This window comes from Malus domestica, chromosome 10 (assembly GCF_042453785.1).
Source record: "Malus domestica chromosome 10, GDT2T_hap1".
Classification (NCBI taxonomy): domain Eukaryota; kingdom Viridiplantae; phylum Streptophyta; class Magnoliopsida; order Rosales; family Rosaceae; genus Malus; species Malus domestica.
The window spans coordinates 38,376,598-38,437,545 of record NC_091670.1 but is presented as its reverse complement, the minus strand read 5'-3'; the positions used below and the strand labels follow the sequence as shown (position 1 = coordinate 38,437,545).

Sequence of the window (60,948 nt, the reverse complement as noted above, 5' to 3'; positions counted from 1 at the left end):
ACCAGCAGCAATGCCGACAACAACAAAAACAAAGAGGAAATGTGGACTTTGGGCATCTATATTATTAAGAAATCTGAAGAAAATTATTTAAAAATTTTGAATTTTAATTATAAAAACAAGATAAATAATATTAGAATTAATTTTTATTAAAATAAATTATATCAAAAGCTTTTCGTTAAACTTTATAATATTATTACTGCCTGCTGCTACAGCATCGAACGCTGCACAGGAGTCTCTCCAAAATATTAACTCATATTTTAAATTCAATTGAATCCTCTCTCTCCTCTCATTCTCTCTCCTCTCAGTCAAAGCCCCTCCTTTCCTAGAAATTGGTGGAACAAAATATAAAGAGAGGAGAAGACAAACACCAAAGTCCTCCTCCTACTTTTCGGAAATCCACTGAGTCATCCGAGTCGCCCGGGTCCGCTTTTGCAACGCGGAATCGTCCCCCACCATTTATACAATTTCCCAAACAATCCCATTTCATTCCCTTCGAAGATTGTACAAAACCGCCAATCAAAGCCAGAGGCTTTGGATTCTTCGAGGATATTTGACTCTGCCCAGTTGCTTGTTTCTTCAAAATCTTCATGGCTTCGGCGGCGATATTCTCATCGATGCGCCGGCGGAGGTCACCTTCTCTGGAGGCGTTTTTAGCTCCGGTTGACCTCTCTGACGTGGCCCTTGTACAGACCCTTGTCTCGGTCACCGCCGAGATAGTTTCCTCCTTCTCAGCCAAGTCTTTCTCCTTCCAGCGGCGGAATTCGAGGTCGCTGGTGCGGAAAGTCGAAATCTTTCTCGTGCTCTTGGAGTATCTGAGGGACTCCGGGGCTGCTATGCCGTGGACGGCGGTCATCTGCCTGAAAGAGCTCTACTTGCTTCTATACAGATCCAAAATACTCCTCGATTACTGCGCCCGGTCAAGTAAATTGTGGCTTTTGCTTCAGAACCATCCAATTTCCGGCCATTTTCACGATTTGAATCAGGAAATTTCGACCCTTTTGGACGTGTTTCCGATGGATGACGTCGAATTGGGGGAGGACGTGAGGGAACAGATTGAGCTCCTGCAGCGACAGGCCAGGAGGGCGATGCTGTTCATCGAAGAAGGAGATGAAGAATTAAGGGTTCAGTTCTTTTCGTTCCTTGACGAATTCGAGAAGGGCCGGGTTCCTGACTCGGCCGATTTGTGGTTGTTTTTCGTTGAAAGATTGGGGATTCGAGACGCCAAGAGTTGCCGGCACGAAATCGAGTTCTTGGAGGAGCAGATTGTGAACCACGAAGGTGACGTTGAGCCCACCGTTTCGGTGCTTAATGGGTTTGTGGCATTCACTCGGTATTGCAGGTTTTTGCTTTTCGGTTTCGAAGAAGACGAGGTTGAATTGGGGATTGGGAACAATCAGAGGAAGCCCCGAAAAGGGTTGATTGCTCAGGAGATTGCGGAGACTTTTATAACGATTCCGAAGGACTTTTGCTGCCCCATATCATTGGATTTGATGAGAGAGCCAGTGATCATTGCGACAGGACAGACATATGATCGGAGTTCAATTTCGAGGTGGCTGGAAGAAGGGAATTGTACTTGTCCGAAAACAGGGCAAATGCTGCCCAGCACTCGCCTGGTTCCGAATCGGGCTTTGAGGAATTTGATCATGCAGTGGTGCACCGCTTATGGAATTCCTTACGACCCTCCAGAGTCTGCATATGCATCAGCAGACAGCTTTGCAGCTGCTTCTCCCTCTAAGGCTGCTGTTGCAGCCAACAAAGCGACCGCGGGGCTTCTCATCCAACGGCTGGAGGATGGATCACCATGCGCACAAACTATAGCTGCTCGTGAAATTCGATTGCTGGCAAAAACAGGAAGAGAAAACCGCGCTTTCATTGCGGAAGCTGGGGCAATTCCCCATCTTTGTAAGTTACTCTCGTCTCCAAACTCTGTGGCCCAAGAGAATTCTGTGACTGCGATGCTCAACTTATCGATATATGATAAAAACAAAAGCCGAATTATGGACGAAGAAGGGTGTTTGGGGTCCATTGTTAATGTTCTGAGGTTTGGGCACACGACTGAGGCGAGGGAGAATGCTGCAGCAACTTTGTTTAGTCTATCTGCAGTTCATGACTATAAGAAGAGAATAGCGGACGAGGAAGGGGGAATCGAAGCTTTGGCAGGATTGTTGAGAGAGGGTACCCCAAGAGGAAAGAAGGATGCCGTGACAGCTTTGTATAACCTGTCTACTCACACCGAAAATTGCACGAGAATGATAGAGGCTGGGGCTGTTACAGCGCTTGTCAGTGCATTGGGAAACGAAGTGGTTGCTGAGGAAGCAGCTGGTGCATTGGCATTGGTTGTCAGGCAGCCTATTGGGGCAAAAGCGGTGGCGAATGAGGACCTGGCAGTGGCAGGTTTGATAGGAATGATGCGTGGCGGGACTCCAAGGGGTAAAGAAAATGCAGTTGCAGCTTTGCTCGAGCTGTGCCGAAGCGGTGGAACTGCTGCAACTGAGATGGTAGTTAAGGCACCAGCTTTGGCAGGGTTACTTCAGACGTTGCTTTTTACTGGTACAAAGCGGGCAAGAAGAAAGGCAGCTTCTCTTGCTAGGGTGTTCCAAAGGTGTGAGAATGCTGCAGCAATGCATTTTGGTGGTCTCGGCGTGGGATATGCACTTGCAGGTAACTCAGCTGCGAATAGGGATTCGAGTTTCGTAGGTGAGGTCTCCGTGCCGCTGTCCATTTCCGTGCCTGTTTTGTAGTGGTAACATCAACCCTAGATTTATAGTCTTCCTTGCTTATATGTGTTCCCATTTTTGTTGGAAATATTTACACATTCTTTCATTGAAATTGGAGGTCATAAAGAAGTTACAAAAGTATCGTATTTACTGTGATTTTAGTGAATACTTTGTGTTGTCGAGCTTCTAGTGTAAATTAGTATACATTGTAATGTCGAATGATTTGGCAAACGAAAACAGAACGTGTTCAGAAAAATTGCAAGACCATTACAAATACATTGATAAACTGCAGTTTGAGGTGGTGTTTGGACGGTCTGAACGAATACTCTGTTTAAGTGCCTTATCTCACTAAGTAAGGTTGCCTTTATGAATTCTAGAATGCCACTGCGCTCTATTTTGGGCTAAGTCTCCCGTTAGCTCTAAGTACTGTTTTGTCTTTTGAATAGGGACGTACGTTGTAATGCCATATGAATGCTTCTGAATTTGATGCTAGGGGTCACATTTGAAGTTTCTGCCTAATCTTTATGTACTCAAATTTGAAGTTTGATCTAGACTGAGAATGCAGAGACTGATACTGCCACTATTACATACAACGAATAAAAAATGATAAATTCACGTACAAATGCGGAGGGCCTGTTCAAGACCTTTAAGAATAGTTAAAAGCGCTTACCGACAATAAAAAATGCTTCTGATTACGCTTGGTGCAAAAACTTAAAAGCGCAAAGGGATAATAGAAGCCTTTCAAGTCGCATGCATTTGAATATTCAGAAAGTGAAAGTCATTTGATGTTTCTGTTACTTTAAGATCCATATCTACCGAGTAGGATTTTTTCCCGTTCAAATTCTTTCCCCTGCCCTCTCCTCCTTTCTTACTCTCCTCTATCTCTCTATAAAGTCAACACAAAATGTTAACGTGGCTTAATCGTGACCGTTTAAATAAGAGTAGACCAAAGAGGAGGAGAATTTGGACGAGAGAGAATTCTACTCTCGTATTTACACGCGGTAGGCAGCTTAGTTGTTGAAAGGTCTGAAGAATTGCATGGAAGAGTGTAGAGGAAAGGGACGAAGATATTTCCTCATTGGGGAAATATCTGGAGACTAGAAGTAGTGGTTATTCGTCCGTGATGTAAGAGTGGACATAATCTCTTCATTCAATTGTTTGATTGACCAAATGCCAAGTTTGGTAAGGTTTCATCTATGCCATGGATTCTTATCAGCCAAGCATTAGTCACACAGTCAAGCGTCACATCACTATTCTGGTACACTCTTTAATCCTTCCTGATAGCAATTGGATTCGAGTGTCGGAAGCTGAACCAAGAAAGCCAAAATCGCTATAATCTTATCGTTTTCGTTGAGTTGTTTCGAGCACCTTGGGTGAGATAAAGTTTGGATGGGCGTTAGGCAACCACTAAAGTCTGTTGGAAAATTCCACTTGGAAGCAGAATCTTGTCTGTAAACGAGAGCTTTTGTATGGCAACTGTGTGTAGTGGAGGAGGAAGCATGCCTTTCACTAAGGCAATCCCACCTACTTGTTTGTTACTGTCGGATTGAAAGGAAGGGAAAGTAATCAAAGTTGATGCACCAAAAGGCTCCATTTATTTTGTGGTTAGAGGAGACCGTACTTTAACAAGGTTGTCTGATTAGGTCAATTTTTATATTGAGTAAAATCGAATAAGATTCAAAATATAGCAAATCTCATATTTTTTGTGAAAAGTACTTACAAGTGACGTAATAAGACATCCTACCGAAGTTTTTCTGGCCGAGGCCAAATCAAAGCAGTTGCATTAGTAATGATAGTTTCTAATGATAAATAGCACAACATCCATATTGCTTCCAGCTTATACCCCATTTTCTTGGTCCTCTTTCTTGACTTGTTTTAAACAAATGAAAAAAAAAAAATCACCGCTTATAGACAAGATGATAATAAAAAACAAAAATGACGGGCTAGGTTTTAAAGGAGTTGCTCAACTTGAACTTTATTGGGTCCCAATTAAAAATCTAAATAGAAGTGGCAAATTAACTCATTAGATTGTTAATGGGTACTTGTTAAAATCAGTTTAATTTGATATCACCATAATATAGATGTGAGATTAGTAGTGGTGATGATGTAAGGCAAAATCAAATTAAATGAGTTTTAATAACAATTCAATGAGTTGTTTTGCCACCTCTAGATCCAAAGATCCCAACTCATTGGTTAAAACCCAATTACAGTATGATACATATAAATAAAAAAATGGTTAAAACCTTAAAAGAAATTCATATACATTATAGATGTGGGTTAGGTTAGTTGACCAGGGTAGTACTCGCTCCGTTATATTCAAGTTCGATTTCTTCTCTTGTAAATTTAGATTAAAGTAATGTTTATGCATACGTTAAACTATGATTTGTCTATAAGGGAAAATGTAGTAGACTATTTTCTATTTGGTAATAGCATAGGAATATCACTTTGTGTTTTTCTTCTCCATCCATTTGGCAATGCCCATGTGGATGACATTGTGCACAGTGGAGGAGTGGTTCTCTTCTTCACCTTCAAAACAAAGCAACCCCACTGGTTTTGTTCCATTTGTTCATGATTTGGACTGCCTGGACGGCAAGAAAAGTCTTGAATTCTTAGTACAATTTAATTGATACATTGCCTCCAAGGCAGGAAGTCTTGGGTTTTGGAGAAAGAATTGTAGTTTTTAGTCTCGGTCGAGTCACAAGTTTTTAACCTTGTATTTGGATTAGTGTATTTATATATATAATTAGGTTATTATAAGATAGAATTAATGTCTTTCTGTGTAGCCGGCATATTATATACAATATAACATGGTTGAAACGTGAATGTTGATTTCTCAGTGTTGAACAAGACAAACAGAATATTAACACGTTGTGTTATTAATTCAATTGTTATAATATGGGTGATCGACGAGTTTATGTTTTAAGAACAATGTAAGTAATAAAATACATAAACAAATTGTAACATTACGTGACTGAATAACCGCCGTACAAAAGAAAGAAGGGGTTATAATGCCTTGAGAGTCTTTAACCATATCAATACTCAACAGGAGCATTGTTATTGACTTTGAATATGCTAAGAAATGCAACCAAAAGGGTCGAAATTCAATTTTAAATTGCAGGCATGACTTAGTGACTTTGAATCGGTTGAGAAATTTTCCTGGCCGGGAGTTTTACGGCAGGGAAACAACAGTTCTAGACGAGAATAGTATTCTCGTTGAATTTAATACAAGCAACTTAAAAAACGAGATCTTGTGTATCAAAAAATTCGTTGACATTGTCCTACTAAGATAAAAACTTACATGTAATCAAGGGATAGATATCTGTTATGAGAGTTATAGGAACAGATGTCCCATCACAAGCTAGTTATGTGAGAATGCGAGGACAAAAGTCCTACATTGGAGAGGACCTAACTATGCAAAGGTTTATAAGAGGTTGAACTACTCTTCATATTACTAATTGGTTTTATGGTAGAACCTCAATTTTCTTCATGATATCAGAGAAGATTGGCTCATTTGTGTCGCCAAAAGCCACATGTACTATACGTCAACGAATTTATGTTATCCGCTTGTTAAGCTTGATCGCCACAAGATTATTCATATGCATTCTAACTTGAGCAAGACCAAGTTTAGGAGCCCAATCCTGATGTGGGTTAGCAATTCTCATGTTTGGTTCCCTCCCAAATTTCAGATCAGTCCAGCCCAATTCGACCAATTCAGAGCCCTTTTTGCATTCAACTAGTCTGCCCAGTGGCCCACTGTACTAATCTTTTTGACCAAACTGAATAAAAGATACAAAATTCAGGACCAAAAGGCAAAGCAACAAAGCAAAAAGTAGGAATAGTGTATATGACCAACAGATTCCTTAAGGGAAGGGATCCCCATTTTTTGAAAAAAATGGGGATTAGGTGTGGGGCCCACTACACATCGAATTTCAACGATCCGAACCGTCTATTTTGTTAGTCTCAATTCATAAATCATCCTTGCAAAAATTCAATTCAATCCGAAACCGTTTGCCTATTTAATTATCAAGATCAAATTTCATTTTTCTTATATAACAAAGTATTCGTTCATTTCCTTGAACCCAATTATATGTCTTAAACATTTCCGATTTAGCTAATATTTTGCAAGGATGATCTATGAATCGAGACTAACAAAATAGACGGTTCGGATTGTTGAAATTCGATGTGGAGTGGGCCCCACACCTAATCTCCATTTTTTTCAAAAAATAGGGATCCCTTCCCTTAAGCAATCTGTATGACCAAAAAGGACACACAGATTTATGTGCCCCAAACAAAACCCAAAACACACAAAAATAAATAAATGGACAACGTGTATGACGAGTTTGATAACTAATTATGTCACATGTGCCCGTTCGGTAGAATATTTCAATTTCCCATCCCCTAATAATGTTGTATTAAAAAAGCCTAGTAAATGTCTATGACAAGGGAAAAACCTGATTAAGCATGCAATCTCACTGTTCGTATACAATCTTATATGTGTTTTTAGTCACGTGATGATATAAATGAATGCATAGTTATTTAGAATCAGAAGCATCCAAGAATTTTTCCAGACAATTACACTTAGTCATCAAAGTGAGCTATATATCGTTGTATACACTAAATAGTCTTTGATCACAAGAGAAAAATTGATGTTTGCTTGACTAGAAAAATTCAGTAGTACACGTGATCGGACTATCTACACAAGTTTTCTCCTTTCTAACCGCATAATTGCTCATCAACTTGCTTTCAATTGAGTTAGTATCTAACTTTGTAATAAGTTGTAATAAATGAATTGTTCTATAGCAAATCAAATTCAAGAATATGTAGTTTTCATGCATTAATGAATGTGAAGCTGCTCCAATTTGTGGAGAAAATTTTCCATGTACAAGAAACATCGTTCGGTACATCAAATGTTATAATACAAGTAATTGATTTTTTTTTTTAAATATCTATGACACTTGGTCGTGTTTCCGGTACAGGAAAAAATCTCTCCAATTTGTGGTGGGGTTAATGCTAATATGCTGTGATGGGCAGAGACAACACATAATTGCTTCTCCTTTTTATCCCAATAAGGAGGCACAAAAGTAAGGGAAAAAGTGGGTCAGTGGTCACAAGATTTAGGGCGGGCCTTTCTTTTGAAAAACAAATCCGGAAATACACTACCCATTACCCACACCCACCCACGTTCCTATTAACCATCCCTCCCTCCTTCCTCTAAAGCTCCTACAGCCCTACAACTTGATCAATCTTCCTTCTCTGCAACTCCAAACAGTCCAAATTCCCTTTTGGAATTCAGATTTTCAGTGGAATTTAATCATGAAGTGGGGTACCAAAAAGCAAAAGAATCCACCTACTTCTTCTTCTTCTTCTTCTTCAAAGCCTTCTCTGATCTCTCATGTCTTTCCAAGTTCATGGCTTTCCAAGTTCAAGCACAAGAGTGGGAATTCGGAACCGAAACCCAGGAAGGGAAACCGGAAAGGGAAGCAGAATTCTCCGCCTTTGGATTTGCCAAGGTGTGGTAGTCATGGTGGTGGGAGGTTTCATGGCGTGGATGATGACGAGGATGATGCGTTTTGGAGGCTGTCTTTTGGGGAAGATAGTGCTGAAGGGAAGAACGACAGGGGGGTTTTGAGGTCGGTGCGGTACGATTCGAACGATGAGTTTGACGTTCGGAAATCCATTTGTGGAGGGTTTCAAAAGAGTGGTAGAAAAGTGGAGGGAAGAGAAGGGTCTCAGAAGTTGATGGGCATGCATAAACCTGGGACTGCTAAAGACTCGAAATGGATGAAGAACGGAGGAGTTTTCGGAACGGAGGAATTCGAACGAGAAGCAGTTAAGAAAGAATACAGATCAACAGGTTCTGTGAGAAATGATGTACTGGAAATGTTAGCAGCAGTAAAGAATCAAGATTTATCTTCACGGAATTCGAGAACTTCCGGTCTGGAAACAATTGAGGAAGAGGCTTTGAACCGGGAGACTGCAGAAGAAAAACAGAGTTCAGATTGGCAGAGATTGAAAGAAAGGAAATTGGAACAGGTGAAGTCGAAGGGCGAGAAACACCGGAAATCTCTCTACATAAGCAGGGAATTGCAGAGGAGAAGGACAAGGAGAAGTTGCAAAGTCAGAGTCTGTTCTCCGCGGACAGCTTCAAGGGTCGAAATCTGCAAAGTGAAGGCTCTCGAAGACATGACGAAAGCCAAACTGAAGACTGAAAGTGAGGCTAAGGAGAGAGCGGTACAGCAGGTAAGAACAGGGTTGAACAGCTTTGCAGTGGTGAAGTGCTCATTCGAACCACAGAAGGACTTCAGAGACTCCATGGTTGAGATGATTGTGGAGAAAAAGATAACACAGCCGGAGGATCTGGAAGAGCTCTTGGCTTGTTACCTGACCTTGAATTCCAACGAATACCATGATCTCATCATCAAGGTATTCCGGCAGGTATGGTTTGACATGAACCGGACCTGTTTCGGTACTGAACTACAGAATGAACAATATGGCAGCGACTAATTTCTCTTTAGCTAATGATAGCAAAACTTGTAGCCAAATTGTAAAAGAGATAACACTACTACTTTTCTAATTCTAATTGCTCTTACTGCTTCAAAATTTGTGAAAGTTAACTAAGCAATGCAAATGTAGAATTACAATGTGTGTAAGATGCACAAATGTGGGGAAGATGAAGGTGGTAAAACCCAGTTTCAATCCTCAAACCCCGCAAAAATTCATACGGTTCTTCAAATCAAAAGTAAAAATGCTACTTATCGCGAGGAACCTACAACCACAGGGAACTTAGTCAAAACAGGAGATGCATAATAAGGCTGTAAACAATCATTTCACATGAGTTCAGAATTATGTATTTCCCACAACTAGTCGTGTCACATGAAGATATCCTCAGCAAAGAATATAAATTCTATAAAAAATAAGCAATTACTCGAGCTGAAGACCCTTCGTTGAACTATCCAGTCAACCAAACACCAGATGCCCAGTTGGAATGAAACGGAATTAAGATCATTGAGCTTCAAAGCAACTGGGTTAACAGACTCGTGTGCACAGCCATATGAAGCGTAGCAAATTGTCTAATAACAAAAGTTAACATGGATGAAAATCTGTGAATTGTTGATTAACGTACATGGCCATCACAAGGAGAGCGGGATTAAAAGCACGTAAAATTCAGACATAAAAATAATTAAATGATGTTGTTTAAGTTTATAGGTATAAGAATAGTAATTAGAATATAAAGATAATCAAGAAGAAAATGAACTCAAAACACAGAATATCTATATATAGCCAGAACAAAGTATTCATACCTAAATTTATACCGGAATAAAAGAACTAGTAATATCAGGTTTTCTCTACTGGAGTAAGATGCCCCATCTGTTCTGTAAGGTTATTTACATTCCTCATATTCCACCACAACATACCATGATCACCGGGTTTGCTGTCATTCGTTTTACCATCGGAATCCTTTCTTTCAATCAGAACTTCCTGTGCTCCCGATGTACCAGGATTCTCTGTTAAGAACTGTTCCCAAAATATGTCATTGACCCCGGTGGGTGCAGAAGCAGTGGTTCCAGCTGTTTTTTCTTTAGACGTTTGTTGTGTCAAGGCGGTGGTGGGTGCAGAAGCAGCAATTCCAGCTGTTTGTTCTTTCGAGGATTGTGATGCGGCAGGCTTGGGAGCAACAGAAGCGGGGGGTTCAGCATTCATGTCAATTCCAGGGGATTTTGACCGAATGTCAGCATTCAGTTGTATGGAAGACAGAGCTGTGCTTTCGTTACCACTTGTAGATTCATCCGCCTCTCGGTTTGAAGTTGAACCAACCTGGACGTTATTGTGACCAACATCATGAATGGTATCTTCCCAAAATGTTAGGAAAGACTCCAACTGCTCCAACTTTTCCGTACCCCCATTTTCTCTAATTACAGCTTGTGAAGTAACCATCTGATTATATCCACTGCTAGCATCATCGAAGGACCAACTGATTCTTGGCAACCTTCTCTTTCGCTCACGGACTTCTAACTGCGGAACAGGATTGGAGGCAATCCCCGGTTTGTGCAAAACCCTAGCCACGAAAGCCGCCATGCTTTGCTGCTGCTTTTCCATGTGTTGCAAACGGTCCATCAAGAACTGCATCTGCAACTCCAATCCATGCCGCTCCTGCTCATGCCTCTGTACCTCCACACCAAGGCGTTCTTTCTCATGTTTAAGCCTCTCGATTTCATCCTTCATACTCTGCCGTTCAGCTTCGGACAATGAAGTCCCTTGCCCTTGGACTTGAAGATTCTGCAAAGAGTGGCTGTGCACCGGCTTTCGCCTACGGATCTTCTTCATAATGTGTGGCTGACCTCTAATAAAATCGTCATTGGCGAATTCCCATTGCTCCGGATCAATTTTTCTAAAACCCTATTGTAATAATTCAAATCATTTTAAGCAACTAAAACTACAAACATACCATAAATGCGTATACACCAATGTCAAACAACAGAAGCAAAAGAAAGCAAGCTGAAACTGAAACTGAAGCGGAATCGAGTTAAAAACTCGATTGACTTACGTAGGTATTGAGCTGCCTGATGAAGCTAGAGAAGTTGTTGTGCTTGAAGAACTTTGGCAGCAAATCTCTAGCGAACTCCGGCGGATTCCAAACAATGAAGCTCTTATTACTGGCACTCCATGACACAATTGAATCTGTTAAAGCATCATCTACCATCTCATATGTCTTGGAAAGGAAAGGAGGCAGCGAACTCGTGCCACCTTGAACTTCCTCCATCCTAATCAATTGATTCAATTCCCCACAACCCAAATCAAAACCCTGAACTAAATCAACAACCCCATCGCGGAAACTCTAAAATCCCAGAAAGTTCAAATCCATCAAGCTCCCTTGTATATGCAGGACCAAAACTCCAATCCGAAAACCTCGAGTTTACATGCTTTCAACCCGAAAAACGAAACTTTCCAATGAATTAAGGTTAGCTAAATGATCAACCACTCCTCATTGCTCAAAGCTCTAATATTCTTGAAAAATCAAATCCTTCAAGCTCACTTGGTATATGCAGGACCCAAAAATCGATTCGAAATCCTCAAACTTACATTTTTCAACCCAAAAACGAATCTTTCCAATGAATCAAGAGCACCCGAAAACCCCCCACAAAACTCTAAAATCCCAGAAGAAAAAAAAATCCTTCAAGCTCACAAAAACTCGATTCGAAAACCTCAAATTTTACAGTATCTCAACCCAAAAACGAAACTTTCCAATATCAATGGGACCCAAAACCCAGCTGAAGACCCTTCAAAAGAGAACCTTCCAAGACCTCAACTTTACATTGAATCGGATGAACCCAAATGAAAATCGCATTGAATTTTCAACTGGGGACTCGAAATTCAATACCCCAAATGGGGACGACTGAAAATTCTGGCTAATTACCAGAAGTCGCAGTTCAGTCAACCCCGAAGAAACGGAAACAAGAATCCAGCAATTGACCAAAATCAAATCTCTCAGATAAGTTTTCAACTCTGATTTATTTAGTTGGAGAATTCGAAACAAAATCGCATTTTTGACGAGTCGTTTTGCAGCTCGTTGGAACAGTTTCCGGAAACGAAACTACAGTTTCAATTCGCATTCTTTGAAAAGTCGGGAGGTTTGAAAAACTAAAAAAATTAATGGAACGGAAGGCTTGAAGCGAAAGCAACGAGAAGTTGATAAGAATAGAGGGGGTCAGTAGTAGGAAGTTGCAGAGAGGAGAGAGAGGGTGATTGGCTTTGGGCGAGCAAATTCGACTGCGAAGCCCCCAAAAACGATTCGAATGGGCCGAATATTTGGGGATCCTTGTTTTCGAAACCCGTACAGAATTTTATTTTTCCCAAGGATTTCATTATTTTATTCACTAGAAAAATAATTTAAGACAAAGAGACAAAACATTTTAGATTAATGCTAACTGACCTCTTTAAAAATAGGATTATAAGACCACCTTCAATAGTGATCTAAAATTTAAAAATATTTAATCCAGAAATAGTTTTTCTGCTTCAATTCTTTTGGCCTAAAATTTTAGCCCGAGATTATCAAAGAATGAATTAAGGCTAATTTAAAAAAATATTATGTAGACTATCCTAAATTAATTATAAGAACATTGTAACCTTAAAATATTTAAATTCCGATAAATTTTGAAAAATCACTAAATTAATACATGAAAATCATGATAAACCACATAAACTTAATACAAATGACAATTAATAAACCACATAAACTTAATAACAAAAAAAGACAGTTAAGAAACCACATAAACTTAATACAATCGAAAACTCATAAACTTAATAATGATATCCACCATCTTGACTTGGTGATGGACTTGGATGATAGTCTTGAGATAAATCGTCATCTTGAAATATACTCCTTATGGCATTCCTTCATAAAATATCATTTTGCTTACCACGTAAGTATTTCTTCCTCTCTAGAGTGTATTTGTCGAGGTCCTCCATCATCAAATTAATTTCGAACCTTTCTTGCTCCCTATCCCCTTGTTCCTTCATGGCCAAACGCATTTGGGCCGATTCTTCTTGCCGAGAGATATGGTTTTCATTCATTCTTACTATTTCGCTAGCAAATTGTGCACGTATCGGATCTTGGGACTTCCCTTTTCTCTTTGCTTCCTTTTGCTTGTCTCTACCCAAAGGCCTTACAAAAGAAGAAGTTGGGGTTATTTGTTCGACACCTTCATTGTCGGAAAAATTCACACCTTCATTGACATCATTTGGGGTGGGGCTTCACTATGAAATAATCTTCCCCATTGTTGGTCCGCATCGGTTCCCCACCTTGGACAATCCTTGAGGATGTTCCAAGCATGATGCAACTTAAAAGCTTGATTTTTTTGTGTAGTTCTTGTCTTGTAAATTGTCATTGCTTTGTCACCCTATGCAACAAATACATAAAAACAATTAGTTGCAAAATACTATTATGTACATGACAAATAAAATATCAACAAAGAAACTCACAATTTTTGAGGCGCCCCTTCCACTAGGCATGTCAACCATGGCTTTCTCCAAGCTCCCTTCCACAAAGTGCACACTTTGTTGATAATTTTCCACTGATCATAAACACCACCAGCTTCCATTCGACCGGCGTTGGAGTTTTCATGGAACTTATCAACGATTTTATCCCACAAAACCTTTCTATTTTGATTCGTGTCGACGGCACCATCTTCGCTAATAGAAATCCATGTCAAACATAAAGCAATATCTTCGTCAATAGTCCAATTACGACCTCTCACATGCTCTTTTGCCATCTTGAAAATTTTGGAAATGAGAAGAAATGGTAGAAAGAAAAATTAGAAGAATTGTAGGAGAAAAGTGAGTTTTGTATGGATGTTTGAACAAATACATAGGTATTTATAGAGTTTTTTATTGAATTTTGAGGTAGATAATTTTTTTAAATTATTTTAGCCGTTGGATTTTAATTTGGACCGTTAGATCTTTTTTTTTTTATCGTTAGATTTGATTATATTCGATCTAAGCCAATGGCTACATACAAAACTTGACAAACCGGGGGGACACACCCACTTGGGTGGGGTCCACCTCGGTTGAATAAAGGTTGAAGGCCTTGCGTGTTGTGCGTGAAGCAAGTGACAGAGGGCAATTGGGCTTCACAGCCCATGTTTCAGTCACAGAAATTGGGGTCCACTCCAATTTGTGGCCTAAACTTGGGCTGGTATTTGACCTCCATTTGGGTTTTAGGTTTTAGGTTAATTTTAGGTCATGGGTTGGAGTGGATTTTTTTTTTTGGGGGGGGGGGGGGGAGGGGAATTATAGGTTTTAACCCATTATTGGAGTTGGTCTAAATAAACTATTTGACGTCGCATGTTTTTTACACAGTATTTTATAATGTTGGCATAAAAAATAAATTAAATTATGAGATGGCAGAGGGTCTTTCTAGAGAGTCCCCTTAGCATTTCTCTACATTTTAAGTGCATTTATATAATCGTGAAAGTAATGAATGTATAAGATTTGGTTTTTTAATCTCAGTAGTATATTTTGCTCTGTATTAAATGTAAGTTTTTGAATCTCACTCGTACATTTCACGTTGTATTAAATCTAGACTTTTTCGAATTGTTACAAATCTTCATCATTAAAAAGTGGGAAAAGTTGATTGGATTTTGAAGTCACTACACACATTCAATTTTTTCACATTACTTTTTTTTTTAGTACAACGATATATTTTATACTACAAGGACGGAGAGTTCGATTAAGCCACACAATGGACAACCTAATTTAGTATCCAATTTGACATCTACAAGATTCGAACCTAAGATCTCTCACTTACAAATGAAGATGAATATCATCATACCGTAGTACTGAGTGGTTTCACATTACTTATTTGAGTATTCGGATTAAGTTAGCTTTCAGACAGATGTTTGGAGACGATCTTGCTACTGTGTCATTTTGTCTCAACAAAGAGTGCTGACACACATGCTTTAGTGGCGTATTTGCCACCAATTGGAGCTACGCAAGACACTGTTTGTTTAATAAAATAAAGGGAGTATTTTTGCTCACCACCATTTAATATGGTGTATACTCACCATCCTATTTATCACCGTTAGATGAGTTTGAATTTCGAGATTCGTATAGTGAACATGCATAAATCTCAAAATTCAAACTCATCTAACGGTGATAAATAGGGTGATAAGCATTACCACCACTTGAGGGTGATGAGCAAAAATGCACTCTAAAATAAATAAAGAAGACGGTTTTTCAAAGAAAAGGCGATTATCTTCTAACCTCTACCGTACATGTGGTTTGACGATACGCCACTACCACACGTTGGTTAGATAAGTACAAACATGTGTATTTATTTAATCTCACTGTTTAACATTGAGTTATGTGTCAATATTATAAAACATTGTATAAAAAAAAATGAGGTGGCAGAAAGTCTATGGAGAGTTTCAACTTTGAGAGAGTTTCCTTAACGTTTCTCTTGTCATTAGTTAGCAAACTCAATCATCATGCTAGCTTCTCGAAAAATATATTTAAAATTATGACGAATTTTCTTAAAAGTTGTGACGTATTTTATTAAAGAGAAATGCTAAGAGACTCTTTTAAAAGTGAGACTCTCTACTACCTCATGTTTTGTGGCACACTATTTTATAATATTAGCATGAGAATTTGTAAAAAACATGAGGTAGCAGAGAGTCTATAAAGAGTCTCACTTTTATGATGTTGGTATATCCTTTTATGCCAGTCATTCTTTGAAAAAAGGAAAGAGAAATGCTAAGGAGACTATCTCAAAAGTGGGACTCTCCATAGACTTTCCGTCACCTCATATTTTTGGTACAATCTTTTATAATGTTAAGACAATAATTGTGAAAAAAAAAGTAGTGGAGAGTCCGTGAAAAGTCCTACTTTGAATAGTCTTCTTATCATTTCTCTTTCTCGAATGAGAAAACATATTGGCCCATGAGGCATCGGCTTAAACATAACGTAGAAGTTTGTAAAGTAAGAGATTATTATTGTCCAAATAGCAAGTTGACAATTGACAAATTGCAGGTTTCTCATTTATATATTTTTACAAACTTCTAAATTATAGTTTTAAGCTATAGCCAATTTAGGATTACATCATATAAATCACATCAAAACTTTATAAACTCAACAAAACAATACTATCAAAATCATATCATCGATAATTAACCATTTTTTAGAGATTGCAAGTGTTGTTGGAGAGTTGAATAATAAATTAAAATTATGAATAAGTTGAATGTTCAATTTGTTTCAGTGTAACAAAAATCATATCAAGATTAACAAATTATGAATATCATACATGTGGATGCGATTCTATCTAATCAAACAATTATGAATAACTATGTGATTATACGTATGTACATACTAAAGTAGAGGCAACTTCATCTATCTAATCAAACAATTATGAATAACTACGACAAAATAGTAGTAGTAGAGAGTCCTTGAAAAGTCCTACTTTAAATAATCTTCTTATCATTTATCTTTCTCAAATGAGAAAACATATTGACCCATAAGGCATCGGCTTGGACATAACGTAGAAGTTTGTAAAGTGAGATTATTATTGTCCAAATAGCAAGCTGACAATTGACAAATTGCAGGTTTCTCGTTTATATATCTTTACAAACTTCTACTTTATAATTTTAAGCTATACTCCAATTTAGGATTACATCATATAAATCACATCAAAACTTTATAAACTCAACAAAACAATACTATCGAAATCATATCATCGATAATTAACCATTTTTTAGAGATTGCAAGTGCTGTTGGAGAGTTGAGTAATAAATTAAAATTATGAATACGTCGAATGTTCAATTTGTTTCAGTGTAGCAAAAATCATATCAAGATTAACAAATTACGAATACCATACATGTGGATACGATTCTATCTAATCAAACAATTATGAATAACTACGTGATTATATATATGTACATACTAAAGTAGAGGCAACTTCATCTACAAAAACAATGTTCTGTATGAAAGATAATCTTCTTACCAAAGTGTAAATGCAGATCAATACTTGAATTAATTATTATCTAACATTATAGTTTTGTATTCACAACGTAACAATATCAACACAAAAAAGTGATTTTCACAATGTCTCTTGACTCTACTTACACATAGTGCAAGACGCTAATAGGAGATTGCAGAAATCGCCCCTCTATCCATACATACCCTAAACACCACCCAGCTTACAAAGTGGCAGAAACCACCGGATGCGATACGAAAAAAACCAGTGTTGAGAAAGCGAGCACGAGGCAGAGGGCCAGAGGGATGGCGAGCCTGGCCCGCCCCCATCAGTGAGAAGCCGAAAGACTAGCTAATTTGGAAGGTGGTGCACAGCAGATATTTAGGGGCCCCAGAAAAAGCTCACCACCTCCTCTGCTTGGATGTGAATCATGTCAGTCAGCTGTCAGTCATACATATTTGGATCACCACCCGGTCCCCCCCCAGCATTTGTCACGTGAACCTCCCAAACAGAACACTGGACACTAGTCCAGTCAGTGCATGGCGGATCACGCTTCATACAGTGCACCCCCAATCCAAAGTACCTACCAACACCCTAACAAACTCAACTCACACGTCACACATCACACACACTGACACACACACACACACACAGAGTACTGACAAAAGACAAAAGTACTGGCTGCAAACTCAAAGAAAGAGAGAGAGAGAGAGAGAGAGAGAGAGAGAGAGAGACTTCCCATAGCCACCGCACGCCGGCATGCAACCCCGGCCCCGCCGCTTTAAACTGCCCCCCACATCCATAATCAAATCATTTACCTTCTCATCTTCGACTTTTTATGCGCCACGCTTCCAACCTAGGTAACCTAGGCTACGGTTTAGTGGCTAATTACACGATAACGGGTAAAAAGATTCTTCAAAGTGTAATTCTTTATAGATTATCTGTTATTTTATATTGATGACATAATATTTTATAATGTTGGTATTAAAATTGACGTTAAACTGTAAAGTGAGGTGATAGAGAGTTCATAAAGATTTCACGTTAAGAAAGTCTCATTCACATTTCTCATTACACTATTACTTCTACTCCTAGTCTAATTAAAGCGTTGTTCATAACCCGTTTACCGGTCACTAATTTATAATCGTTAATGTATTGCAAAAGTTGTATGAATTAACATTAGCATGTGCAGATAAACAACTAACTACAAAACATCTTAACTCACGATCCAAAATGTAGTGAGTAAAAGGAGAGAAGATATGGTGAAATGAGCGACACGAGCCAAAATGAGGAGAGTGAGAAAATTAATATGCTTAATATCGGGTGGATTGTTGCCCACTTGAGCTACCAATTAAAGACAATCGCTCGTTGTTGTTAACATTTCAAACAGTCACTATTTTGGATAGTGTTAACAATTCGTTTGTAGTCTAAACACTGCGTGTTCTTACTATTACACCATGTACTCATACTATGCAAAGATTGTCGTGTAATATATATTATAACACATCGATTACGTACTCATACTTTTCCCACCCGTAGGTTTGTGCATGCTCAAATTTATTTGAAGGTGTTCAAACCCTTAACTCACTCATAGTTTGGCCTTTAATATGTCGGTACTGGTTGAAATTGAAGCCTAGTCCAACACTCCAATTAGTGTGACCTAGAAAAGATCAGGGCCAGTCAATTGTAAGATTGGTCAAGAACACAAGATGTATCGTGGTTCACCCCAATGTTTGGGCTACGTCCACATTAATGTTGATATTGTTTCACTTTGAATGATGAATATACAAGAAGGCTAGAGGCAGTGTGCTCTCTAGCCTATTTTATGTGTGCTCTCTTCCCATGGCCTAAACCTTGACCTCCTCTAATGAGGAGAGTGAGGAGTCATTTTATAGAATAAGGGCTCCTCACTTATTACATATTTGCCCATTCATTTATTACATAATTACACTTGAATCCCCCGAGTATTTATACGAAGTCTAAATACGGATGCCCTAAGTATGGTACAAACAGTCACTATTTTGGATAGTGTTAACAATTCGTTTGTAGTATGAACACTGCGTGTTCTTACTATTACACCATGTACTCATACTATGCAAAGATTGTCGTGTAATATATATTATAACACATCGATTACGTACTCATACTTTTCCCACCCGTAGGTTTGTGCATGCTCAAATATATTTGAAGGTGTTCAAACCCTTAACTCACTCATAGTTTGGCCCTTAATATGTCGGTATTGGTTGAAATTGAAGCCTAGTCCAATACTCCAATTAGTGTGACCTAGAAAAGATCAGGGCCAGTCAATTGTAAGATTGGTCAAAGTAGGCAATTTGGTCAAGTGAATGTGACCGTTTGATATTTTGTTTTGGGGAATTTGCACAAACACCATCTAATTATTTGAAGTGTCTGCATTTGCCACCTAAACTAAATCTTTTGTCCAACACCACCTAGGCTTCAATTTTGGTGCCAATGTACCACCTTTGATGATTTCTATTGAAATTTTTCGTTAAAACATCTTCTTCATGTAGGTCAGATCTAATTTAATCTTTTAATTTAATGAAATCTCAAACTAAATGAAAATTTCTAAAATAACAAAATAAAATATTGAAAAGAGAAGAAGAAAGATAATGAAACTTAGTGACCTTCCTCCACCCCCACGCCTCCACTTGCTGGATATTAACCATCCATGTTCTCAACAGCACAATCGCCACTACCACTATTCAAATTCCACAACGCTCGTATTAAATACCAACCTGATCTCACAATTCGGAGCCTTCAGACCCCAACCCGATCTCAAACCTCGCGGCTCATAATCTCATTTCTATGACCCCCACACAACACAACCTAAGTTAGTCTTTTCTCCTCCTATGTGTTTCCTGTATTTTCCTCCCCAGCTCCACTTGTCTATATCCCTCCTCCACTTCATCTTTCTCTCCTTTCCTGACTCATTCTCTCTATCTCGACCTTTTGCAATGTATTTTCTAATTTTCATCCCCTTTGCCTTCTTTAATTGTTTAAATAAATTTAAAGATTTTGATTAAGGTTTTTTTTCGATGAAAATCGACAAAATCACCCTTAAACTTAACGACATAGCTAGCAGAACATAACAGAGATGTCAATTAGCACAAAATGAAAGTCTAATTGAAAATTGAACAAAAAATTTAGTTTGGGTGGTAAATAAACACATCCCAAAAAAATTCAGGAGACATTTGTGCAAATTTCTTTTTTGTTTATATGGACCACAAATACAATTATCATGACAAGCCTAATCATAACCTTATCCCCAATCCACCCCCACCCTCTCTCTCAAATTTCCCATTTTGCCCATCCCTGTCTTTATCATGTAATCACTCCTGCCTGGCTTTATTGGAACATCAAAATATAACTCTAGAAGCAAAGCGACCAAGTAAAATGCTGCTCATGATTCAAAACGACCCCGTATTCACTCGTAGCTGCCGCGAAAGTCCGAGGCCGTCACCCGCGACCTTAAAAAACCTAAACACGTGTTCAGCCCCTTGATTCCGGAGTCAGAACGAAAAGAAAAATCAAAAGAAAAGGAGTGGCACTCTTCGTAATTATTGTCCTTATCCAGGGGCTATTACATTCACCCACTGTATTTAGCTCGCCCTCCTCCAAAGCCCCCTGCTCTTCTCTTCTTTGTGTAATAAAACCGCTCGGTCTCCACCAAAAAGGGCCAATCCCGGTTCGCCGGCCAGTTCGCGCCACCGGTCCTCCCCACTTGCCGGTCGATCCGTTTGGTTCCCCGAGAAAATTAATCAGAAACGCTGAGCGACCGAATGATGACGTCGGGAACGAGAATGCCGACGTGGAAGGAGAGAGAGAACAACAAGAAGCGGGAGCGGCGGCGCCGGGCAATCGCCGCGAAGATCTACTCCGGGCTTCGGATGTACGGAAACTACAAGCTCCCGAAGCACTGCGACAACAACGAGGTCCTCAAAGCTCTCTGCAACGAAGCCGGCTGGACCGTCGAAGAAGACGGTACCACTTACCGAAAGGTGCACACACAATTCATCCCTCCCTCTCTCTCTCTTTCTCTCTAAATTTTCAAAGCATTTTCAGCTCGAATGCGCACGCTAGCAAATCTGCTCCGGCGCAGTTAAATTGCGCCGGCGGCGTTAGTAGATTGTTACCGATCCGGTTTTTCTTTTGTGCTTTTGAAAACTCTCGATTAAGGTAGCATAAGCGGCGGAGCTCGTGATTAGTCCGGTGCCGATCGTCGTGATCGACGGTTGAGATTGATTCGGTTGCTTGATTTCTTAGTCAATTAACTTAGCTACCGGCGCACGTTAGCTCGTGAACGCCGAGAGGGGTTGCGCGCACGGAGCACGAGGTTCTTCGAGATTCGCTTCTGCAGCTGCTTTCGATTTCTTTTCCGGAACACGATGAACTCAAAGACTCAGAGACCTGCAGACCTTTTTGTGTTCCCAAACTACCCTGCGAGACCGGGGAAACGACCTCCCCCGCGTACTCGACCATGTCGGCCGTTCGGGTTTCTCCAAGGGTAGTTTCGTCATTTGGCTTTTTTACCCACCGTCAACTTTCACATGGCTTTAATGCAACTGAATGTTCCTTCGACTTTTTTTATTTTTCATTTTTTATTTTTTTTATAAACTTCTTCTGAGAATCTGCAGATGCGAGTGAAAGTGAAAAGACCTTTTACTGCGGTAAACTTACCGTTCATCATGCACGAAAGTGCCACTTAACGCGCCTACACTCTCCGTTAGACTGTGAGGGCAGTTCGGTCTTTATACACCCAAATGGGTGCGACGACCAATGACTTTTATTTTATTTTATATTTTTGGAGTTATACGGCCTGTTTTCCGAGATTTGCGGGGCAATCGCCAGCAGTACTTTTCCGTTAGATTGAGAACATGGCATATCATGGTCTGTGGGCCGGTGCTCTCGCCCTTTTTTTAATCTCGGTGTTTATTTTAATAATTAGTTTTTTATTCAGAAAGTGGAATTTCGCTTAGCGATTAAAATATGAAACTTATTACATATGATTTAGTGGTATTTATCTTTATTTAGTTAGAAATTAACTCACGTAAGCGTTAGAGTTGATACTTGTTCTGATGGGTTCGATACCTAATTGTACTTAGCAATGTTGTGATGGATTACCTTCATTGTGGCACTGCGAGTGCATTGTATGCGACTTTGTAAATATCTTTATTTGACAAAAAAAAAAACATGGGTTTTAGCTATAAATGTGAACGCGACTGTGGCAGGAAAGCGTGTGCGGTGGGTTTTTTGAGATGGTGATGGAGAGGGAACATGTTGGGAGATGGCGTGTCGTGGAGGGGCCGTGTCACCAATATGCATCCGCTGTTTGACATTATTGCTGCCTCTTTTAATTGTGTCTTACTTCTGAATCTTGGTGCGATTAGTCAAATTACAAGCATGGCCTAAGTTTCCTATGCTTGTTGGACTAGGTCACCTCACGCGATGATTGCTATTGGAACATAGGATGTGAATCTCGAGTGTATGCAGGTTTTTTTCCCCGGCTACTAGCCAGATTGTAGTTTCATAAGACTTCATCATTAGTTCGATGCTTTTTCGAACTGGCAATGACTATGGAAGTGATGATTGTAGAACTATGCTCGTTTGTGTTATCCTTTGGTACAGAAAACATAGCTGTAAAGCGTAATCGATAAAGGACAAATCTTTCTGCTTCGATCAACTATTTTGTCTGTTCAAATTTAGGAAAACAATGAATGAAACACAGTTAATGTAGCATCTTTTCAGCACCATATTATGTTCTTTGTCTCACCCTACTTTATGTGTTCTTTGTTGTAGGGATGCAAACCCGTGGATCGCATGGACATAATGGGGGGTTCTACCTCAGCAAGTCCATGTTCATCGTACCAGCCAAGTCCCTGTGCATCCTACAATCCAAGTCCCGGCGCATCCTACAATCCAAGTCCTGCCTCATCTTCCTTCCCAAGTCCTGCCCGCTACCATGCAAATGAAAACGGTAATGCTGATGCGAATTCTCTGATCCCATGGCTCAAAACGCTCTCATCAGGCTCATCCTCTGCCACGTCCAAGCTCCCCCAATTCTTTGTTCAAGGGGGTTCCATAAGTGCTCCAGTCACCCCACCACTGAGCTCCCCAACTTGTCGAACTCCTCGAACCAAGAGCGACTGGGATGAAGCAGTGGCTGGCTCAAGCTGGGCAGGGCAGCATTACCCTTTCCTGCCTTCGTCCACCCCACCAAGCCCCGGTCGCCAGGGTCTGCCTGATTCAGGATGGCTTGCTGGACTGCAAATTCCTCAGAGTGGCCCATCATCCCCAACATTCAGCCTCGTCTCGAAAAACCCTTTTAACTTGAAGGAGGCTTTGTCAGGTGCAGGGTCTCGGATGTGGACTCCTGGGCAAAGTGGAACATGTTCCCCGGCCGTTGCTGCAAGTATTGATCACACTGGTGACATCCCAATGTCGGATGGGATGGCAGCGGAGTTTGCATTTGGCAGTAACACAACAGGATTAGTGAAGCCATGGGAAGGTGAGAGGATTGAGGAATGCGTATCAGATGATCTCGAACTTACGCTAGGGAGCACTCGGACCAGGTAAGTTGGAGGAACCGATTAGAGGCGAAATGGATCCAGCATTTGGAGAATTCCTCGACTTTACCGGCTTTGTTTGTTAAGGACTTACGTTGGCGTTGAAGATAGAGCGGTTTGAGCGAATAGGGTTAGAAGATAATTGTGTGCGAGTCTCTTGATTGAGATTCTTGCGAAGTTTCGACTTCATTTCTGCTGGGTGTTTCAGTTGATGAGTTAGTAGTACAGAGAGTAGGAGCCTTCCTTCTGTTAACAAAAGAGGACTAAAAGTTAAATTATAAATAGTTCATGGTGGTGTTTTTTTGCCCCTTCTTTTAAATTCATTCCTTATCAAAATTTTCTTATCATTTGGAAGGATTGATACATTTCCATGTTTGTTTGTTTGGTTTCGGATTTTCGATTTATCATTGAATCGGATTTCAGATGTGAAATGCATCATGTATCGATATCAGTTGCGTTCGTAAAAAATTATGAAGATTTTACAATGTAAGTGGGTATATTAACTCATTTAGATTTAGTCGAAATTAAAGAAAAATATCTCAAAAAAAAAAAAAAACTCGAAAGTTTAAAATCTGCAATGAGTTCTGACACATTTCTGTTTTGAATCGGTAAGTATCATCATTCATTGTTTTCCTATATCTCGACGATATAAAGTAAAGTTTGCATTTCAACCCTTTCCATATTTCCATATTGATCCTTGATTTTTTGCATATCTCAACAAAAAATATCGACAATTTCATAGATATTTTAAACACTAATCTCTGATCTCAACAAGTGACATAACAAGTTTCCCAACTGTTCGGGTAGGAAATCTGGCTGGTGGGCGTTCTTGGCTCGAGCACACAGCTCCCCGAGGAGTTAGCACTTTGGTTGATTGTCAAGCTCCTGCTTGTCACAATATTGCAAGAGGAGAACAAAGTTAGTTCTGAAGGGTGCATTTGTGGGGCCTTAGGTGTAGGCTTTGAGGCTCGCAATCAAAACCAACTAGGTGCTTAGGCGTGCCATTGCCATCTCTGTATGGCAAATGTAGAACAAGTGTGTTTTAAGCCGATTATTTGCGTCCCAAGTTATTTCTGACTTCTTGTTTATTAAAGGATTGTTGTAGATAGGTTAAGTCTACATTAAGTTCTTTTCTATGCCTTGAGATCAAGGACTTTTAGTTATCTTGTATGCTCGAGGGGTGAAGGTTCAGATATGATCAAGTCATCAGTTTAATTCATTCCAATTCTTGAGAAAACCACTAAGTGAACAAGATCTGAAAACTGATGGGGCTTTGGGTCATCAAAGGACTGGAAATAACTTGAATATAAATTAGGGAATACATTATAACACTAGATATGTTAATTGAAAGACAAAAACAAAGAAAGTCAGGCAAGATTTCACCTTGTCGGGTAAGGTTAAACGTCTTGAGGTCTCTTATCTTTGCAGTTTACAAAAGGATTGAGTAGTAAAGGAGATGACTGGAAACGAGTTTATACACGAGGGATCGATACTACATCATTTAGGAAAAGGTAGCAGAGCTTTTACATAGACAAAAATGTTTTTCTAAGGAAATCTAAGGCTAAAAGGGTGTAGAGTCTGGACAAAGCACGACTTTATGGGTATTTGCTTGGATGAGAGACAAGTTGTTTGTTTATTTGTTTGATTGATTGAATGTCTTGTCTTTGGGCCACCTTCCTCATTTTATAAAGGAATTAGTCCGACTGTCTGTAGCTTTGTTCTTGCCCGAAAGCAATTGAAAGGTAGTGACTCGTCATTATTTTACCTGTATTGCCACTGAAAAGTATTTTTGGGCTGAGAGTAGGTTGATTTTCATCAGTTGTCACTTCTCTTGTAAACACCTAGCCTTTGCATTAATGGGAGAGCGCCAATTGGTCTTGAGATGGACAGCCTGGGCTTGGTGCTGGGCTTTGAGCGAAACTCTTCTTATTGAACTCCTTTGGGCTTTCTCTCCTCTAAGCCCAAAGTTAAATATTAACACAAACATCCACAAAATACTACTTTTGCTGATTTCTTTTGTAAAGAAATACTGTTTCTGTAAGTTTTGGCTTTCTCCAAAATAAATGTTACATTTACAGAGAGAAAATGACAAGGCATGGTTTATATACAGTGGCTCCTAATAAGGAACATTTTTCGCCCCTCCCTTGCAATGGCCCCCGCGTACACGGTAAGTCCCAGAAAATGTTTTTCATGGGCAAAGAATGGCAGCAACGAACCTTCATCATTGGAAAGCTTCAGGGCATATATGCACATAATGTACAAACTTCAACGATTTGTTTCCCCATGATCACCCGGCAATCTTCAGCGAATGATTTGGGGTCACTGCTCGATCTTCTGATATAGGTCTGCAAGAGCACGATAGAGAGTAGAAGCGGCGGGGGGTTGGGGCAACGAGCCAAGAAGAACATTTGATGCAGTTATTGACTGGCTGCCATAAAATCGAGAATTCACCTTCGTGCGGGTGGTTACAATACTACCTTCCAGTGAGCATCCAACAAACGCACCTGCAAATCGAAATGATTGGTACGATTATAAGGAAACCACTCAAAATGGAAGATGAAGAAAAAGAAAAATGCAAGAAACTACAGATAAAACATCGTGATGCTGATGTATGCTACGTAGGTAATTGAAATGGTATAAGGTGAGACATAAAAAATGCATATGAAAAGCACCTTTACTACAGCTGTATGTATAACAAGCAGAGTAACCGCCATCTCCGGCTCGAACATCAGCTTCAGCTGCCCTTCCAACAACACCGACTGCAGCACTCAAACCGGCTCCTACTGATACATGCACATTGCCACTGAATGTCTTTACAGCTTCACTTGTTCTCAAAATAATGATAAAGTCTGTCAACTCCCCTCCAGCCTGCAACCAAAAAGGAGGCATGAGGATGGAGTTTTTAAATCCTTAGAAAAATGCAAAACACATGCTGATTTTGAATTGGAATTCGGGAATAAGGACCCAATTTAAAATAGACATAGACAACACAAAAAAATTTCTAAAATGGTAAGTAATTATTTTCTGAAAACTGCTTAATCTTAATGATGTTCCTCCATTTTACTAAACCTTAAGTGTATACTGAATGCAGGTATGAACCGGCTATCTCTGTCATAGTGGTTGCTAATTGTAAGACCAGAGATACAGTGAAATAATCGTACCTGCGCACCCCAACCTATACCGAATGTAGAAACAGCAGATGGTGGAGACCAAGAGCCATCTTCTCTACGAGCAATCACAACTCCTGTACCGATATTGTAGGTAACCATAGCTCCAACTTTCACAGTAGTGATTATTGCAAGGCCTTTTGCTTGTCTCAGAATGGAATCTGGAATCGACTTCTCAGGCTTTAGTGAACATACCTGAGGCAATTAATTCCATGAGCAGCATTTATAGAAAACTCAAGAACGTTAGGAAGACAATGTCATTCAAAATTTATGAATACATGTTAATATCCTACAAATAACGATATTCACGAATTCTCCAACCGTCGTTTATCATCCATGCTGGGCAAAATTGTAGCCCACATTTATTTAAGTCAGACAAGAAAAATATAAGGCCTAAGCAAACATAGTCACTAAGATATTGGGCTTTCTTGATGCAATTAGAACAATAAGGCAAAAGCCTTTTGAGGCAAAACCGTAGCTAACTGGCTATTAAAACAGCAAGCATCAAAATATTATTTGTTCAACAGTAATGACACTTAAGACTCTTACCTTCTTATAAACACGAATTGCATTTGCTGCCTTATATATCTCATACTCCATGGAGTGTCCCCAAGGAATATTAATCCATGACCTCAAAGTACTAAGGTCTGTAAGATCTTGGGTTGGAACCTGGGCAGCATGGCTTACTTGGTCCATTAAGTATGGTTGGACAGACTCTAGTCGTACACAGCATACATCACAGACTCGTTGGGGATCTGCAACACGGAACTTTGCCGGCATCAAACTCCTTCCCTTAGAACAGTCACCACAAAATATTCCTCCACAAAACCGACAGTGATGCCTAGAACACATGATTGGATGAAAGTGCACACCACAAAGCATACAAGAAGATGCAGAACTATCGGCCAACCATTTTGGTGGGTCGGCTTCAATGAGTTCTCTTACATTAGCAAAATTTGCATCTGTGAGTGTTTGGGCCATTTCTTTCCACGCTTGATCAAGGAGATTACCTGACATCCACGAAAGTTTACATCCGTACGTATCAGCTGAAGCTAATGAACCTACTTTCCCACGGGCTGCAAGCAACATTTCTACCATCACATCCCACATAGTCAGCTCCTTCTCTTCCCCAATGCACTGGAACCAACCCATGTCACTCTCGGGAAGGTATCCCCCATTAGAGTAGAAACCTTTGCCCCACTCATCATGCTCAGCTTCCCACATAGGCGGAACAGAAACAGGTATCCAAACCCCCGTTTCTTCAGAAAGTGGAGCTTCATAATAGAAGTATTTTCTTTGCTCCCCATTCTCCTTCCCATGAACCTCAGAGTCACATTCTCCAGATTCTGTCACTATTCGATCATCATTATGCTTCTGCTCTCCGTGATTATCAACTCCATCATTCTGTGATCCACAAAACAGCACCAGTTAGCGTTTCATGTATCCAATTTCGAATAGATTCAAACGTTCAATTCAATAAGTAGCGCACCACAAGCACATAGCAATATTTACAGGCAGCAAAATCAAAACCTAAAATTATCAGAAAGACCCAGTCACTATATTATTTTCATAGAAACCCTAAAATTAAAACCACGAAAAACCACCGAAAGACTGTAACTTTCCCATCTCTCCGAATTGAATTTTACTTCCGAACCACGAAAAGGAACCCTAAATCCTAACTGTTTTCACACCTGAGGCAATACCAACTAAATTTTGGGACTTCATATCAACGAATATCAAGATATACACAGAGCGTAGGATCAAATCCCAAAATTGAATAGAAAACTTAAACACACACTATCAAACAACATTAAAAAAAACCCAATTCAATTTAAACCAATAGAGAATTGAAATTACCGGCGGAGAATGGAAATTCGAGCGGAGGGTGCCTCCCTGAAGTGAAAAATCCGAAACCCCAGAAGCCAAATCGTCGGCCTCAACCTCAGAATTCAGTTTGCGGGGACCGTCCATTAGTTTAATCAAATCAAGCTTCGATTTTTAATCTCTATGTTATTCGTGGGCATATACTGATCATCAAGGAAAATCGCAACGGATTCTGCTGCCAGGATGAAGAAATTAGGAGGGAGAGAAATCGAAAATTAATAAATTAAATTTGATTGGGAAAGCATAGAAAAACAATAGGATTGAAAATGGTTAAAGAGTAGAAGAAGGAGGAAGAAGCTGTATTGTCGTGTAGGTCAGTCTTCCTCTCTTAAACGTTTCCTCCTCTCTATTAATTCCGGGTTTTATTTCTGTTAATATACTTCTATTTAATTAATAATTATTTTTATGGAAAATAAATAATAAATAATAAATAATTATTATTTACAAGGTAGTGTTCTTGCTTCTTACATCCCCGCGAGCGAACCGGCAGCAGAGAGTCCGAGGCAGCGACTCACCATCTATGGCAACCGAGTCTCGCGGTCCGAGTTCTAAAGCCGCGAGCTTTATCCTGGTCCTGGTCCTCTTAGCTACTCTGTACAGCTCGTGCCACGGTGCCGAGTCTCGGATCCGTCCGGGTCTCGAGCTGTCGGGCAGCCAAAGGAGGAACAACGGCGGCGATCAGAGTCAGATCCAGAACTGCAACGACATGTCGTCGGAATCGCAGTGCTCCCGCAACCCCAAGTGCCGGTGGTGCCGCAGCGACGTCCTCAACGACATGTGCTTCCCGAAGCTCGAGGCTTTGCGGTTGCCACTTCAGGTCTTCACTTGCAAAATTGACTACTCCCGACTCAACAGAAATCATCAGTAAGCTTTGAGTTGATTGATTGAAGTCATTTGCTTTTCAATTCTTTTTGGCTTTGATCTAAGTGTTTAGTTTTGTTGAGTTGAGTACTGAATTCTGCAACTGCATACTGCGTCTTGTGATCTGTAAATGATGTTTTGTGAAATGAAATTGCTTCTGTTCTTCGATTGAAGATCTGAGTCTTGATGGGATGTGATTGAAATTGTGATTGTTGTGGATTAGAAGATTGTGGTTTTGCTCATTGAAGAATTGGGATTGGTGGCGATTTTCGCACTCTCATTTTCTCGATTTGCACTCTCGTCCAACGTGGTTTTGCGCTTTGGTAAATGAGCAAACGGAAGGAGAATCAAAGCGTAAAGACAAGGGGAGGGGTGCAAACGGAGAAAATGAGAGTGCGAAAGTCGCTACTCTTCGGATAATAAGGAAGTTTGAGTTGTAAGGTAATGTTATACTTGGAAAGAGATCGAGACACATTTTGTTGAGTTTTGTGAATGTTTTCATACGGAGGATTCTATAAGTAACTAGGAAGATAAATTACGTAAGGACTTTGCTATAGAAAAGATCCCTTCAAGTGTAGGGCAATCGGGTTTTGGAATCTTTGGTTGTCACAACTCCCCGCCCGGACATGTTTGAGGGTTATTTATTTAGTTGACAAAATTTTCTGTGAAGCCAATCAAAATTTGAACCCTGCAACCTCAGCCTGTAGTAGCACCACTCTGAATAGGAGTTGGTGTATGTTTGCCCCACTAAGGCATGCCATAGGTTGTCCTACAAGTCATGTGTGGGCGATACGATTGTTTTGTAGTTCTGTATGTACTCGGCGACTTGAGGGGCAAGAAGCTGAAAAACAGTTCCAATAGATCCCGGTGTATTTGTATTTTAAGGTGAATTATAAATGAGGTCGGAAATGAGGAATGGTGGTATATATCTTCACTGAGAAATCTTGGATATGGTGGTAGTATTGGCGTGTTTCGTTTCATCTTATTATTGGTTTGTTGTACCACTTCGAAAACTTATTCGGTTTGTTGTAGAGCTGAATGCTAAGAACAAGGAAAACAAAAACGAATAGAGATTCGTTTGCTCGAACGAAGCTTAGATCCTCTGCTTTGGCCCTTACCCTCAAAGACGTAGTGATGATAGACCTAAATAACAGCACAGGAAATGTGGGGTTTGGCATTAAATCCCGGGATTCCATAGAGCTAAATTGCAGGGCAAGAGTGGATTTTGTAACAAAAATCTTTGCTTCCTAAAATATAGGCCCTAAAAATGCGAAATGGAGACAAAAATTGCATGATTGCAGTCCCACATAGTACTCAGTAGCAAGATTTATTACATTCATCTCTATTTCGTGTTCTTATTTTATTTGAGCGATATTTAGGGGGTGTATTCAATTGAGATTTTGAGAGATTTTAATTCTTTTAATCAAAATTTTAGGGGGTGTATTCAATCAAAATTTTAAGTGATTCTCTGAAATTCAAGGTGTATTCAATTAGAATTTTAAGATAATTTATTAAAATCCTTAGAAATCCGGGTGTATTCAATTAGGATTTTAAAGAAATTTATAACATTCTAGGTTTATTCAATTAGAAATTGATTCTAAAGAATTTGAGAAAGTTAAGGAATTTGAGAGATTTCATAGTGTATTTTAAGCATATATCTCACATTTTCCCATGAGATTTCAAAGGAATTGAAGATTTTATATGAAATCTCTACAAATCAATTAAACTTTATAAAAATCCATTAAAATCTCTCAAATTCTCAATTGAATACACCCCCTTAAGGTCGAATTTCGGTGTAGATAGTGGTAACACGATGCCTAAGCCATAACACTGCAACAAGAAATGAGTGAAGGATTTTGGTACCGAAACACTGCAAGAAAATGATTGGAAGTGTGTACCATGTCACAAGTTAGCCCAAACACACACAAATGTTGAAGATTTCGATTGCGTGTCTTGAGCGGACGAGTGACGTACACATCCACCTAAGAATCTCTCAAACATTGCAGCAAGAAATGATGATCAAGATTCAATCTTTAAGCAATGCACAATTATAAATGACTGAGCAACTGAGCTGTGAGCTGAGAGCTGAGTATACAATTCAAGCCAAATCTGGTGAAAAAAGAAGAGTCCCGTTGAACAATGCTTGTTCAACTTCAACAAAACAAACTCGACGGAAAATGAATCCCGTTGAGTCAAACGACATTCACACTGCTTCGCCGTCTTTCGATCCACCGCCGTCTCTGCCGCCAGTGCTGCCAAGAAATTTCTTCACAGCGTCCCTCATATCTTCACAGTCCAACCCTTCGAAGAACTCCACCAACCTCCCCAGCTCCCGGTCCTCCATGTCGTCCACAAACGGACGGACCGGAACGGCATTGTCCGGTTGAAAGACGTACGAATTGGGATTGTCGTCCACAATCACGACCCGGCTCAAGTCCCTCCCCAACCCGGACAAGTCCTTCACGAACTTCCCGTCCACTTCTTTACAGGCGTCCCGATATAGCCGGTGTGAAATCACCCGTTTCTGGTCCAACCGGTCCAGCACCAGCGACGCGTACTCTCTCAACCCCGCCGTGAATACCACCACCTCGTACTTCGCCCCTAACTTCCCCAACAACTCGTCCACTCCGGGACGCTTACGAACATAAAAGTTCATCTCGATTCCGTCGATCCTCGGGCGCACTATGAAATCGAACTTCTCCGGCGGCGGGTCGGCCTGTGCGTGCACCAAGGTCTCATCCAGGTCGAGAAACACCGTCATCTTCTCCGGAGAGAGCAGCGGCGTAAGCGGTGGCTCGAACAAGAGCTTGCGACAGAGCGGGTTTCCCGATCCGGGTTCAGATTCCGTCTCCGCCTCGTGGACTTGGGCTTTCTTGAGGATCTTGAAGCCCCTGTGGCGGTTCGGCGTGCCGATTCTCGCAAGTTTCGCGAAGAGCTTGACGAGGCGGCGGGGGCAATCGAAGAGGGAGGCTAACATTGCGGAGGAGGCCGCGACTGCCTCCTTCTTGGCAGAGGACTTTCCGCGATTGCGTCGCCTGTTGGCATTCTTCTTCACAATCTTGGACACCATTTCCTCAAAATTCAATTTCTTGCTTTCCCAATTACTTCTGCGAAATCTTGATGAGAGAAAGCAAGAGACTTTATAAGAGAAATCAAGAGAGAGAAGCAGAAATAGAGAGAGAGAGAGGTGGGGTTTTGAAATGAAATGGTGTGTGGGGAGTTTGGGGGAGTTTTTAAACTTTAGGTTCGGTGTAACGGTCGTCAGTGTAGGTTCGGGTCCGAAGCAGAGGCTAAGTGGGTTTATTTTGAAGGGGGAGCGGTGGTCGTTGGTTTGATTCGGGGGCTTGGCTGGCTGCCAAATCTGTTTTTCTTCTTTTCATTTTGAGAGAACCTTCTATATTTGTTCTTTCCTTGGATGAGGAAGCTTCTGTATTTGTTAGAAGAAAGGCAATATTGGTGAGATCGAACCAGTACTAGAGTGCATAAGCATGATTATTTTTCGTCAATGTAATAAAAAACCATCTACATAAGCTGTATTTGTTGGGTGATAATGTATTGCAATTATTAATTTTTAATTAACCAATAACTCAAAAGAAAATCAATTGTACGAGGTATGAAATCAGTACATGGGAATAAGATATGGAAAATTATTTTCCAAATATATACCTTAAGGAAAGGGTTCTCAATTTTTACTATTAAAATTTTTTTTAAAAAAATACTAGTTGGGGTGCCAACTTCATATTGAATTTCATCCCTTCATATTATGATTTTTAAATTTTAATTCATAGATTATATTGAATTTTTAAAATTTTATCCTTTCAAATATTATTCTCTTAAACTATTAGTCATATAAAAAATTATTGAGGCATTGTACCATAAAAATTGAGGCACAAAACGTTTTAGCCTGGTAACATTGAAATTTCAACATTAACAAATCGGTAAATGGTTTCATATTGATTTTTATTTTTTATTTTTTTTTTGTAACGATAAACTATGAATGGAGACCTTAATATACTTGAGATCATTCATATTCAATGTGGAGCAGACTCCACAACTAATTCGAGTTTCTTGCAACAAAATATTTGGAGATCCCTTTTTTGTCGGTCTAACATGAAGAATCGTATGGTTCGATAAAAATACCAAGAAAATAGGATTTTTTATTTTGTTGTTGATTTCTTGAAAGAGGGGATTGTTGAGTTTTCATAAGATGTTGACAGGATGGTTATGGAAAATGTTGTAAATTTGTGTATTATATATTGAGTCACATAAGTATTGTTTTTAAAACGCATTTTAAGCTAGAAAAACGTAGTGAGAACAGAGTTCTCAAAATTCTTTGAACGTCCTACCCAAAATTTTAGGAAGTTTATATAGTATGGAGAAATTACCAATATAATAGGTTTTATGAGAGTTTTTTTTTAAGAGTAATGCTAGGGAGACTAAATTTAGAGACTAAAATTGCAAACTAAATGATGTGTCACTAATAGAAATGAGCATATCTATCAACGCTTAAGTAATAAATCAATCATCAACTTTTATGTTCTTTAGTTTCCAAAATTTAGTCTCTAAATTAAGTCTTCCTAGCCTTACTTTTTTTGTTTTTTTAACTTTGCAACATCGATTAAATATCGTGAGTAATTAGAAACAAAACTAAAAAAAAACACTCTTGCTAATTAAATTTCAATATTATTAGAAAAAAGTGTGGACTGATGCTCTGCGAAAGCACATTACATGAAGAAGTAACAGAAACAAACAGAACATCACCACCATCCTCGTCCGAAACTCCAAAATGGGAATTCCAAAAGGCTGAAATTTACGTCGACTCGTGATTTCCCGCGCTTTTGATGAAACGATCAGCACCGGAAGCTTCCACGTGGCGTCCATCAACTCCAACTCCAACTCCAACCCATCACCATCGTCGGCACCGTCGTCGTCATCAGATGATGAAGTTATCGACTCGTGATATCCAACAAACCGCCTCACGGCGTCCCTAATGTCGTCACAACTGCGAGTCTCCTCGTCCTCGAAGAACTCCAGCACCCTCCTCAACTCCCGGTCCGCCACGTCGTCCACAAAAGGCCGGATTGGGACCGCGTTCTCCGGCTGGAAGCAGTACGCGTTGGGATTGTCGTCGACGATCACCAGTCGGCTCAGGTCCCTCCCCAATCCGGATAAGTCCTTCACGAACCTACCATTTATCTCCGTACACGTGTCCCTGTAGAGACGGTGTGATATCACCCGCTTCCGGTCCAGCCGGTCTAGCACCAGCGTTGCGTACTCGCGCAACCCGGCCGTGAACACAACCACCTCGTACTTGTTCCCTAATTTCTCCAAAAACTCGTCCACGCCGGGACGCTTCACGACGTAGAAAGTCATGATTTTGCCGCGAATCTTCGGCCGTACGACGAAGTCAAATTTCTTGGGCGGCGGGCCCGTCACGGAATGGACCAGTGTCTCGTCGAGATCAAGGAACACGGTCCGCTTCTCCGGCGAAGTCAGCGGTGGGAGCGGACGGCGTTCTTTGGTTAATTCGGATTCGGGTTGGCCCTCTCGGGTTTGTCTTTTTTGAATGAACTTAAATCCTTTATTGAAGCCAATGCGGGTCAGCACGATAGAGGAGGCAGCAGCAGCTGCAGCCTTTATAACTGAGCAGTTGTGGCGGTGGCGCCGCCTTATGCCGCGACAGCGGTTGATGGACATTGGATTTATGTCGATTGCGGCTTTCTTCAAGATCTTGCACACCATTTTCTTTTGGTTTCTAGACCTCGGAAGCAAGGGTTAAACGCTACTTTTTTTTCCCCGGAATTGATCGCTCGAGTCTTCTGAATTCAAGGTGAGAGAATTTGAAATGAAATGTTGGAGAAGTTGGATTTAGTAAGAAATGGAGTGGAGAGATTTTTAAAATGTTTGGTTCGATGTAACAATCGATAGTGAAGGTTAGAACCGAAGCCTATGTGAGGTTTGAGTTTGTTTTAGCTGCGGTTATTTTGTTCGGAGATAATTGGTTTGTTTTAAGTTACGAGATTTTGCATGCATGGTTTGGTTATTACAGTTAACCGTCTAGGGTTTTAGTTTCGTAGTGAAGCTATATATCACTACCAAGTCTAACAAATTAAGTACCTAGTAATCATCCCAATTCGCCTTCCATACTTTTTGGTTTCTTTTTATTCTTTCTTTGAATTCCTTTAGAGCAAGTCCACCGGGAGTGGATAGCTCGGCACCCAGCCAATTCTCTCTAGCCCAGTCCAAGCCATCCCATAGGCCGGCCCAAAATGTGCTGAGCCAAGGCCAGGCCTATGTGACGTCACATGCCGTTTAAATTTTTTTTTTTTTTGCGCCAGGCACGTGGAAAACACGCATGCGTGGTCGCAACTGGCCGACAACGTCACAGAGGCGGGGCCCACTGTGCAAGCGCACTATAAGGTTCCGGCGTGGGGGCATGTGGCTCCTCTTTGTCCGTTGGATTTCCAACGGTAAAAAAAATTTGAAATTTAAAATTAATGGCTACTGACGTGGCACAATGAGGACAGTTCGATTTTCAGATCAACGGTCTAGATTTTTCAGCCAATTTAAAAAAAAAATTAAAATGTCAGAAATTAATAATAATTTTTTATAAAGTCAGAAATTAAAAATAATAATATTTTAATAAATTTGACTAGGCTATTTTTTAGGGGTGGAGATGCATTTGGCCTATTACTGTGTATTAGGGTCTATCACTGTTCACTGAGTGAATTAAATGGGCTGAGTGTTGGCGCATTTTTTGAGGGGTAGACTTGCTCTTAACACCATTTGTTTTCATGAGTAACCAAAATCAAAACCGAGAACTATCCCATCAGAATATAATTGAAGGCAATTAACACCCCTCAACATCGAGTTCAAATTTTCTACACCCATTTTGTATGTGACATCTTTGTGGCTTCTCTAACTTTTTGACACTTGTTCCATAATGTAACACCATTTAACTGGTGAAAATTAAATAGTGTTAAGTTTTGTGACATGTGTAAGAAAAGTAGCTAGAAGAGTTTTATTTCATAATGTATACTTTTTTATTCCCTAGATATACATGTCATAATATATACTTTTTTATTTCATAATGGAATCAATTTGGTACAAGTATTCCCTAAGTGAGTAAGTAGATGAAAATGAAGTTTGTTTGTACCATACTTGACCAATCCCGAAACTACTGAGTACTGGTCAACGTTATACCGTCAAGGACCCAGAAGAGTTTCCCTCCAACCAGGAGGCCAATCACAGCGCGACATGTGTCAACATCAGAAGCCAATCACAACACGACACGTGTCAATGTTAGAATGAAACTAGAAACTCTTTTCTATAAATAGAGATCATTCTCTCACAATATGTCCTAATGTCATTTGTACTAAATCATTCACTAGTACTCACTAAAGGAGAGCTTGAACCTATGTACTTGTGTAAACCCTTCACAATTAATGAGAACGCCTCTACTCTGTGGACGTAGCAAATCTGGGTGAACCACGTACATCTTGTGTTTGCTTCCCTGTCTCTATCCATTTACATACTTATCCACACCAGTGACCGGAGCAATCTAGCGAAGGTCACAAACTTAACACTTTCTGTTGTACCAAAGTCCTCACTGATTTTGTGTATCAACAAAGTTGCTTGACGATAATGGATCAAAGGGAGTAAACCACAAAAAAAGTGTTTATGAAAATTAAAGGATTAGGCGAGTTAAAAACTACACATAAAACTTGATCGTCGAACTATAATAATAGTCTTACTCTCTTATTTGTGTAAAACAGAAAGAAAGAATCAAGTAAAAAATACAACATTTGCTATTATATTGTTGATTTCTTAAGCTAAAAATACCTTTTTTTAAGAGAAATATTACAAGTCAACTTTTATCTAGGTAGAAAATTGTTAAATCAAATAACCATAATTATTTCATTCATATTCTCCATGATTATATTTATGTATTTACTCTCTCAATTTTACCTTAGTTTTATTTATTTCATTTGTGGGCAGCTGGACAGCAAAAAGAACCGAGCTTCGGCCACAAGTGTTCTGGGCTTTGCATGTTAAGCCTTGTAAACAAGGCCATCATTTGGACTCCCCCGACATAACATTTCTATGAATGAAACTTTATACCCAAAGGTCCCAAGAATGAAAACGAATTAGCACTTAAATGATGATATTAATAGCCATTTTATTCCTCAATTTGATCTTCCTTTTCATTTTTGAGGCACACCGATTGGAGAATATGAATAATATTTGTGTTCTTCCATTGAGGAATGGAGATATTTCACATTTTGCGAGTAATGTATCTTTTATGTATAACATCATAATCAGAACCGTTTTACTTCTTAATCTTCATTTGAAGATCATCATTATAAAAAATTATTTGTATTGAATATGTTACTCCACATTTTGCGAGTAATGCATATTTTCTGTATAAATAAATGGACGGTTCATCATAAATATGTTACTCGTTACTCACCCGTCTATTTGTTTCATACATTTGGATGACTAAACAATCTACAATTCAAATGCTTTAGAGATGATCTTCTATTGAAGATTAAGAAGATAAACGGTTCTGATTCTGAAATTTATACTGTAAATATACGTAATTCGAAAGAAGTGAAATTTGTACGATAAATTTGTTTGATTGCTTAGTTTCTTCCACAAGCCGGAACAAGAAGCAGGCAGCTATAAATTCGTAAATTTAGGGTTCGGTAAGAAAAAGAAGAGTGGCTAGAAGTTTTCCTTTTATTTTCATATTCATGTAGAGAAAGTGAACAACCACTTTTCAGAGTATCGATAACAAGTCACTTTTTCTTTCTAGCAATATATCTGTTGGCTTTCTGTAATTTGGCCTTAGATTTTGGTAAGGATTTCACAATGGAAAGAAGAAAATGAAGAAGATGATATCAGAGAGAACCCATATGTCACAGAGCACAAGTCATGCCATATGTGTTTACATTCTCATTCCCGCAAGAATACAAAAACAGATATTATATTCACACATCCCAAATTACTTCATTCACATTCTTTTATTTTTTTAATATTTTTTTGATATTCTACACATCACTAACACTTGATAAAAAAATATTAAAAAACTAAAAGGGCGTGGGGAAGTAATTTAAGATGTGTGAATATAATCTCTTGTACAAAAATAGCTATTTAGGCTAGATAAGGGAGAGCCTATAAGCTCATCTCAGCCATTTAAAGGCTTTGTCCTATAAAACATTGCCACTTGCTCACATCTGAACCTATAACAACTAAAAGTAATCTCAGCCGTTAATTTGTAAATAATTTCAATCCACATCAATTTTACAATAGTTAAATCAGTTTAGGCCTTAATTCCAATTAATGGCAGAGCCAACATGAGGTTATTGGTTATCCTTGATTCCAATAACTTTAAAAACGTCATGTATATTTGTTTGTGTATTGTATTTGACCCCTATAAACAACTAATTAAGGCAAATTAAATTACAACCTCCTTCTCCTACTTCTTCTATTTTCTTCTACCATATTGGTCTTCTTTTTCTCTCTTTTTGTGTGTGACTCTATTGTATGCATCATGTGCTGGATGAAATACCTTAGTTGACAAGCATTGGTAGTCTTCAACTTACTCCACCATATCCTGAATCCACCCTTGACAATCCTCTACAAATAATAGTAATTGTTGACATATATTGACATAAGCTTTCATCATATGTTGGCAGGAATTGACAGATGCTTACTAGGCCCGCGACGAAATTGCCAATAAAACTTGTTTGATTGATATTATGACCTCATTATTTGAAAATTCTAACTTTACCATTTGATTCCAACAATATCAACACAATAGGCGATTATTTGCCTTCAGGTTGAGAAATCTTGTAAGTGTCATAGATTATATACAACTATTTGTTAGATGAATACATAAACACAAGTACAACTAACCTTCACCTTCGGATCTACCCCTACCCAAAGGGAATTGGATCCTTTCTGAGGCAAAGCCTCGGGATCCTCATGACCCAGCAACACGGACCATTGGATTTTGACCCAACGGCTACAAATAGGGACTTCATCTAAAAGTTACAATAATTATAGCTATTGGATCAAAATTCAATAGCCCCTGTTAGTGGGTCAAGAGGATCTCGAGGCTTTGCCTCGGAGAGGATCCAATTCCTACCCAAATAAACATAAAGATTCAATAAATGAGGAAAGCAAAGCATAAGAATGACATAATTGGAAAAGCATGCAAAGTTGACTTGACCAAACTTTTGCATATTTTTTAATTTTTTTTAGGTAATGTGAGAGAGACTTTCAATTTAAATAACTTTTGTAAATTATATGACGTGATTATTAATGATTTAATTATTAATTAAATATAAATTAACGTGTTTATTTTTTGTTAGTGATACATCACATAATTTACAAATATAACAGAAAAAAAAATTTACCTAACATTACTCATTTTTCTCAAAGTACATTGCGAACCCAAAAAATCAGTAGCATAATCCGACAACCATGATAAGTACGCATAAAGAAGACTTGACCAAGCTTTACTAAAAAGAGTGTGTATAGTATCTTGCTAGTTGAAAAAATGGAGATAAACAAACAACCAACCAAAAAGTATAGGCAAATTTCTTCACAAATTAACGAATGAACGCAGGAAAGTGTTACTTAAGAGAGAGTCTTTGCCTCCCACTGAAACCAACAAAAGGCTTTCTAGTAACTTCATGTCTCCATCAATTATTACTTGGCATTTTAATTGAAGCGGTATCTGAGAATGACATAATTTATCACTTTAATTCCTGAAATTTGAAATCGAAGTGGTCCTTGAGTTTGCCCACCATCAATCATTTTAGTCATTTCATGAAAAACATTTGTTAAATAAGCACTAAAAAGACAAAAATACCCTTAATTTAATAAACAATGCGCAAAATGATTTGACAAAATTTGAATGTGTTTTTGTCATTGTGGTCCTTACTTAATAGAGATTTTTCATGGAATGATCAAACTGATTGACTGTGGACAAACTCATAGACCACTTTTATCAATTTTAAATCTCAAAGACCGAAGTGAAGAATTATGTAAATCTCAGAAACCATTTTGGTTCAAAAGCCTTTATTATTATTCTCTCTTTCATTTGTCAAATGAATTTAATTCCATTCCAAAACGAAAGAAAAAAGTGTGAATATAATCTTGTGTGAAAGCATCAAATTACCAGAATCTTAGTCCAACACCTAAAAAATTGGTATAACAAATGGGGTGGTAAGGAACCACATGGATGTTGAAATGGTGAATAGTGGGAGGTTAGATTGTGCATGCGCATTGAACAATGGATTGGGTTGTATCAACTTTCTCTTGTTCATCATTTGGTTGTTCTTTTGAATCGAGTGGAAGATTGAAGACAAGTTGATGTTTGCATGCACTAAGAATTGTATATTGATAATTAGATTTCATCATCATGGGTATCTTCGATGGAAGATGCAAAAAGTCTTGAAATGAGTATTATGCATTTTTTCTTTGTCGGAAATTCTTCAAAGGCGGAATGCAAATTATCCATCTTCAACAAAAGATTTAAAGAAAAATCTAAATTTATATTCTTTTTTACATCTTTTCATGATAAGTCCCACTAATTAAAGAGAGAAAATTAAATTATATCTCAATTTTACATCCCTCCTCCCATTGAAGTAAAACTTTTATTTACATTTGTTGGAAATGTAAAATGGGATGTAAATATGGTTTTAGCATTGGGAACATTTTTGCTCACCATACACCTAATTATTGCATATACGTAATTATTTGTCATGTGTAATTTCACTTAGCTCTAATTAATTTTTACATTAAATGTTACTTTCTCAATTTTGAAAAAAAAATAATTAAAATTAAGTAAAAAGACACGTGACAGATAAATAGATGTATAATGAACAGACATTGAAGTTTAAAGTAGCCTAGCGAGCAAAAATTATCCCTTTAGCATCTCAATTTGCGTTCGTCAAGATGTCCTAAGTAATGAGGTCAATGCAACCACAATTAACTTTCTATTACTTCATAATTGGGTAATTAAAAGGCACTTCATGCAAGGTAGTTGTTGACTGGTACTGAATCACCACCGTGTCATAATTATATCTTCTTTCTGCAATAAATATATTTGCATTTATTATTCATCAAGGTCATGTAAATTATATATATATATATATATATTTTTTATATAGAAAAAAGTTTTAATGGTAAGCGATGTTACTACTTTAAGTTAGATTATAAAGAGAAAGAGAGCGAGGAGCTTGAATTTTAAACACAATGAGTTAAAGATGAATATCTTATTACTCAAAGTTGGACAATCTATCACTTGTAAATTATACAATATTTTAAAATATTAACGATCCAGTTAAAAGTATTGAGTAATTTTCTCGAACCAAGTATTAGGAAAATGTATTTTCATTTCACAAATAAATAAGATTACACTTGAGGTATATATACAACATGTGTGAGCTATCCCTAGTATAACAACCTTCTAACTAAGAGAAATCTTACCATATCAAGCTAACAGTTTTCCTTAGTCTCTAAGTATTATCCCTAGAGGATGAGTTTACATTATTGCCCTTAATATCCCCCCTCAAACAAAACTTGGGAACTCTAAGTTGAAGTTTGTCCCGAATAAGCACAAATCTGGATGTGGATAGAGACTTGGTGCATATATTAGCCACTTGATCTTGAGTACAAATAAAATGAAGGGAGATTTGTTTGGCCAAAACCTTTTCCCTAATGTAATGATAGTTAATCTCCACATGTTTCGTCCTTGCATGAAAAACTGGATTCTTTGGAAGAGATATAGCAGAGACATTGTCACACCAAAGCTGAGCAGAACAAGGCAGACAGGAGCCAATATCAGTGAGAAGTTGACAAATCCAAGTGACTCCCAGTAGACCGTCTATCCAAGACACAACCAGCCCAATCGGCGTCGGAGTAAGCCACGATAGAAGGTGGTGAGGAACATTTAGAAAACCAGAGGCCAAGATCAATGGTACATTTGAGATACCTAAGTATTCTCTTAACATCTTGAAAATGAGAAACTCGAGGAGTATGCATGAACTGACACATAAGATTAACAGCAAAACTAAGATCCGGGCGTGTCCAGGTTAGGTATTGAAGAGCCCCAACCAAAGACCGATACTCGGAAGCATTGTCAAGCAGTGGAGAGTGATGATCAAGATTGGAGGTACTAAGGGGAGTACTGCAAGGTTTAGCTTCAACCATATTTGCTTTAGTTAATAGGTCCAAGATGTATTTGGTTTGAGATAGGAAGATACCAGTAGATGATCGTTTAACCTCAATACCAAGAAAATAGTGCAAAGCTCCAAGATCCTTGATGGGAAACAATGCACTGAGTTGCTTGATCACAGTTTGATATGCTGCAGAGGAAGGACTAGTGACCAGTATATCAACCACATAAACCAGAATAAAAACCAAGGTGGGATCCCTTTTGACAAAGAGGGAGTGATCACTTTGAGAACCCACAAAGCGGAGAGAATGAAGGGTAGCATGTAATTTGTCATACCAAGCCCGAGGAGCTTGTTTTAGGCTATACAATGATTTGTGAAGCTGACATACATGATGTGGCTGAGTAGGATCTTCGAAGCCTGGAGGTTTGTGCATACAAACCAATTCAAAAAGATTGTCGTGCAGAAAAGCATTACTCACATCGAGTTAATTCAGAAACCAGTCATACTGAGCAGTAAAGTGAGTAATAATCGAATGGTTACTGGTTTAGCCACGGGGCTAAAAGTTTCAATGTAGTCAAGTCCTTCCTATTGATGGAAGCCTTTAGCAACTAACCGAGCCTTATAACGATCAATGGAGCCATCAGGTTTTCGTTTGATCCGAAAAACCCATTTACAACCCACAATATTCTGAGAGGAATGTGGAGGAACAATGGACCAAGTGCCAGTATTAAAGAGGGCATTGAATTCATCCTGCATAGCATGGCGCCAATGGTTGTGTTTGGAAGCCTGTAAATAGGTTGTAGGAAAGTAATCAAGGGACAAATGGGAAGGTAGGGGATGTTTAGTGGCAGTAAAGGCTTTAGGCTTTTAGATCGGGTTTGCATAGGATGGATGTTAATAGGAGGTGGTGGTGGTTGATGATGACTAGAGCTAGGTGCATATGAAGATAGAGGTGAGGAGGAAGGAGGATTTGATGAAGATAGAGGTGAGGAGGAATGAGGATTGGATGAAGGTGCAGATGGAAAATCAGGATTAAGTGAGGATGATGATGGGGTAGAGAGTATAGGTAAGGGAGACAGGGTAGGAAGAAAAGTAAAAGTTAAGGTCGATGGTATAGGAAAATGAAAGATGGGTGATTGTGGTTAGACAGTAGGGAAATGATATGAAGATTGATGGAATGGAAAAGTAGACTCATCAAACAATACATGTCAAGAGATATAGATTCTTTTTGTGACTTGATCAAGACATTGGTACCTCTTATGATTGAGACTGTAACCTAAGAAGACACAAGCCTTGCTTTTGGGATCCAATTTTGATGAGGTATAAGGCTTCAACCATGGGAAACAGAGGCAGCCAAAGATTTTTAATGTGTCATAACGAGGCACTTTCTGAAATAGAGACTCCCAAGGTGAACAACAAGCTAAAGTAGGCAACCTGTTGATAAGATAGATTGCAGTAGCAAATGCTTCAACCCAATAGAGATGAGGAACTTTAGATGCTGCCAAAAGAGTGCGGGCAGTTTCTACAAGATGCCTGTGTTTACGTTCTGCACACCCATTTTGTTCCAGGGTGTGGGGACACGATAGTTGATGTTGGATGCCATGCTTTGTCAAGAAATTGGAGAATAAAGTGCTCATGAACTCACCACCAGAATCAGATCGTAAAGCAATAATCTTGGTACACAAAATATTTTCAACTAGAGATTTGTATTACATGAAGATGGAGAGTACATCAGACTTAGAACGTAGAGGATAAAACCAACAATATCTGGTAAAGTCATCCACAAAGATGACATAGTACCTGAAACCACCATGAGACACAGTAGGTGAGGGACCCCAGACATCTGTATGAATGAGTTCTAAAGGTTTCCTTGTAGTACAGGCAGCGGACACAAAGGGTAGTCTAGAACATTTTCCTAATGCACAATCGGAGCAAAATGATTTATTCGAACTCTGTAAAACTGAGATACAAGAACAAGATGCTAGCTTATTTATAATCTTGGCTGAAGGATGGCCCAACCGACTATGCCATAGAGTTCTTGAAGCTTTCATGGTAGCTGTGAGAGCGGTCTGATTTCCGTCAGTGTAGGAGAACTGATGAAAAGGATAGAAACCATGATGTACTGAGCCTTTAAAACACATCATCCCCGAAGAAAGGTCTTTCACAGTGAAGTGAGAAGGATAAAGATGCATAGAACATTGATTATCAATTAAAAATTGATTTGCAGACAAAAGATAATGTTTTAAAGCAGGCACATATAGCACATTCTGGAGAGCAAAATTGCTAAGTGAAGTGGTAATATTAGAATATCCAAAGTGAGTGATGGGCAAACCTTTGCCATCACCAATGTACACTTGCTCAGGTCATGTGTAGGCTTCAGGATTTTGGAGAGTAGCATAGTTGTTGGTCATGTGGGAGGTGGCACCGGAGTCAACAATCAATGTAGAAGAAGGATTGGAAGTGCGAGAAGTTAAAGCCTTTTGAGATGACTTGCCATTATAGTGAGGATCCATGCAATGAGGACAGTCACAAGCTTCGTGATCAGGTTGCCGACATATTTGACAATAGAGATTTATGGTGAATGAGAAATTGGATCGAGTTCCACGGTTGTAACGCTGATTTAAGCCTCAAGTGAAGTTATTGAACTGCTGATTATTATTTTGTCTGAAATTACCACGATTATTGTGGTTGTTGCCTTGGTTGAAAGAGCGATCCATTTCACGAGTTTGAGTAACATAGCCTTGAGATGTCGGTAATGGAAGAATACCAGTAGAAGTGTTGTAGGCCTGAAAAGAAGACACCGGTGCACTTTGCTTACAATTATTCATTGGACTTCTTTGCTAAGAAGCAAACCATGGAGTTCATCAATTGTGGTGGAGCCAAGACGAAACTGAATTGCGTCCACAAAAGAGTCAAATTCGGGAGGTAAGCCATGAAGAATCACAGAAATTAATTCAGAATTGTCAACTGGAGCACCAGCACTAGCAAGAGCATCAGCTATTTCCTCAGTACGTTGAAGGTATTGAGCAGCAGTGAGATCGCCTTTTGTGAGACTGCGAAGGCGAGATCGAAGTTTATGGATGTAAGAATGTGAGGCAGCAGCAAGACGCGACTCTAATTTTGCCCATAGATCTCGAGCAGATGAGATTCCAACAGTGTAAGGAATTAGGGATATAGAGAGGGTTGAGTTTATCCATATGGGAATGTTTTGATCATCTCGAACCAGGCAACATACGCCTGATTGAGACTGCGATTTCCGGAGGAATCCGTAAGAAATTAAGGCGGCGCCGGCGAATAACCAGCAATCAGACCGGTGAGATTATACTGGCGAAAAATCGGAGTGAAGAGAGCACTCTATGTGAGGTAATTGGTAGTAGTAAGCTTGATCGGAACCATAGATCCAATGTTTTAGATCGTAATTGATGCCGAATTCGAAGAATTAGGGTTTGAAGATGCAGGCGATAGAAGAGTATGAGAATCCGATGCCGAGGAAGAAGAAGTAGAGGTTGCCATGACCAGAAGAGCAGAGAGAAGAAGAGTGCAGTACCGATCATGATCGATGACAAGCAAGATCGAATAAGAAGATGATCAATCGGGAGAAAGCTCACATAGAAAAGCGCACAGAAGGAAGCAGGATTTTGGGGATCGAAGAGAAAAGTCGAGAGACAATGGCGGGTGATACCATTTTAGGAAAATGTATTTTCATTTCACAAGTAAATAAGATTACACTTGAGGTATATAAACAACATGTGTGAGTTATCCCTAGTACAACAACCTTCTAACTAAGAGAAATATTACCATATCAAACTAACAGTTTTCCTTAGTCTCTAAGTATTATCCCTAGATGATGAGTTTACATTATTGCCCTTAATACCAAGGACAAAGCAAATTTAGCTAGCACCAGGAAGAATGAGTAAACTATCGGATGGCCTCTAATTCCATAGCCATAGCTATTTGAGGATTTTGTTAAAGTAGTGGCCAAACTATTAAACGGAAGTGGTGGATGTTAAGTTGAAATGAAAGAAACACAAGTACCTTAAGATCCAACACTTAAATTTATTGAGTTAGGTGGTTTATATTAGAAAGGGAAAATTGACATACAATTGCACATGATAGAAACACCCCTACAAATGGCAGAATCGATATACCTCATCCCTCTTGGTAGATGGTTTAAAGTTAAAAGGCTAAAAAACTTAAGAAACAAAATCTTATATTGAATAAAAAAAAATAAAGACAAATCCAATATCTAAACCGATGCCTTTTAGACGCGTTAGAGCAACTCCAGTGTAGGAGCCCTCCCCCCAGACTATTCACTATTTAATCCACCTAGTGAACAGTAACTGCCCTTAATGAATAGTGCATTCCCCTGGCAATTGTCATTTGCATCTCCACCCCTGCACTGAATAGCCATGGCAATTGGCAATAAAATATTAGTATTTATTTATTTATAAAATAATACATAATGAGAAGGTATTTGTAGAAAAGTAAAATCAAAATTTTTTATAATTTTTCATAATTTTTTGTTCGGATTTTTAAGAATTTTTTACATTTATTTTTATTTTTATTCACCTAATTAATCTCTGCCGTTGGATTTAAAAAAAAAATTAAATTCCAACACTCCAGATTGTGCCACGTGTCACAACGGTAACATTTTAGATTTTTAAACTGTTTTTTTTTTAAATTTACAAAGCCTAATAATGTGGACTGTTGATCTTAGATCAAACAGATGAAATTAAATGAGATTTTTAAATGTTTTTTACCGTTGGAAATCCAACGGTCCAAAAAATAGGACCGTTTCAATCGAACGGACATGGGGAAGCCACGTGGCTTCCCCAATGGTAACAATTAAACTGAGCGTCGCGGGCCCCAGGCCTGTTTTTTTGTCGGAAGACGCACGCCCACGCGCGTGTAACACGCACGTGCCTGACGCAGCCCTCAGGCTCTCAAGCTGGCAATCCTCGACGGGCCTGCTCATTGGGCCTCGCCTGTCGCTCAGGCTTCCCAACGCTGGAGGTCATCCCCCCAGCAATTTGTTACTGTTTAGAGGCCTGGCCCCCGAGCAACCTCCCCTGCTGAAGGTGCTCTTATAGGCATCACCCGCTAAAGTGTCGGTTTTTACGTAAGAAGGACATTGGTTTGTCATTAATGCCTATGGCCATTTTTTGGGGGGAGTATTTTTGCTCACCATCATTTAATGTGGTGTATACTTGATGCGAAATATATAAGCACACAAATTAAACCCTCTTTTTGTCAATTGTAGTAAAGTATGTAAGTAGGGATCGTTCTATGCCGGGGATTAGGAGAGATTGCTAAATCACTTGGAAACTGACTTGAAAACGTAAAAACAAAGTTTAAAACACTAAACTAGACTCAAAGAATGCAAAACTATACTTTAAAATACTAAGATAAACAAAAAGATTCAAAACAGCAAATAAACACTCAAAACTGCCTTAAAAACACTTTCTGGGCAGTTTTGAACACCTAACACTAAATTGGACGAAATTGGGTTATGACTTGACTCAAGACACTTAAAAACACAAACTAAAGTGATTACTAACTAATCTAACACTTTGAAATAAATGGGAGATTGGTTCTTGACGAATTTGAAAACAAAACAAACTTTGTAAAACAAAACAGATTGTAAATGAATTTGAATTAAACTTATGGATGGAAGGCTAGCTAGGAGGTTCTTCTCCACACATGTCACACTTGCATACAAAATGATTTCCAGTTGCTTTTCGATAAACTATGAATACTCAACGCCCCAAATTAACCGTGAATTGCACTAATTAACCCTCAAATTTTCCACAAATTATTAGGTTGGATGATTGCATACGACAACCCAAAACATTCCCTACAAGTTCCCTACATGAATTGCATAATAGAGATACAAGCAAGAATCATTAAGTTCTATGAAAAACATAAGCATTGACGAGGCACTCGTTACTATGATTTGCATGAAACTTATGCCAAGAATTTACTTAACGTGATTGTGACTAGCAACCTTCACTACTTGTGAATATAAGTTCATAACGATTAGGTGAAACTCCCTTATATTCTAGCGTCAAATTCATGCATGAAAAATAAGCGTGCACTCTCAACCAACATACACAAATCAGTTTTTATACGAACGGATAAGTAAATTGAATTCACAACTTATGAATCACAATTGGATGTAATCAAATCATATTGTAAGCATGAACATAGTTTCGAATCACCCCCTAACTAAGAGGGGTTTAGTTCCTCATACTCGCAATTACACAAAGATAACTTAATTTAAACATTGAAATCAAAGATAGAAAACACCTAGAAACGCTCCAACACTCCCAAGGCTTGGGCATAGGCACGGCACAAGATGTTCCTTCTATTTCCTTCCTTGCAAGCAGCGGCACTAGAGGTTTTGGACGGTTTTGGGTGGTTTTTATGGTGTAGAATGGATGGGGAATGGTATGGAAAGGTTTAGGATTGATGGGTGGTGTGGCTAGAGGTGGTTTTTGGCTGAAATTAGAGAGAATGGTGGTGGGAAGTTTCGGCCAAAGCAAGGAGAAAATCTGTTGTCCTTTTGATGAATATGGAAGGTGGTATTTATAGGCTTGAGAGAGGACCACTCCATTTCCTTTGCATGTGCAGCTTGTGTGGGTGTGTGTTGGCATGTTTCCTCTTTACATTTACACACACATGCTTCATCATTTCAACCACAACACACACACATTTTCTGCCCTATTTTCCTTTACATTTACACACACATGCTTCATCATTTCAAGCACCAAACACCCACATTTTCTGCCCTATGCCGTGTGCTCCCATGTGGTTGCTTCAATGTTCTTCTCTTTGCCATGTGTTTGCATGTGTATGAGTTGTCATTGTTTATCCTTGCAATTGCACACACACACATGCACACACATATGCCCAAAACGTCCATCCTCATGCATGCAATCCATTTCAACCCAATATTGATCCAACATGCACCAAAATGCACTTTTCTTGCCAAGGTTGTTATTAAGACCTACAAACAAATGAAAATGGCTTTAAACACTAAAATAACTAAGGAAACACAACGTAAATGCACGAGAACAAGACAATTAAGTCGCATAAATATGCTCCTATCAATACTCACCACCTTATTTATCACCGTTAGATGAGTTTGAATTTCGAGATTTGTGTAGTAGATAGGCACAAATCTCAAAATTCAAACTCGTCTAACGATGATAAATAAGGTGGTGAACATACACTACACTAAATGGTGGTGAGCAAAAATGCATTCATTTTTTGGATGGTGAACCCATAGATTTTTTGGAGTTTTAACGAAAAGCCTGCAGTACTGTTCACTTTAACGGAAAACCACATTTTTACACTAAAAAGTCAAACCTTGTACTATTCATTTTACCCTTTATTTTGTCCTTATCGTTAAAACTAAAGGTTTTCAAGCCATTTTCATTAGTTTTCCTTAGATTTTTTAGGAAACAATAGAGATTTTGTTGAGAATGAGTATTATATTGATAAGAGAAAAGATTTTGCATGAGTTTATAAGCAAGTGAGGGTAATTTTTATATTGTCAATTAGATTTATAGTGGAATCTCAATTTCCTTATGGTTGTTGAAACCAAAATCCTGCACATCCACAGGTGGAGGCGTGATTCAATCAAAATTGCTCAGATCTCCGGCGAGGGGAGAATGAAGTTGATTGGGTAGCGTGATTAAATCTAGATTGAACGACCTATATCTCTTCAAAGAAAGAGAATCGAATCACTGGTGTAGTTTTATAAAAAAAGATTATGTATGATGTGCAATACGTCATAATAGACCATTGACAAATAGCTTATGGGATGTGTAGGAGATGCTTTTCCATGTCTACGCACAGACGATGACGTGTAGAGATTATATGCATGGTAGAGAATGTCCATCCTCATAGAGAATATGAGATGATTGGATAGAGATCCCTAGTAAATACCAAGGCTATATAATTTATAGAGATGTTGGGAGTCCTTGTAGAGAGTAATTCCAATTAATTCGGGAAACTATTGAGGATGGATCTAAAATAAGATATCCAATCTTTCTAAGATTATGATTATTTGCCTAATCACCAAGATATCCTAATTTGACTTGAATCAAGGTTTTCTTATGTTAGATCCCACATCGCCCAAGGGAGTGGATCCTTTATGCCTTATATGTACATGCCGACCTCCATATAACACGAGGCATTTTGGGAGCTCACTGACTTCGGATTCCTTAGGAACTCTGAAGTTAAGCGAGATCGCAGCAAGAGCAATCATAAGATGGGTGACCCACTGGGAAGTTCTCGTGTGAGTTCCCAGAAACAAAACAGTGAGGGCATGGTCGGGGCCCAAAGCAAACAATATCGTGCTACGGCGGAGTCGAACCCGGAATATGGTGGACCCAGGGTCGGGATGTGATAATGTGGTGGATCCTGGCCAAAAGTGTGCCGACGAGGACGTCGGGCACCTAAGGGGGGTGGATTGTTAGATCCCTCATCGCCCAGGGGAGTGGATCCTCTATGCCTTAAATGTACATACCCATCTCCAATTAGCACCAGGCCTTTTGGTAGCTCATTGGTTTCGGGTTTTGTAGGAACTCCGAAGTTAAGCGAGAAAAGAGCCAGAGCATTCCCAGGATGGGTGACCCACTGGGAAGTTTTGCTTGCGTGAGTTCCCAGAAACAAAACCGTGAGGGCGTGGTCGGGGCCTAAAGCGGATAATATCGTGCTACGGCAGAGTTGAGCCCAGGGTGTGGTGAAGCTCAGGTCAGGATGTGACAATTTGGTATCAGAGCCAATCCCTGGGCAGAAGTGTGCAGATGAAGATGTCGGGCCCCTAAGAGGGGTGGATTGTTAGATCCCACATCGCCCAAGGGAGTGGATCCTCTATGTCTTATATGTACATGCCCACCTCCATATAGCAAGAGGCTTTTTGAGAGCTCACTGGCTTCGGATTCTATAGGAACTCCGAAGTTAAGCGAGATGGGATGAATGACCTTGCATGAGCTTATAATTAAGTTGGGATACTCCCCCATATTGTCAATTGGTTTTATGGTAAAACCTCAACTTTCTTCAAGTTTTATTCAAGATACTAAGGGTGCATAAACTAAATAAAATCAAGTTCTAAATAACAGACCAACTTGGCCATTCTATTCTTAAACCAAATAAAGTCAAGAGTGAAAAAGTAGCCAACTTGGTATAATTAGAACCGTTCATTTGCTAAATCGTCATTGGAAGATCATCTCCGCGAAAAACCAAAAAAATTGGTGATAGCTTTGTCATTAATATTCATACAAGTAAATATACGGTTTTGGTAACAATTAAGAATGTCAAAGCAAACAATTCATTGTATATACATATAAATTTGTAACATCCCACATCGTCCAAGGAAGTGGATCTTGTAAGCCTTATTTGTATATTCACATCTCTACCTAGCATGAGGCCTTTTGGAAGCTCACTGTCTTCGGGTTCCATCGGAACTTCGAAGTTAAGCGAGTTCGCGCGAGAGCAATCCCAGGATGGGTGAGCCACTGGGAAGTTCTCGTGTGAGTTCCCAAAAACAAAACTGTGAGGGCGTGGTCAAGGCCCAAAGCGGACAATATCGTGTTACGGCGGAGTTGAGCTCGGGATATGGTGGGGGCCCGGGCCGAGATGTAATAAATTACTAAACAATTTCAAATTTGATTAATTGCGTATAGAGATGATCTTGAAATAATGATTTAGGAGATGAACGATTTCGAGTATGTCATGTATAAAAAAAAAATCGTTAACTTACATTATAATAGCATTAAACCATGCAAGGAAAGATGAATGCGTTTGAATTGAATATTAAAATAGTTGGCTTATTCTTAAAATATGCTAACAAAATTGGATTTACATCAACATTCTAATTTTGAATTAAAAGGCGAATAGTTAATATATTTATATACCATGTAAGTAGATAAATCATACATTTTTAATAAGTCTTTTCTCTTCGTTCTTTATATGTATTAATAATTAGCTTACTTTGAGAAACTACAGTTTATCTGATTCTTATCCGAAATTAATACAAACAAGACTTCTTTCAATTTTTGCATTTATGCGTACCCAAAAAATGGCCAAACATTTTTTTTTTTTGTCAAACAATAAATTTGTTATATTAGATGTTAGATTAGTGAACGGGGTTCGAATCCACGCCGTGGTGCAAAGGCAACACTCAGTTTCATCACCGTGGTAAAAAAGAGATTTTTCAATGTGACCAGATCTCGGGGTGGTACACTATGTGTCACTATACAAATTGTCAGATATGTGTGTTAAAAAATTAATAACTTAAAAAATACAATTTCATACTATTTATATAAAAACACGTGATGTACCACCCGTGTTTCGGTCACGATAAAAAAGAGAAATTAGGTTCACATCTCTTTTTCTTTCATTGCATTGATTAAATTTTTTTTTCTTCTAATTTTTTATCAAGGTCCCTAGCTTTTAATGAATGGCATTATTTCAATTATATTTACATACCAACATAATTAAATTTTATTTCTAAAATATATTCATTTAGTATTAGAAACGCTACATATGGTATATTTATATTTATGGTTAAACTTTATATTATATATTTCTATTTTTAGTTTGTACCATTTTTAATTTGCAAGCCTTTTTAATCTGTACCAATTTTCTTTTTAGTTTTAATTTGTACCCATATATTAATTTCATTTTGTGCCTATATTTTTAAATTTTTTTATTTATACTCATAATTTATTTATAATGTACCCATTTTTCTTTATAAATGTACTACTTTGTTATGTGTAGAATGTACCTTTTTTTGGTGAATGTACCATTTTTTAATGTAAAATGTACCCATTTTTTAATGTAAAATCTATTTATTTTTTATTTATAATGTATACATATTTTATATAAAATGTACCTCTTTTTCAAATTTTTTGAACACTATGGGTAAATTCATTTGACATTTATTATTTCAAAATTATATTTTTACCTGTTTTTTATTTATTTAATAAAAAATTTTGACTTTTTTTATTGTAATTGTAGTTAATTTAGAAGTCATATAATATGGATTTTAAATTTCATAATTATGTCAAGTAATTAATATGAATCATATGAAAATACATATTAATAGCAATAATGAGGTGTACAAAGTCTAGGGACTTTGATAAAAAAATTGAATACCATTAAGGTTTTAGTTAAAAAATGTTAGTGGCTAATGAGCAAATCCTAAGCCCCAGCTTGGGGTTGAGGTGATTTTAAAAAAAGCTCCTATGAAAAAAAGCTGGGAGTGTTTTTGGTGTTTGGTAAACTTAAAAAAAAATGGCTTATTTTGGAAGCTGCTGTGAGAATAAGCTGAAATCAAAGGAAAAAGCTGAAGCTGCTGTGAGAATAAACAGAACTACAGTGCTCTTTTAATGAAAAGACCCACTATCAGACTGCTTTTTTTTCCAAAAGCACTTTTACAAAAAAGTTTACCAAACACTCTGCTGATTTATTTCACAGCCACTTATTCTCACAGCACAGCAATACCAAACCAGCCCTAACTCTCCCCAATAAAAATCTTCTCGTGGTAGAGGGCCACTTGCGGCCAAACATAGTTTTCAGTTTTGCAAAGCCAGCTCCAAATTGCAAGGACTTGAGGATGTGAATTAATAAGGCTTACTCATGCCCACTCTGCATTTCCGGTGGGTAGTTGAAGCAGTCTTGAATGCCCTTTCTCCTATTTCACAAGCTTGCCACATTTTTCAACGATATCTCCTATGGAAACTCCCATCTGAATATACCTTTTATATAAACAAAAATAATAAACAAAAAGCCCCATTAGTCAACATCTCTATCTCTTTCAGGGACCTTTGTGGATCCCATAAATTGGGCTGTCCTGCAGCGTTTCTGTTCACTCCAAGATTTGACAAGAAAGCAGAAGAAATCTCTCTCTCTCTCTCTCTCTATAGCTTCAGCCATGGCTGAGACTACAGCAACTAATGGAATCCATGTCTTGAATGTTGAAGATGGTGAAGCCAATCACAAAACCAACCAAGAATCCAGCAGCTTTTGCGTCTCTGTCCCTTTCATGCAAAAGGTGCGACTTAATTATCTTCTATCTATCAAATTTTCAGTTTTGTTTTCACTGATAAATCGATATTTCGTAAACAAACTGCTTAATGACCTAACTCATATCGGCAAGATCATTTTTGTTAAAAAGAAGTTTTTTGTTTCAAGGAAGCAGAGCTCAAAAGTGAATGATGAGTGATAAAGTTGAAACCTTTTTGTGGGACAGGTATTTGCTGAGGTGCTGGGAACCTACTTTGTGATATTTGCAGGTTGTGGGTCTGTGGTGGTGAATTTGGTCTCAGACAACAAGGTGACGTTTCCTGGGATTTCAATTATTTGGGGGCTTGTTGTGATGGTCATGATTTACTCTGTTGGTCACATCTCCGGTGCCCATTTCAATCCTGCTGTCACCATTGCCTTTGCAGTGACCAAGAGGTTTCCATTGAAGCAGGTGACCTAATCAAACCAACCCATAAATTTTTATTTCTTCCTTTGAAAGTTGTAAACCGCAGAGATCAAATTTCCTAATGTTATGTGTCTTTATAAATAAATAAAAATGTGTTTCTTGCCACCAGACGAAATCGTTATTTGCAACTTAAAACCCATGTTGCTAACAAAACAAACTTTGCTGCACAATGTTCTCTTGCCAATTCCTTTTTATGTTGCCACATTTTTCTCAATTTATTCTTATATTTTGTTTATAGGTACCTGCTTATGTAGGAGCTCAAATTCTTGGATCAACTCTTGCAGCTGGTACTCTTAGACTGATCTTCAATGGGCCCCAAAACCACTTTGCAGGAACAATGCCTTCTGGAACTCCCTTCCAGTCATTTGTTATTGAATTCATCATCACATTTTACCTCATGTTTGTTGTTTCTGGAGTTGCCACTGACAACCGAGCGGTAACTACTACTTTCTACCTCTTTAACCTCTAGAAAATTTACTTTTGTCTGGGATCCAACATTGATGATTTCTCATGTCAATTACACACCCTTATGTATTTTGATTCCTCACGAAGAAATTTGTGATCAACTTAGGATTCTATCACCGCTGCATCCCAAGTGCAAGAAAGTTCTTTTTTGTTTTTATTTTTCTCCTAAGAGCAGTTGAGAGAAGTTATTTCCCATTAATTAACCTCAACTTTGTCAACATATTGGTCCAAATTTCCTAATTTTTTTAAGTAACCATAACCAATATGGTTGATTGGCTAACAAGGGTTGGTATCAAACTTCTTAACTTCTTAGACTGACATGATTGGATTTGGGAATAGTTTTATATTATTATACTACTTAATTAGCCTAATATATTCCTAAATGTCTGCATCAAATATTTTTCCACTAAACTATTACAGAGACAGTGACTTGGTCATTGAATCATGTCCACAAAGGGACTCCAGAAATCTTATGGCGATTTTATTTTTCTTCTTTTGTTTGCTTGTTCAGATTGGAGAGCTTGCGGGGCTTGCGGTTGGCGCTACGGTTCTTCTTAACGTGATGTGTACAGGGTATTAACTTATTAATATCGTCCTAAACATCCTTCAAAGATATGTTTATTTAATAAGCCGTGACATATGTCTCTTAATTACAAATTAATATTTGTGTCCTAATGATTTGGGTTTCACGTTAATTATACCCTGCAGACCGATTTCAGGAGCATCGATGAACCCGGCAAGAAGCATAGGACCTGCAATTGTATCAGGTCACTTTAAGGACCTGTGGGTATACATTTTTGGACCAACTCTTGGAGCTGTGAGTGGTGCATTGGTCTACAATCTAATCAGGTTTACGGACAAGCCGCTGCGTGAGATCACGAAGAGTGGCTCTTTCTTAAGAGGAGTGGGGCGCAAGTAACTTATCCGATTGATGAAGGGTATATTAAGTAGTTAATTATGCAGAGATTAAACAGTTTGTGGTCAGAGAAAGAGAGGCAATTAAGACCCTTCTTCTTTTTCATTTTTTTTCTTCTAGTTTATGCACTTTTTTTTTGGTTTTCCCAGAAAGCAAGGGGGCAGATGTGTTGTAATAGATTACTTGAAATTAATTGGAAACGTGAATTTCCATGTTTGGATTGTACAGTATATGATATATGTTATCTTCTGATCCGTACTCAGATTGGTAAATCAAATCGAAGTATAAGTTTTTGTTACTGTTAATTTTTTTTTCCCAACAAGAGATTGAAATATTTATAAAGATATTTTAATAATATGTCGTTGATCCACCCACAAGAGATAAACTCATTAAAATGTATATCATTTCTCATACGTATAAGTCAAACTTGACCTCTTCTAATCAAATGAAAATCATGTGGCGTTAAACTAACGAGTGATGTGTTTTTTGCTAATGTTAATTATTATCTACGTCAAGAAATTACAATTTACTTACAACGTGCATTAAAGCTGACTTGTTAGTCGTTAGACCTTAGTTATTGAATCTTTAACCAAGAATTAACTATAGAAAATTCTAATGTTGAAAAAATAAAGAAGAGGTTGGAAACACGTGGAGTGGTAGAAAGAAAGAGGAAGAGAAAGAGAAAAGAAAGGAATGACGTTAGTTGTTAAGGATAAGGTTAAAGTTTTTGGGCATTTTATCACATGAATCCTGTTCACAAAATGGGCGATGGCATGCAATGCAAATGCAACACATCAAAAGTGCAAAAGTGAATAATAATGCACATTTTTTTATGCTGATTACTTGTTTTAATTGCATGCAAAATCTACCAATCTCACGGAATGCATGAGTCAATCTTGACAAATACTAGTTGTCCCCTCTCTCGTGATTCATTATGAATCGAAAAGTATATCTTCAAACTTTGCGTTTGCACTACAATTCAAATTTCTGCTACGTACCAAAGTTGAAAAACTTGAAAAAATTCAAAGCAACACAAGATCGACCTGTCGTCCTTCATGATACAAGCGTCATTGCTCTTATCGGGAAGCCTCATCCAATCGTATGCCTCTATAACCGACTAGCAACTTGAGCGATTAAGATTTTTATTGAAGAACATCCTTCTTTTTACTACCTCATTGATTAAAATCCAATTCATTTTCAATTTTTGATCAAGGTCATTGGGTATTAATAATATCATTAATTATTTGAATAATAAAATATTTTTTTTAAAAATATATTCCTTTAGTGTTAAAAGTTACAATTAGTATATTTATATTTATGGTTAAATTTTTAATCATATATTTTTATTTTTAGTTTGTACCAATTTTTTTTTTCATTTTTAATTTGTACCCATGTATTAGTTTCTTTTTGTGCTCATATTTTTTAAAGTTTTATTTGTGTTTGTACCCATATATATACCATCACGTGACATTGTGACACACCCCGACCGAGATCAAGACATGATGGCTGTCACGTGAGAGTGACGTAGTCATGTGCACAGTGCGGAAGCGAAAAAGATAAGAAATATACGAATAATCAAAAACCAAATTACTAGAGTGCACTACTAAACAGAGAGTGATAAGAGTTAGTTACAACAGTAAACACTCCTATTTAGAGCATAAAAGTCTAGGTGCAGTGTGAGATCCCGTATTTTAGATATATATATATATATATTTTATTGTATTTAAAAGAGTTTTTAAGGTTTTCCCTTTAGTACATTACGTACATGTGTGTTTTATACATAAGTAGATGTATGTATACATATTGTAGAGATTAGATTGGCATGAGGTGGATTAAGTTTGGATGTGGCACATGCTAGAACTAGAGGAAGAAGTAAGCTGCTTTTCGAATACTCTAATTGCTGAGTCTTGGCAGCTATGATTTGTGTGGTGGCTAATTTGGTTTGTAGCTATCTTGATTAGGTTTTTGTAAGCACTCTAAGATGGTGAGTATTGATACCTAGAGGCACTGAGGTGGGTGTCGTTAATTGGAGGTGTAAAGCAACAAGCAGGAGGTGGCAGTATGTCGTGATTGTAGACTTTCCACCTGAGTACTATAGCTGCTGACTGTTGTTCTCTTTTTGGCCTTCCATTTGACACCTGCAAATAAGTTTTAAGCCTATCCTTGATTAAAATATATTTTACTAGTATTTGATTTATTGATCAAGTCTTGGAGCCGTCCTATTTCACTATAAATAGGAGCTTTCCCCTAAATTCTTTTACAACATGCGAAAGGCTGCATGCTTGTGCATGTTTACTTTACTTAGATTATATATGTGTGTGTGTGTGTGTATATATATATATATATATATGTACGTTTAGAGATGGATTAGATAAGAAAGGTAGTTGAAGAAATTCATGGCATTAGGAGTGATCAAGGACTTTATTCAAGTACGTGGAGCTTAACTATTTCAGTGGTGACATGGATAAGTACGTGGAGCTTAGCTATTCCAGTAGTGACGTGAATCTTCGTTTTAGCTTTGGACTCCAGGTAGGGGAAATAAGGCAGACCTTTACAGAAATTGATTTTATTAAATTTCGTAAAGTGCTATAATATTCTTGACCTTTTTGGTTGATTTATATGATTGAGTTTAATTCGCTAATTGCTTCAGTTAAGTGTTTACTTGTTATTGGTTATGGAATTATTGCTGGAATGCTATTAGTTGAGAATATACTATGAAATATGTGAAAGATAAAATGACATCATTTGTGCATCATTCATATTGATGTGGTTGGAATTTCAGTGTTCAAATTGGAAGTATGGAAATGAGGGTAGTTGGAAAGGATCTTTTGTGTAGTTGAATCTATTCATTGTGAAACCAATTTCAGGCGAGCCCGATGTGCACAATAGAATAGGATATCGACGGGAATTGTCGATATGGGTGATTTGGGCTGGAGATCAATGAATTAGATAAGATGACTAGCAAAAGGGGTTTATGAACTTGGGGTATCATATGGGGGTTAGTTTCTATAATAGAACATTCGAACCACCTCTGCAGGGGTAAAATGCATGGTATGGGACGTGCAGGTTCGCGTGTTTTATTTTATAAATTAACGGGGGTAACTGAAGAGGTTGCATGGCATTCATGCATCGTTATAATTGCTCTTTTGAGATTTGGCTATATGATTTCATGATACTTAATTTAATATTGTCTATTTACTGTGATAAGGTTATGTCCCTACTGAGCTGTTGAAGCTCATCCCTTTATTATTATGCAGGTTTATGAACTAGACATTCAAGAGAATAGGCATGACGAGATCGGATTAAATTGGAGAATAGAAAGTTTATTCATCTCTTTATTGTAGGTTGTAAAGAATTCTTGATTTGTTTGATAATCATGAATTATTTTTAATAAGAGGAGTTTATTTTCCAACCCGTGTAAATTTTTATTTATTTAAGGAGCTTTTAACTCACGTTTCGGATTCGGATTCAAGTTTTATTACCGGATTCGGATTCAAGTTTTATTACCGACTCCAGGTCTGGGGCGTGACAGAATGGTATCGGAGCATAGGTATTAGACCCCATTGGATAAGAAGTGTGGGAGAAGATTAGCATGAGCTAGATATGTTTGAATTTAGAAGTTTCTGTGAGATAGATTTTTGGATGTAAATGTTTTGTTGGCCTCTGGTGATAGTGTATGAAATAGGCTTGAATATGAAGTCAATTTTTGCAAATGATCTTGACAATTGAATTTATATGTGGATCTTCTGAGAAAGGAAATTAAGTTTGATCCAAAAACGAAAAGGATGAAAGTTAAGCAATGCATGCATATAACTTTAAGGTGAAATTTTCAGGTGAAATGGGTTCAGGAGTGACTAAAGGATGAGAGAACTTGAAATGTGGAGTTAATACTCATGATTTGGTGAGAATGGTAAGAACTTGAAATGTGAACTTGAAATTCGGATTCAAGTTTTATTACCGACTCTGGGTCTGGGGCGTGACATGCAATCCAGTAGGACAAGTACTAGTTATACAATACCAGAAATGTCCTACTATTATTTAGATATGTTAGAACTGTCGACGTTCTCAAGCCACCAACAACAAGCTTACTTAAAACCTGAAGGGGCGCAAAACAGAAAACGTGAGTGGGCAAAAACAAATGTTTTACAAAACCATTTCATTTATCAATAAACTAACCCCTTGCTGTAAAACATGTATAATT

At 38.4% G+C, this 60,948-nt stretch overlaps 9 protein-coding genes across 10 annotated transcripts; 4 read left to right on the top strand and 5 right to left on the bottom strand.

The window, feature by feature from the left end:
- Positions 1-255: 255 nt before the first annotated feature.
- Positions 256-2,855, top strand: LOC103446292 (U-box domain-containing protein 17-like). Its single transcript, XM_008385376.4, has one exon. The coding sequence runs from the start codon at positions 588-590 to the stop codon at positions 2,739-2,741; it is 2,154 nt and encodes a 717-aa protein (XP_008383598.3). The 5' UTR covers positions 256-587; the 3' UTR covers positions 2,742-2,855.
- Positions 2,856-7,581: 4,726 nt separating this feature from the next.
- On the top strand, positions 7,582-9,317 carry LOC103446287 (transcription repressor OFP5-like). The gene has a single exon (XM_008385370.4). It carries the CDS (start codon positions 8,031-8,033, stop codon positions 9,219-9,221), a length of 1,191 nt encoding a protein of 396 aa, XP_008383592.3. The 5' UTR covers positions 7,582-8,030; the 3' UTR covers positions 9,222-9,317.
- A 650-nt stretch (positions 9,318-9,967) lies between these two features.
- On the bottom strand, positions 9,968-12,555 carry LOC103446288 (heat stress transcription factor A-4c-like). Its single transcript, XM_070806669.1, has 2 exons — positions 11,263-12,555; positions 9,968-11,114 (listed from the first exon to the last, which is right to left on the bottom strand). The coding sequence occupies exons 1-2, from the start codon at positions 11,476-11,478 to the stop codon at positions 10,053-10,055; spliced, it is 1,278 nt and encodes a 425-aa protein (XP_070662770.1). The 5' UTR covers positions 11,479-12,555; the 3' UTR covers positions 9,968-10,052.
- An 8,021-nt stretch (positions 12,556-20,576) lies between these two features.
- Positions 20,577-24,081, top strand: LOC103446289 (BES1/BZR1 homolog protein 3-like). Its single transcript, XM_008385372.4, has 2 exons — positions 20,577-21,197; positions 22,996-24,081. The coding sequence occupies exons 1-2, from the start codon at positions 20,979-20,981 to the stop codon at positions 23,770-23,772; spliced, it is 996 nt and encodes a 331-aa protein (XP_008383594.2). The 5' UTR covers positions 20,577-20,978; the 3' UTR covers positions 23,773-24,081.
- Positions 24,082-25,757: 1,676 nt separating this feature from the next.
- Positions 25,758-30,168, bottom strand: LOC103446290 (uncharacterized). Of its 2 annotated transcripts, XM_008385374.4 has the most exons (6): positions 29,282-30,168; positions 28,787-28,985; positions 27,479-28,333; positions 26,924-27,124; positions 26,435-26,630; positions 25,758-26,266 (listed from the first exon to the last, which is right to left on the bottom strand). In XM_008385374.4, exons 2-6 carry the CDS (start codon positions 28,898-28,900, stop codon positions 26,082-26,084), a joined length of 1,551 nt encoding a protein of 516 aa, XP_008383596.3. In that variant the 5' UTR covers positions 28,901-28,985; positions 29,282-30,168; the 3' UTR covers positions 25,758-26,081. The 2 variants fall into 2 exon arrangements, with proteins under 2 accessions (XP_008383596.3, XP_008383595.3); XM_008385373.4 differs by lacking the exon at positions 29,282-30,168 and having other exon boundaries at positions 28,787-29,164.
- A 1,349-nt stretch (positions 30,169-31,517) lies between these two features.
- On the bottom strand, positions 31,518-33,183 carry LOC103446291 (uncharacterized). The gene has a single exon (XM_008385375.4). The coding sequence runs from the start codon at positions 32,742-32,744 to the stop codon at positions 31,878-31,880; it is 867 nt and encodes a 288-aa protein (XP_008383597.1). The 5' UTR covers positions 32,745-33,183; the 3' UTR covers positions 31,518-31,877.
- Positions 33,184-34,360: 1,177 nt separating this feature from the next.
- On the bottom strand, positions 34,361-35,416 carry LOC103446509 (uncharacterized). The gene has a single exon (XM_070806400.1). It carries the CDS (start codon positions 35,414-35,416, stop codon positions 34,361-34,363), a length of 1,056 nt encoding a protein of 351 aa, XP_070662501.1.
- A 7,113-nt stretch (positions 35,417-42,529) lies between these two features.
- Positions 42,530-43,625, bottom strand: LOC139188714 (uncharacterized mitochondrial protein AtMg00810-like). The gene is made up of 2 exons (XM_070806399.1): positions 43,478-43,625; positions 42,530-43,281 (listed from the first exon to the last, which is right to left on the bottom strand). The coding sequence occupies exons 1-2, from the start codon at positions 43,623-43,625 to the stop codon at positions 42,530-42,532; spliced, it is 900 nt and encodes a 299-aa protein (XP_070662500.1).
- A 10,911-nt stretch (positions 43,626-54,536) lies between these two features.
- On the top strand, positions 54,537-57,052 carry LOC103446286 (aquaporin NIP1-1-like). Its single transcript, XM_008385368.4, has 5 exons — positions 54,537-54,928; positions 55,127-55,351; positions 55,605-55,802; positions 56,343-56,404; positions 56,540-57,052. The coding sequence occupies exons 1-5, from the start codon at positions 54,809-54,811 to the stop codon at positions 56,748-56,750; spliced, it is 816 nt and encodes a 271-aa protein (XP_008383590.1). The 5' UTR covers positions 54,537-54,808; the 3' UTR covers positions 56,751-57,052.
- The last annotated feature ends 3,896 nt before the right edge of the window (positions 57,053-60,948 follow it).

Bases quoted from the DNA above. Each gene is read 5' to 3' on its own strand.
- LOC103446292 (XM_008385376.4), top strand. From the start codon at position 588: ATGGCTTCGGCGGCGATATTCTCATCGATGCGCCGGCGGAGGTCACCT.
- LOC103446287 (XM_008385370.4), top strand. From the start codon at position 8,031: ATGAAGTGGGGTACCAAAAAGCAAAAGAATCCACCTACTTCTTCTTCT.
- LOC103446288 (XM_070806669.1), bottom strand. From the start codon at position 11,478: ATGGAGGAAGTTCAAGGTGGCACGAGTTCGCTGCCTCCTTTCCTTTCC. The intron at 11,115-11,262 runs GTAAGTCAATCG...TTATTACAATAG, and splicing joins TCAGGCAGCTCAATACCTAC to GGTTTTAGAAAAATTGATCC.
- LOC103446289 (XM_008385372.4), top strand. From the start codon at position 20,979: ATGATGACGTCGGGAACGAGAATGCCGACGTGGAAGGAGAGAGAGAAC. The intron at 21,198-22,995 runs GTGCACACACAA...TCTTTGTTGTAG, and splicing joins ACGGTACCACTTACCGAAAG to GGATGCAAACCCGTGGATCG.
- LOC103446290 (XM_008385374.4), bottom strand. From the start codon at position 28,900: ATGGACGGTCCCCGCAAACTGAATTCTGAGGTTGAGGCCGACGATTTG. The intron at 26,631-26,923 runs GTACGATTATTT...TTTTGGTTGCAG, and splicing joins GTATAGGTTGGGGTGCGCAG to GCTGGAGGGGAGTTGACAGA. The intron at 26,267-26,434 runs GTGCTTTTCATA...TTCGATTTGCAG, and splicing joins TACATACAGCTGTAGTAAAG to GTGCGTTTGTTGGATGCTCA.
- LOC103446291 (XM_008385375.4), bottom strand. From the start codon at position 32,744: ATGGTGTCCAAGATTGTGAAGAAGAATGCCAACAGGCGACGCAATCGC.
- LOC103446509 (XM_070806400.1), bottom strand. From the start codon at position 35,416: ATGGTGTGCAAGATCTTGAAGAAAGCCGCAATCGACATAAATCCAATG.
- LOC139188714 (XM_070806399.1), bottom strand. From the start codon at position 43,625: ATGCTATGCAGGATGAATTCAATGCCCTCTTTAATACTGGCACTTGGT. The intron at 43,282-43,477 runs GTTAGTTGCTAA...ACAAACCTCCAG, and splicing joins ATTGATCGTTATAAGGCTCG to GCTTCGAAGATCCTACTCAG.
- LOC103446286 (XM_008385368.4), top strand. From the start codon at position 54,809: ATGGCTGAGACTACAGCAACTAATGGAATCCATGTCTTGAATGTTGAA. The intron at 54,929-55,126 runs GTGCGACTTAAT...TTTGTGGGACAG, and splicing joins CTGTCCCTTTCATGCAAAAG to GTATTTGCTGAGGTGCTGGG. The intron at 56,405-56,539 runs GTATTAACTTAT...TATACCCTGCAG, and splicing joins CTTAACGTGATGTGTACAGG to ACCGATTTCAGGAGCATCGA.